Source organism: Hippoglossus stenolepis, chromosome 3 (genome assembly GCF_022539355.2).
Source record: "Hippoglossus stenolepis isolate QCI-W04-F060 chromosome 3, HSTE1.2, whole genome shotgun sequence".
In the NCBI taxonomy this organism is placed as follows: domain Eukaryota; kingdom Metazoa; phylum Chordata; class Actinopteri; order Pleuronectiformes; family Pleuronectidae; genus Hippoglossus; species Hippoglossus stenolepis.
In genome coordinates, this window is record NC_061485.1 from 18709015 (window position 1) to 18767972 (window position 58958).

General features: G+C 41.0%; 4 protein-coding genes across 4 annotated transcripts; 2 read left to right on the forward strand and 2 right to left on the reverse strand.

Moving 5' to 3' along the window:
• Window positions 1–1335: 1335 nt before the first annotated feature.
• Window positions 1336–12134, forward strand: LOC118104853 (matrix remodeling-associated protein 8-like). The gene is made up of 12 exons (XM_035152107.1): window positions 1336–1571; window positions 2585–2611; window positions 2727–3032; window positions 3709–3810; window positions 3913–4046; window positions 4629–4808; window positions 6833–6974; window positions 9935–10093; window positions 10176–10200; window positions 10289–10374; window positions 11241–11312; window positions 11401–12134. Exons 1-12 carry the CDS (start codon window positions 1526–1528, stop codon window positions 11421–11423), a joined length of 1302 nt encoding a protein of 433 aa, XP_035007998.1. The 5' UTR covers window positions 1336–1525; the 3' UTR covers window positions 11424–12134.
• Window positions 12135–12911: 777 nt separating this feature from the next.
• Window positions 12912–28720, reverse strand: LOC118104851 (period circadian protein homolog 3-like). Its single transcript, XM_035152106.2, has 22 exons — window positions 28558–28720; window positions 24132–24494; window positions 23031–23191; window positions 22792–22910; window positions 21753–21951; window positions 21416–21467; window positions 20789–20937; window positions 20534–20612; window positions 20323–20429; window positions 19877–20033; window positions 19531–19639; window positions 18696–18824; window positions 18485–18593; window positions 18047–18158; window positions 17923–17963; window positions 17630–17788; window positions 17238–17489; window positions 16277–17145; window positions 15900–16086; window positions 15399–15585; window positions 14339–14489; window positions 12912–14249 (listed from the first exon to the last, which is right to left on the reverse strand). Exons 2-22 carry the CDS (start codon window positions 24395–24397, stop codon window positions 14139–14141), a joined length of 3705 nt encoding a protein of 1234 aa, XP_035007997.2. The 5' UTR covers window positions 24398–24494; window positions 28558–28720; the 3' UTR covers window positions 12912–14138.
• A 2478-nt stretch (window positions 28721–31198) lies between these two features.
• Window positions 31199–37610, reverse strand: vamp3 (vesicle-associated membrane protein 3 (cellubrevin)). The gene is made up of 5 exons (XM_035152157.2): window positions 37500–37610; window positions 34657–34735; window positions 32767–32925; window positions 32410–32461; window positions 31199–32174 (listed from the first exon to the last, which is right to left on the reverse strand). Coding segments are annotated over exons 1-5 (309 nt in total). The 5' UTR covers window positions 37502–37610; the 3' UTR covers window positions 31199–32157.
• Window positions 37611–39976: 2366 nt separating this feature from the next.
• Window positions 39977–55714, forward strand: ccdc3b (coiled-coil domain containing 3b). The gene is made up of 3 exons (XM_035152905.2): window positions 39977–40767; window positions 48280–48454; window positions 54306–55714. The coding sequence occupies exons 1-3, from the start codon at window positions 40409–40411 to the stop codon at window positions 54591–54593; spliced, it is 822 nt and encodes a 273-aa protein (XP_035008796.2). The 5' UTR covers window positions 39977–40408; the 3' UTR covers window positions 54594–55714.
• The last annotated feature ends 3244 nt before the right edge of the window (window positions 55715–58958 follow it).

Sequence of the window (58958 nt, forward strand, 5' to 3'; positions counted from 1 at the left end):
TCTCACACCAAAACATTCCTCTGGACGTTTATTATTTTTTAAAGAATTTTCATTATTTGGGGAAAATGTCTATTAGTCAATCTAATTTTGAAGTGGAATGTCTTTACAAATGCTCCTGAACTCTCAGACGGAGCATTCAATGTAGAACTTTTCAATAAATATATTGAACTCTATACAGTTAACATGTTCACTGTTGTTGCAGGTGCTTGTTGTTGCTGTAAGGCAAGGCAGATTTAATAATAAAGCACATTTCATGCAGAGAAGAAGATCTGTGGTGCTGTTCAGGGGCATTAAAAACAACATGGAGACACATTTAAAAGAAAACCGTTTAAAATCAGAAAGCACAGTTTAAAACATTTTTCATCCATCAAATCAACAACAAAATTCTTTTTTTCAAACCACTCTTGTTTAGTCTTCCTATGTATTGTAATAGCTCTATTGTTCCACAAGGTGGCGCCATGCGGGATGAAATTAGAATTACAGATTTAGCTGGAAATCGCACATTAAACATATACAAACGAAACTGTCAAGAAGCATCTCTGCATTAAACAAAGCAAAGCAAGTTCTAGATCAGAAATCACTCCACGTTCTATACTGTTCACTGGTCTTACCATAACTCAATTACTATCATTCATAATGCTGGATACCTGGATCACACCAATGCATTATTGTTACAGTCAAAATTATTTAAATTCACAGACTTTGTGGAATTTCAAACAGCACAAATAATGTTCAAGGCTAAAAATAAATTAAGGTAATTATTAATTAATGACTCGAGGAGAAGGGGTGAGATTAAATAAGTTTGTTCTTCTTCTCACTCATTTTCAAATATGTAGATTAAGTGTATTTTTTTTAAATAGTACTTTTTTCTGTTTTCATTTTTTTTCACCTGTTTATATAATTTTCTTCTTTTTATTTTCATGTTTGAAATAAATAAAAATGAATGAATGCATTACGAGTAAATATCATTTCCAAGTATTACAGTACTGCTTATGTGAATTTGACAGTTTAACAGGCTGTTTAGAGATCCAGAAACTGCAACCCTCCAACCTCCTGGAATATACAGTTTGGAATATGAAACCAAGCTTTCATCCAATTCAACCTAAACACTCCAATCATAGATTCAAAGTCAAAGTCTTTAATAAATAGTGGGATTTTATTTTTTCACACAAACCTGAAAACCACAGAGTTCACCTTTAACTCAATAAGACAAAACAAAGGGGACAGAAATGTAGCCTGTTGTCAGCGTGCGTCTCTAGAGATGCTGAACACGTTCTATTTGAAGTTAGTGCTTCTGTGAGAGGGGAGGGGGTGTTATTGGTGTCAGGTTTCAATCCCCCGGATGGGACCAGCTCAGCTCGGTCCTGTTCAGGTTCTGTGTTGATGTCCTTTCTTCTCACTCTGGAGTCTGAGTAAAACAAGTAGCTGCTGCTGTTGTTGTTGTGAATGGTTAAACGTCCCACATCTTCTTACTGACACTCTGACACTCCAGGCTGGACAAGTCCGTGCTTTTGAACGTGTCAACATGAAGAGGGAGGACATCATATTTCAGGCGCTCCTCTTGATCCACAGTAAGTAGACTGGAGTTGCATTATTTGACTTTTGTTACAGGTGCTTGTTGTTACTGTATAGCAAGGCAGATTTAATTATAAAGCACATTTCATGCAGAGAGGAAGATCTGTGTAGCTGTTCAGGGGCATTAAAAACAACATGGAGACACATTTAAAAGAAAACCGTTTCAAATCAGGAAGCACAGTTTAAAACATTTTCCATGCAAAATAACAGAGATTAAAATGAGTAGAATAAAAGAAGTTTAAGAAGAAAATGTAAAAATAAGTTGAAAGAGAAAACTAATACAAATAAAGTAGACAGAAGTGTGTAAAATAATAGAATTAAAATATAATAAGTACAATGATGATATGACTTAACAGCTAAAGGCACTTGTGAATAAAAGTTTGTCATGGTAGACGTTATATATGTCATAATTTAACATTATACTGCAACCAAGCCACAATCCTCTGCATCAGTGTGTGGGTATATTAATAAGTGGGCTATTTTTCTTTGGTTTCTTAGTATTTTCTGTGTCTCACTGCTTTGGAAGTGTTGAGCTGGTGTGAAAAGTCTTAGAGATCACTTCAGTTGATTTGCTGATACGCGGAGGCACCTTTTTATTCATCTGGATATGTTCATAAGTTCTGATATCAAATCCATATGATTTGCATCTGTCCACCTCAGCATCCCACTGACACACGATGATGTGTCGGATGAGTTTTACTGAGTCAGAGTGTGAAGCATCAGGACAGCGTTGGGAAGTCATTAACTTCTATTTATGAGTCAAAAGACAATACTTTACACTTCTGTTTCCAATTTGGCACATTTTTATAGCTGTAGCAAATTCTTTGTTTTTTGATATCTATTGATCTTGAATAATTGTATGAACTGACTTATTAAGTGGTGTAATCTGAATTTACAAAGCCTTTATTTAAGAATAACACAACACACAACATGCAATGTCTTTCTGTGTGCATCTGTTCAACTAATTATCCTTTTTAAAAATCATTTTCTTCTCTTGTTTTTATTCCAGTCCCTGTGGCCTGCCTTTTCTTTGCAGGTATGCTCCTCTTTATGAGTTTGTGTGCAGCTGTGATTTATTTCTGTGCATGTCTCTTCAAGGATTTCCAGAGTGCAGTATTTGACTTCACCCTCTCCCCCTCTCCGTCCTGCAGCCTCAGCTCAGTCCGACAGCAGCAGCAGTGTGGTGGTGGCTGGTTACAACGTGAGCGCCCCAGCCGGGTCGAAGGTGGTGCTGCAATGTGTGAGTGGCCGCATGGTGTGGACCAGGGACAGCGTGAGGGACAGACAGAGGGTGGTCCACTGGGACCTGTACCGGGCCCAACCGGACTACGCCATGGAGAGGGTGGTGGACATGTTCTCTGCAGGGGACCAGAGGATTTACAACTCCTACAACCTGGGCAGGGTCGGCATCATCCCATCGGCCTTCAGGGACGGAAACTTCTCCCTGGTCATCAAAGGTCTGTCTCTGACTTTCATGTCTGTAGCTGTGGTTAAATGTGACTGGTGATTCTTCACTGATCTCACAGATGAGATTTTTCAAATAGTACAATAAGACTGGTCATTTGTTTTGCACCCCACAAGGAAATATAACTTCAGCAAATACCAGCATGAAAGCCACATTTCATTGAGACAAAGACATTTTCTTGAGACAGAAAATCCAGAAAATTAAAGGGTGTCATTGGTTGATTCATGAATGATTTATACAAGACTCATTTAATTGGTTACATCTGATGTTCGGTCTTTTTTTATTTCACAAAACAGTAAATCTATGATGTCAGCAGAGGTGGAAACATGTTGTTTTGAAACATTTTGTTGGTGCATTCAAGTGCTTGTGGGAAACCCCCGAAACAAGCAGCTCTTAGGACCAAACCGACATCGTTCTTGTCTTTTCACATTTTTATTTGCTCTTTGCTGAATGCACCTGAATGCACCAATCACTAGGACAACTCAACTGCATTCATTTGACGAATAAGGTGAAGTTGTCTTCACTGTCATGTATTTCTAAGCATCGCAAAAGTTTAACGTTTCTGCAAACAACACAAAGAACGGGGAGAATTTGTCTTTATGTATAAAAGACAATGATTTTACGTGTCATCATCATAACCTTTTTCATTTTCCTGCATGTGCTGACAGATGTGACGATGAACGACAGAGGCCTGTACTCCTGTAACCTCCACCATCTCTACTGTCACCTGTACGAGACAGTCCGAGTCCAGCTCAACGTCACTAAATCACGTATGTGTCACACGCTGCACCAACTGTCGGCATCTTCAACACACTGCAACCGTGAAGCTGAGTCAGTTTGGCCTTTTTTTTTTTGCAATGTTAACCATGTAGGCCGTAAAGAGCAGCGTTTCTGGGATGGACAGAAGGCGGTGTTCGTGGTGCTGCTCGGGAGCACGGTGGCGCTGCCATGCATCAACCGACGCAATGTGTGGACGGACTGGAGCAACGATGAGGGCGACCAGCAGGTGACGCATGAACCTCTTTCCTCAGATCAGTGTATGTCAAGATGGACGACATGACAACTCCCCAAGAGCCATAGTGTCTCGATGGCCATCTGGTAGCTTGCTACAATATAGGTCATAAACCATGCCTCCTCCATGTTAGCAGATGGGACATGGACCACTTCTCAAAGATGGTTTCTATCAGTTTAGGTAGTTTTTTGTATTGATGTTCTCATTTTCGAGCAAGTTTGGTTTAATTAATTATTTGATTCTTTAAAAACATGGTGAAACATCTTGATTGACAGCTGAGACTGACTCACGATTGGTCGAAAGCCTACCGGCAGGGTCACGATACTGTGACTCCAACCCCTGATTGCTACTGTGCAGATTCAAATGCATTAGATGGCAGTGTTCATATCCAGGATATTTGTGCTTCATTTCTGGATAGTGTCAGGAAGTGGAGACACGTCGTCCATCTTTATACACAGTTTATGCCTCAGACAATCAAACTCAGTTTACATTTAAGCTTATTATAGACGTTAACCTGAGCAGAGATGACATGATATATTAACTGAAAAATGTCTTCCCTGCGTTGGTGGTTTCCAGGTGGTTCACTGGGATCGCCAGTCACCAGGGATCCACCACGACCGCGCTGACCGGCTGGTGGACCTGTACGCCTCTGGAGAGCAGCGTAGCTATGGGCCACTGTTCCTCCAGAGGAAGATGAACATCAGCAATCAGGCCTTCTCAGGGGGAGACTTCTCACTGACCATATCTGACCTAAAGGTGAGTTGGAGTGTGTATTTACACAGACGAACAGAAAACACAGCAGGAGCCTGGAAGTTTAAGGACACACGGTCAAAATATACAGATTAAGTATACAGTGCACTTGATGCAGTGTTTAGAGTGTGTGTGCTGTATATGTGGTATGCTGTGTTGTCCAGGACACATGGATCTTTCATTAGTAATGTTTCTGTTGTTGAGTCAAACTTTGTCGCTCTGTTGGGAGATGAGGTTGGCAGCCACAGTAAATTGAGCTAACACATTTTTTTTTTAAACAAACAATATAGGACCTGCCCACCAGTCCTCAGTGCCATTGTTGTAATAATAAACACAGAAAAATTACAGTCACATTTGAGGGAATTTAAGGAGCTTTGTTGTTTTGTTCTTTGATAGAGATCGTAAATCAACATTTAGGTTAAACACAGGCTCAGGAGGCTCTGGGGCTTTTTAATGACCACACTGTGGAATGGGGCCAGTTTACCAGTCAGCTATAGGCAACACTCAGCCGACAGACAGACCTGCTTCGTTCTTGTTTTATGCTTGAAAATGTAAAATTTTAACAAGGTAGCTCTTACATAACATGACATGTGTTCTCTGGGGAGACGTTTTATTGGATAGTTTCTCAAGTTTTCAAAACAGGGACGGCTATGACTGTTATGTTTTGACATCCTGTCCAGGATGTACCCAGTCTCTCGCTCAATGTCCGCTGGGATTGGCTCCAGCTTCCCAGGCAACCCTTAAAGAAAAAGCAGTATAGACAATGGACTTCATTAAACTGTAATGATGTCCCAAACTTATATATTTTAATTAAGATACAAGACTGATAAACTTGAGTAACATATTGAATTTACTTGACATAATAAAAAAATCTATTTTGGTTCAGTTAGCAGCGTCTCCATGTTCTTGAGTACAGGATGGAGTTTAGATTAATGTGAATTACATTTCCTTTGTGGTCACATGAAAACTTTTAATTATGCCTACCTGGATGCAGGGGGTGGCTCATCTCACCCATTGGCTCGACTTTACCCCGTTTGCCCCCATGCAATTAAAAAAACATTATGTCCATGTTTATCTTTTATTATTAGTGCAGTGCCGGTTCTAAACCTGCCTGTTTGGAATAGATTGTTTTCTTGACCTGTGGTAATGCTCCAGAGCTCAGAATTATATAATTAAAATATACCAGGCCTCATATACACTCAGAGCTTTTATAAACAGTCTACAGCGCAGAGTTAGAAAACCTTGCATTCATCCTACCTGATTTATCTGCGATGAAGATTCTTAATGTTTTTCATAAAATTGAACTGAATTCTTCTATTTCAGTGGCAGGCAACACAATCTTCAGACCCAAGTCCATAACTTTAAAAAAATAAAAGCTCTGTAATTGAGCTTAATTGCATTGTTTGGTGAATCCAGTGGCTGCAGACCACAGGGCAGACTCTTCTGTGCTTTTTGAATCATCTCTATTCTAGAGCGCTATGTAATTATGTGCTAGTTAGCTAACCTGACAATCTGACTGTATTTACCATTAACTCCTTTCTGACAACTGCAGCCTTATGCTACATCTCTTTAGTTTATTTGTCTTACTTCAGGAAGTCCCTAAATGCGTATATATATCCCCCTTTTAGAGAACTTTAATGACTGTCCGAGATCATTATCAATCATATTGGATAAAGTGGCACAGCTAAATGTTTGAAAAAGCAAAAAAAACTTAAACAAATTTTAAACAACTCAATGCATATTTTGTTGCTTGAATACATCACAAAAATAATTTTATCAATCAGATTTACACCAATCTTGTCAGAATCTTATGTCATTGAGCCTCTGATTGACACTTGCCCCACATTGACCCCAAGAAGTCATGTGATTTCAGTCCATGCTAAACCTATAGTAAAAGTCCTGTTGACTAGATTTAGTTCGAACATGAAATAAAGAGACTGGAGCTTCGGTGTCCCACGTTACCCAAATTCACCCCAGTGACCATTATTTACAAACAGCACCATGAACATGTATCTGCTTTCATGTCACAGCCCACAGATCAGGGGATGTATTCCTGCCACCTCCACCATCATTACTGTGGTCTACACGAGAGAAGAGAGTTCCAGGTCACAGTGGAGCCACCGGTGATTAAGACCACCCAGCCAGCCATAGCACTGCCTGCTGTGGACAAAGGTAGCACACACACAAAAACACAACACACACACACAACACAACCTTTATTCCTGAAGAGCACCGTAGAGGAGTGTATTTGAGCTATCAGAAAAAAACCCACACATCTGTTCTTTCCTTCACTCGTGCCCTCTGCAGCGTTTTGTTTTGCCCTCTTTCCTCCGCACTCGGTTGGGTCTCGGCCTCTCAGCCTCTCCAAAAAGCAGCAGAGGAAGAGGAGATGAGGGGAGCAGAGAAGAAAAAGCCCTTATTTCTGAACTTTTCCCTGTTTGTTTCATGTGAAATGTTTTTCTTGCTCTGTCAGCTTGTCTCAAGCCAGACCCCTGAAACCACACACACTCCCTCATGACCCAGTCATCCAAACCTCACCCACTCATCGATTTCCACCTTCTTTTCACCCTAAACCTTTCCTCCATTTCATCATTCTGTGCACTGTTGTTTTTACTGCTTCTTGTTTAAGTGTCTGCAGTTTTTGACTTTCTCTTGCTTAAGTTTAGTTCACGTTCCTGAGCACTTTGCCCTGCATGAAAACATCTGAGTGCATTTCGGAAAAGAGGAGAATAAAAGCCAGAGAGAGAGAGAGAGACGGTTTGGTTGGTATGTTGGCAGGTCAGCTATGTGTCTGTGTTTCCAGTCGGTAACTGGGAAGCAAAGCCGATAATGGCAGTCGTATCAATGTGGGAAAATCATTGAGAGAGGTTTAGAAAGGAGAGAGGAGAAAGGAGAAAATGCCTGCGACTGAGCCTGTGTGTGCGTGTGTGCATGTGTGTGCGTGTGTGCGTGTGCGCGTGTGCGTGTGTGTGTGTGTGTGTGAGACCGTGGCAAGAGAAAACTATCTAATTTCAGTGGAATCTCTCGGATACAGCCTTTGGAGCAGAGTCCAGCTCCAAGCCCACGATTAATCCTTCACTCGCTGAGCTGTAATAAACAGTAGGATTGCACCATGGGAACTTAGTTAGTGGAGAAACAAGATGCGAAATAGATTTACCACCAGTGCAGGAGTGAGTTTGAACAGTTTCTCAGACATTAAAGAAACCCACTGCAGTGCAACGTCTCCTCGTGTTGTCCTCTCTGACCGTCTGCCGCCCTGTTGACTCTGCACCCTCCTGACATCCTGCACCCGTTTCTCAAACCCAACCCTCCATTTTTTCCCTTCTTCTTTCTATTTTTCTTCCTTTCGAAAATCCCACATGCTCAGGTTTGTTTATTTTCATCACTTTCATCGCTCTTGCTCTTTTCCATCACTTTTCTTTGTTTTTTTGTGACTTTCCCTCCTGACGACGGAGAAGTCTTTCTGCATAGTTTATGCACAACAAAAGAAAGCATGCCTCATCTGCATGGCAGCTGGGGGAGATAAACGGAGAGGTGGAGGAGCAATTTGGTTCTTGAGATGAATTTGAAACGAAAGAAAGAGAGAGGAGCGGGGCAAAGGAGTCTGTTTATGAAATGAGGATGAAGAGATGTAGGTCACCCCTCCCTCCCTCCTTCCCTCTATTAGTTCTTTTTCAGTGTAATTCGGGCGGAGGGGAGGACAGGGGCAGCCAGTCTAAACACAAACATATATATATTCCCACGAGGCCATGAATCAGGGGGAAATGTCTTGAAACTAAATAAAAGGATCAGAGCAGTTGGAATGTTCATCAACATGTTGTTTACATGTTTGCTGCAGACGAGCAGCTGTGAACATGAAGGCAGTTTGAGTATAAGACGGAGGAATCTTTTCTAGCCTCCTTTTGTTTCTGCAGGCCTCTGAAGAATCATCTCAGCGTCGCCATCCTCTCCCTCTGCTCTCCTCCTCGTGTTCCACCCCTGCTCTGTCCTTCCCTCACTCCTCTTCCTCCGCTCACTTCTCTGTGTTTCTCTGCCAGGAAAAGTAAATCACGGCATGACTTTCTGTCTGGATCTCATTTTGGCTCAAATATGTTTGAGTCTGAGGTCCGCAGCTGCTCCTTGCCTTGCACATTTTTTTATATTTTTTTTAATGATGCAAAATGAAACCAGGCTTTCTCCCTCTCTCTCCTCTGCCTCTCAGCACTCAGCAGAACTGCACACATCACCTTAAACCAGACCGGCTAATTATTTCACCCTGCCCTGCAAATGTGTTCAGCATTTTTCTTATACTGACAGGAAATTTCATCACATAGAAAAAACAACATGAAACAGTGTGAGAGGTGTTAAAGGATATATGGCGTCACCGGTGGTGAAGGAAGTACTCAAATATTGTACTTAAGTCAAGTATAGATAAGTACATATAGATAGACGAATGTCTAATAAAGTAAAGTAAAAGTACCACTTACTATTGTATTTGAGTAAAAGTAATATATTTATAGAATAAAAAGTAGCCAAGTGTGGCCTAGTCCCTACTGTCTACTAAAGCAATGAGTCTTGGCGATGACGTCTCTGCTGCAGGTGCACTTTGCTCTCATTGAAGGAGGCGGGGTCTAATGTTACCTCTCCACTCTGATTGGATCAAAGTACCAGTTCCCATCTTGTTATTGATTACTTTTAAAAATATATAAAAAACTATGTGAACATAACAAAATAACTGTCTTTGAATTTGGAGAGAAATATCAGTCAACAAGACAATGAGACATAGCGGAAGTCTTCCTGATTAAACTTACACTAAGCTTCAGGTGGAAGCTTCCTCTAGGTAGCAGGAACATTTTGCAATTATTCATTATTATTATTAAAACTACTTAACAAATAAAGAATTGAATCCATGTACAAGATAAAATGTACAAGCACTGCTCAAACTGATGCCAACTTAGAGTATTTTAAATCTACAAAGCCACAGAAAGTGAGTGAAGAGAAACAGTAAGTGAGAGCTGGGTTGATTTTGTGTGTGTGTGTCTGGTTTTGTTTAATACACTCATAAACCTTGCGATGACTCAAGGGTTTGAAAAATGAAGAATGAAGAATAAGGGAAATGAAATGCTGACTGTTGTGATATCTGTGCGACTCAGACTCGGCCAAGGCTGAATCACCGCGAGTCATCAACGTCATCGTGGCCGACCAGAGACATCACTTCCTCCTGCCGCTGGGATACGTCCTCACCTCTCTCCTGCTCCTGGCGTTCATCATCCTCATCATCATCCTCATCACACGCAGACGTAGGATGAAAGGTCTGAGCTGCAGCTGGATTACGGCTTATTCACACTGAATTCCTCATCTAAGTCTCACCTAATAAAATGTCTTTGTTTTCAGAGTTTAACCCGCAGGTATCTATGAGGTGAGTGCTGCTAACACAAAGACACACACACACAATCCCTGTCTTACTCTTAAACACACACTCACATGTCTCCTTCTCACTGTGAAAGGTCCAGCAGGAGTCAGAGCAGCTCTGATGAGTTTGAGATGGACGTTACTGAAGTCAATGTGGGCAACGACGAGGAGAGAGGATTTGGTGAGTTAGAAGAAAGAATGGAGTCAGGAGCCCTTCAGGGGTCTTTGGGAGCCTTAAGAATAAGGGACCTGGGGGGCCCTATATTAATCAAACCAACCCCTCAGCTCCCTAAGACATGCATGATCCAAAACCACATCATTCCAGTCAAAGTGCAAACTGTCCATAAATATAAATAATAGTAAAGTAGTGCAAGGTGCTTTCAGACATGCACTGAACTCCAGATAATCTACTGAAATTATCCAGAGGCTCCGGACAATCTCCAGAGTTTCTCCTGCCCCAGCAGCATAATGTCCGAATGAGCCCAAATGAGAACACAGCAGAAGATTCTCTGAAGGATTCTCAGCGAGTGAGTCGGTGCGTTCATGACGTTTTGAGCGTGTGACGGACGCAAAACTGAAAGACATCCATGACACGTCACCCCTCACTTGATTGTTTCGCAGATTTTCCCAATGTCGTGAACGAGTCTGACTGGAGAATCTCCTGCTGTGTTGTTCATATGAAAGGTAAACTCTGGAGCGAGTCCAGACATATTCCAGAGTTCATGTCTGAAAACGCTATTTAGACATTTTGTCTTCAAGGCAAATTACTGATGTAATGCGGCCTCATTAGGGGGCTTCTGACCTTGGTGCCTATGCAGTCTCCTTAGCATATAGACAATCATAGAATCTATGGGGACTTTAACGAAATTGTCTTTGCTGTGAAATTACGTAATCAGTCCTTCCTGAGGGCCCCCTATCATTTTGGGGCCCCAGAGAACTGCCTGCTGTACCTTCCCTATTGCAACGCCCCTGAGAGGAGTGTGTAGTGAACACATGATGGCTGTTTACTTGACTGTGTGTGTGTATTTTCTCCTGTTTAATTTTCAGAGTACAAGAACAACCTGCTGAGAGAGAAGGTCCATGTGAACACTCAGCCTAAAGTCATTGATCTTGACAAAGGTAAAGAGTGTATGTGCGCCGATCACAACTGACCTCACATCACAAGTGAATCCTCAGTAACCCCAGTTTGTCCTTTTTCTTCTCGCAGAGATGCAGAAATTTTCTAAGTGAGAGAAGGACAGAAAAAGTGAGAGTGGAGTCGCTGGCTGGTCCAGAGGCTGCGTTCCAAACACAACACACTGCCCGCCCGTCCTGGCAGGAGGGACACGGAAAGAACAAATCAGTGCCACCAAAACTGCAGAAAACTGGAAAAGAAAAAAAATGTTTTTAACTCGTCAAAATGATGGTGACACATTTACAACAAAAGATTTTGCTTTCTTTTATTGTATTTTATTGTCAAACTAAAAAGACTTGAGTGAGAAAGAGTGCTACAACTGTGCCTGGCACAATAGCACCACCCACAGGGGAGGTTTAGCTTTGACTGAGAGAGGTGTAACTTTGTTGAATGAAGATGTGATCGACATGAATTATCAGTTATTACAGCATGAATCCTTATGCCTCAAGTTTTAAAAGAAATCTTACTGATGATTTATTTCCCTTTGTTCTTCTCTTGGTTTAACTGACTGGACTGAAGCACCACTGACGTTTTGATGTCAGTGTGTTTGATTAACTGGACACTAAATGACCAAAGAAACAATGTATGTATAAATGTTTTGTTGTGACTTTGTTTTTAAACATGTATTAAAATGTGTTTGACGTCCAGCTGAGATGGGTTTTTACACTAACTTGATACCCACTCTGTTTGTATTCAAATGACTTAAATAGTAAAGTAATTACTTGTGAACTGAATGTGGAGGAGAAATAAATAATTGGTCAATTTTTCATAGACGATGTTTCCATGTCTCACAGTAGGAAAAGTACAAGTGAAATGGTTTTACCTCTGGTTCTGTTGTATCCAAATGTCCCTATAAGATTTAACAGTTTCACGTAATGTATAATGTAACCCTAGCTCTAACAGTGAGCTGACACGTACAATACCAGGACCCTGAAACTGAAGCTGCTGAATAGAATTCAGCTATTATCAGTATAATTATAACCTTCGTCAAGGTTATTGTTGTTCATCAGTTCGCAAAATTACACATATTACGGATTCCCACAAAAACTGAGGAAGGATCAGGTATGGGTCAGATAAGAACATATAACTATTTGGTGCCGATCCGGATCAGGAGGCGGACCCAGGAATTGTGAGATAGTGCTTTTCAACATTTCCGTTGATTTGAGAATAACAAGGAGGTTATGTTTACACATATACAACTCATTGGATTATCACAAAACCTGGTGGAAAGATGTGGTATAGGTCAGCGAAGAACCCATTGAATTTTGGTGTGGATCCAGATGAGAAGGCAGATCCAGGAATGGAACAGTGCGAGAAAGAGCTTTTTTTTCTTTTTTACAACATTTTCACCTTTTCCAGAGAATAATTAATAGATCTTGATGTAAAAAAAAATCAAGCACATTTAGGGGACTGATAGCTACGATTGTGTGAAACTTGCTGCAGCTTGATTCGATTTAAGGAGTGTTGGTCCCTGGAGGAGTTATGTGCTCTCCTGAGGGACATTCTAGTTTGCATATTGCACTTTTCAGACAATCACACTTGAGTGCATGTTAGATCATTGATCATTTATTCATTCATTCCTTTGTGTCACAGACAGTCCCTGAAATCAAGACAAATGGTTTTTTTTATACACTTTGTGAAGTTTATTTTGTGATAAACATTTTCTATAAAAACGATATATACTTTCCATCTAAAAACTTTAGGAAACCCTGGTCTGTCCTGCACTTTTGGACAACACACACACATTCATGAGATCACCTGCCATCGGACCTATTCCAGTAGGAACTACAACGTGTTAGTTGATTCCTCTGTCGCTCTCTTTCACACAAACACGCAGTCATTCAGACAGAGAGCTACACAGAGTGTGGAGGGGAATTCATTCAGAGAGTAAACGCAGGATCAGAGGATATTTGGGGCCCTGCTGTGTCTGTTTACAGTTGGAGGTCATCTACAGGGTGAGGACCAGGCAGGAAGCTGGGTAGTGAAAAGGAGCTGCGACAGGTCGTTTGAAGTAAACTGGGGTGCATTTATTTTGTTGTACTAAATTCAATTTGAAAATATCAACATGTTTGCTGTTGTTTGTGACTCAGAGTAACATAAAAAACAATGATGCTCTAAACAAGAACTGATGGAATAATAACAATTAAAATACAATATTCATATTTGAACATTATAAACAGTGTCTTTGTCTTAGTGCCCATCGGGGAAAGAAAACTAAACTACCATGTGTAATCCATGGTATGTCACTGAAGGAGATGATGTGGTACATGTAAACTGTACAACCTGCGCTCCATGTCACTGGAGCACAGTCTGCTGTGTGTTGTAATACGACAACTGGGCCAGCGCTGTCTTTGTCACCCAGTCACTGGTCCAGCAGACTGGGTGTGAGTACATAGTGCTCATGTTCAGCAACCGAACGACCCTCCTCTTCCTCTCTTGGGCATCAAGTGGCTCATGGCACCAAAGGAGTCTTGGATACAAACTAAAGCCCGACAGAGGCTCTATAAACACAAACAGAAGAGAGGTCAAATATTCATGGTCCAATGTCAGGCCGACTGAGACGAAATGCCTCCTCCACTCCTCCACTCCTCAGGGCCTGGTCCAGCCTCCGATAACTTTACATAACAAGTTAAACATGTATTTAAAGCAAAGGGACACACTCCTCTGGACTGGTCAGAAGAAGATGCATGGTGGGACTTTCTGGGAGGGTCTCTGGCTGGGCTGGTTCGCTATGAACCGGGTGGTGGTTGTTTTTAGGGGTACCATGTCTCTCAAGTGTCCAACACAGGTCCACTGGAGTCCTGCTGAGGGGAGGAGCTTTCTGGGGCAGGTGGGTGAGGGAAGTGGGTGACCCCTGCTCCTGAGCTGCAGGTCCCACAACCCTGACAAACACAAAAAGACAAGTTAGAAGTGGTTTCAGGGGGTCAAAGAGAAGGCATTTTACTTGTGGTGAGTGTGTGAAGATCGCCACCTGTGTATCGATCTCCTGTGGGATAGTGCGCTGTTGGATCCAGGGATGGACTTCAGCCAGCTCTTCTCTCTGCTCCTGGCTGAACCGGGGCTGGAGAGGCTGAAGAACCCGAAGCTTCTCCCTGTCTTCTGCCAACACCTCAGTCTGGTCCCTGTGGGTAAAATAAGACAAAGTTATAGAGGTATAGGTCTTCCTTGCCTTAGTCGCTGTTTGCCACTTCTGCCAAGAGAATTAGCTGCTGCACATGGAGTCATGACGAGCCTTTGTTGTCTTGCTAAACAGTGAAATCGCTACGTATTTGTTTGTGTGCATCCCCTTAATTTCATACTGATGTCATTACATGATTAAATCAAGGGATTGAGTTAAGACCATGGCACTCAGAGAGGCAGAGTCATAGAGCAACTGTCAGATGGGTAGAATGTCATGGAAATGATGGCAAATCTACAAAGCAAGTCAAAAAAAAAAAAGTGTTTCAAAAACATTTCCATGGTCTCGAAACCTCACATGGCAAATAGGGTTTGAGCTTCAGAAAGTTGGACTGACAAAAAGGAATTACGTTTTTTTTTTTATTTGACTTGACTATAATTCAACTCAAAGATTTAGAAATTACCAAACTGCAGAATCTACAAGTGATGTGGTTGCTCTCTCTCTTTTGGGACTGATGTTTATGATGATGTACAATTTGGTGCAGAGCCAAATAAAAATCCAGATCTAGTTAAATTAAATATGGTTTCATTGAGGGACTGTTGGACCTTGGTGAAGGCGGAGATATATGATCTACTGAGTGACATTCTAGCTTCCAATGACACCATGTTTCTAGGGTTAATGAAGGTTTAACTACAGAGCACAGCTCACAGGAACAACTGACAGAGTAGGGAAGAAATTCTGCGCTGCTCTGTATGTGTTGGCATTTTCAAGCATTTTCCTTTGCTGGTCACATTTCAATCGGTGATGCAAGAAGCAGCTGCTTCCTGACAGCTGTCAAAGGTCTTAACACAACAGATTTTTCTGTTTATTGAGAAAGGAATGGAAACACCAGGAGAAGTGTCTCTGTGTGTACCTGGTGTGGATCTGGTACGTCATCATGACTCGCTCAGGTGTGTTGTGGATCATGCTCCACAGGGAGTTCTCCGCACACGTGTCGAAGCTGTGCTGGTTCTCTGCTGGTGCCGCTTGGCTCTTGCGGGCTCTGCGCGACGTGTCTGATGAATCATTGCTGGCGAAGTATTTGCTGCTGTTGCTGCTGCCTGTAAATCCATTAACACGTCAGTCGCTGTGTTCAGAGGTTACACATACAATATTCATTGCCACTAGATGTCTCACTAGCACCAGCATCTCGGGCCAAAAGTCAAGCACATATTTGTTGCTCATTTCAATTAGCTAATAAATGTTGACATTACAGATTCATCGTAATATTGTGATGACAAAAATACCAAAAGATGTCGAATATAGTTTCACTATAACTAGTGTTCTTATAATATATATTATCAACTAATTAAGAAGACAATCGTTATAACTTAAATGTTATATGGATTGAAAGTGTCAGTTTTCTCCTTCTTACCAGTGTGAGAGGTGGAGGTTCCATTGGAGCCAGATCCAGATCCAGATCGCAACGAGCCTCCAGACTCCCCTGATCCTGAAGCGTTGGAGCCGGTCCCTGACCTGGTATCCTCCTGCAGGAGCAGATCAAGCATCTCACTGGATGTAGACTGGGCATCATGGTTCCCAGAGTCACTGGGGGTGTCAGCCTGAGAAAGGAAAGGGTCTTAAGGTCAGAAATACACAAGAATTTGGTTCCTTGGACTTCACAACTGTATATACTGTACTGGCTATGCATTAAATGACAGAATGATGAATTTGTTTAAACATGTAAGAAAGTATAAAGTAGTAGTATAAAGCCTGTTGAAGGTAAAGATTGATGGACGACAGCTGACTCACCTCGTTGGCATGTTTTCCATGGAGGCTCTTTGTGTGGTTGTGCCCGGTGCTGCTCTGCCCTTCACTCGGCTTGGGCAGCTCCTCCTGCAGCAGGTTGAGCTGCAGGGGAGAACTCGAGCGAGAGCTGGAGAATAAAGCTCGGGCTCCAGGTGCCTCCTCCTCCTCCCCAACAGAGGAGCTGGGTCTGGGAGAGCAAAGCAGAGGGACCGGGGAGGTCATAGTGTGGGGGCTGGGCTGGGTTTGGAACTGAGGCTGCAGGAAAGGGGAACTGCCAGGGGCAAAGCCCGTCATGGTGATGGGTGCCTGGGGCAGCATGGAGGTACCCGATGGAGGGAACATGGCTGGGTAACCTGGAGTAAAAGTTTGGTAGTTGGGAAGGATGACGGCCATGACTGGAGTCAAGTAAGGGTTGATGGGTTGGACTGGAGCCATGGGCATGGTGTGAAAGTTCTGCAGACTCGGAATGGAATGCATGTGGATTGGTTGCATGCCTGACAGGCTCTGAGTCGACTGTATGGTGTTGAAGTTGTAGCTGAGCTGGGTTTGGTCTGGAGACCGCCGCACTACAGGAGTCGCTCCAGGAGTCGCTCCAGGCATCTGTTGTGCTCTGGGCGGTTGCTCTGGGCTAGGCTGAGTCGCCATCATAGGGAAGAATGGCGTCTGGAGTGGGGATGTTTGGCTGTAGGGTGCACCCATCTGGGGCTGAGATGACTCTGATGGAGGCCAGGAAGAGACAGGGACACGGCGAGGAGGGCCAGGTGGAGAGGCATAGCTATCTGAGGAACCCTGGGGTTTGGGGCGCTTGTACCTGGGCTTTCCTCCCCGAGAGCGGTTACAACCACCGCCGCTCAATGGACGTAGGTAATCACCTATAGTGAGATGGACAAACATTTTAGTTAGCGTTTACTAAATGAGATGGTATTCTAAAAAAAAGCCTTACTACACATGTAAGTACAAATACCTGGGTGATGGGAGTGAGCCATCGAGTTGTTGTCCAGCTGCAGGTAGGAGCTGTAGGGGCTCTGGAGGATGCGGTGGCGGAAACGATCCACATACTCGTGCTCCTCCTTCTGGGTATGAGCTGACAGCACCTGCTTGGTGAGACCGACAAATCTTCGCTCCTCCGCGGCGGGGCTCGGGGCAGGACGGACGTGTGTGGGAACAGCATCAGCAGGCTCACTGCCCATATGTGCATCCTCTGGTGCCGTGGCCTCTGTGTGTGAACATTGAGGAAAAAAACCTTGTTCAGTGGTTTCCTGACAGCTCACAAACAGAGAGTGATCCAAAGCTTTTCTAAATGAAGATTTAACTCCTCATAGATCATAACACAGACATGACGGCGTGTTTAAGTACCTGACTCAGGCTGCGGCACATGTACGATGGTGCTGCTGTATGAACACTGGCTGGTGACTGAGACCACACTCATGGCCTCGGTGGACATTGTGATGTCTGTGAGAGGTGCTTCCACTACAGCTGCAGGGCCCATTGACACCTCACTGTCCAACACCACCACTGGATACACGAGTAAGAAAATAAGCATCAGTTCATGTTGATTTGGCAAAGAATATTACAGAAGACAAAGTCATGTGCTGCGAATGTGAAGGAAGATGATGAGGAAGATGAGGTGGCCAGGGAATGAGACTCACTCTTGCGCTTAAGGGCTGGACCTGTACAGCTTTCCAAATATCTGCAACAGAGAGAAATTAATTACGTGCTTTGTTGTGTAGTGAACTGAGATGAGATGATGCAAGCGTGGTTACGACCACACACCTGATGATGTTGTCCACACAGTTGATTTGCTGATAGGAGGGAATGTGTGTTTGCTTCCTGCTTTCTTCATGATCTCTGACCTCAGGGTTTAAGACTGCGGGCGGCAGACGTGCTGGATGAATAAAGGGTAATTTTAATTATGAAATATTTGCACTGATGCACATCTTTGAGTTCAATTGAATGTTTGTGCCAAATTTGAAGACATTCCCTCAAGCTGATCTTAAGATATCATGTTCAAGAATAACATAATAATACTTTGTGAGGCCACCATAACCTTGACCTTTGGCCACCACATTCTATTCAGGTCATTCTTGAGTGTAAGTGAATGTTTGTGCCAGATGTGATGAAATTCCCTTTAACATAAACGTCAACATAAACAACAAAAGTCCGTCAACGTAATGCATTGTATTGGTGTGTGTGTGTGTGGGACTGCTTTACCTGTGGCAGGTTTGCCAAGAAAAGACATTTTGTGGTTGGAATCCAGATAAGCCTGCTGACCCCAACTCTTCACTCTGTTCACATCGGCACAGATCTGCTGCAAAGTCATCTGCAAGAATACACACACACACAAAATAAAACAGTGTGATTAATCATAGCAAGAGCAAATGAGCTACCATTGGTCTGCTGAGAAGTGATGTCACTGTCTCACCGATTCCCGGTGTGAGTCCTCCCATAGGTTACCATTGCTGTCACTTGAAGAAGCGACGCTGATGTAATGCTCATGAGATCCATTACTTTCCAAGCTGCCGTAACCACTGGAACCATTGTTGTGGACTGGCTGAGGATAAGAGACAAAGAAGTGAGTAATTCTCGTATACACAAACACACAAAGAAAGCATGACATTACAGAAAAGATTCCTCTATGAGGCTGCGTGTAAACCACATTTGAGTGGGACCCAAACTCTAGGACTAGAAACCAAACCCATTTAGGTTTGAATCCCTGTTTCCTGTTTTTTAACGGTCCAGGGTCTGTTTAATATTTTGTACAATACCCAAGTGGATCTGAGAAAACCCAGCTGTGATCAGGCAGCACAGATTGTGATGGGTGTGCTGTGTGTGTATGCATTATATCTTCGGTTCAATAAAGACAACAAGGGTGTCTCAGTCTCTGCCTTTCCATAATAAAACAAAACCCTGGAGTTTTTAACTTAAACTGGACAGTAGCGTCTCCAAAAGTCGTTGTTTTAGGGGCTTAAAACCCCTGGACAGCAGACCTAAATGTAATGTGACAAAACTGATGCGTTTAAAACTAATATACAAGTGTGAATATAATTTATTTCTATCAACCAAGAAAACCCACAGGATAATGTCATTATGATATAAAATAGAGGAGCAAGGTTAACTTGAGATAAGAATAAATTAATTTTAAAACTGCAATTTTTTTTTACTTTTTCTCTTTTGATTAATAACTAAAAACATTTATTTCAATATTTTGAATTGTTCAACATTTGTGTTAGGTTTTTATTCAACAAAGAAATATTCACCTGCAGGAAAAGCTTATAGATCTTTGCTTGCAGGTCTTTAATTTCTTCATGAGTGACTGTAAAATCCTCCTGAGTCCGAGCAGCAAATACATCCTCATTCAGTGGACTCCTACAGGCAAAGAGAAAAGCACAGTGACATCTACCTTATCGTGATGCAATTTAATTAAATTGGTTTCTTAGCAATATCAATGCTGCAGCAGCACTTCACCGAAAAAAACAGATGGGTTATAAGACAGATGCAAAATCCAAATCCTCTTCCTGAGAACATTGAAGGCACCGAGACTTTACTTTTGAATACAACGCTTTAAATGATTGTCTTTTTTGTGAGAGTGCTTTTGCTCCTTACGTTCTGACTTTATGCCGTCCGATGATAAAGGCCACCTTGCGGCTCCATGGGTTGATGAAACTGGACCAGCTGGTGTCCAAGGTGATGTAGTCTCCATTCTGACAGCGCATACGCACAGGAGAGTGCTCAAATGGCCGCTGGCCAGCATACTTCAACACTACACATGGTACCAAGAAAAACAAGAGAGAGATGAAGATGTAATTAACTGAATGACAGACTGGTCCCCAAAAAACAACCTTAAGTGAAAACCTGGATGGATATTAACTCTGGGTCTAATAACTTCTGTTACCGGTTAATGTACTTCATATTTTTTCTACAAATGCATTAATTGACAAATTACCATATCCCTGTTGTACTCACTACTACTCCAGAGTCCCGACACTACTATTTGTTATTTGTAACGTTAGAAATGAACTACTCCAAAGAAACCTTCCTTGAGCATGTACCTTTCCGGTGCATGGACAGCAGGAGGGGCCGGTCCTCTGGATGAATACAATTCAGCAACGACGTGCCAATCAGATCCTGAGGAAGGTATCCTAGCAACGGCACAGCCCTGTGGATAATAATCGTAATGTCATCTTCATCAACACACATCCATATAAAGGCTCAACATACAGCTCAAACTCTGGCTGTGCACATTTGTGTGTGTGTATGGACCTGTCATCCACTTCCAGAAACACACAACCAGGGGAGTGTGTGGTGGTGAAGATGCGCTTGTCCATGGGGATCCGAGGGGCTGCATGAACAAATAACAAACTAAATCAGGACGTACATGTGCCTTAGCAGAGCGATGAGTGTGTAGCGAGAGTAATCAAGTTAAAATATTTTTTGTTCACAACTTTCCCATTCAATCATTGGTAATCACTTAGAACAATGCTGGTTGTGTTCAGTTTTTGGTGGTAATGACTGTACCTTCATATCCAGAGATGATGCGTTCAGCCAGTGACAGAGAGCACGGCTCCTCCTCCTCTCCACTTGCTCCTGTTCCCTGCACCTTCAGCAGGTACGGCGTAATTCGGAATGGATTGTAATGCATCTCCCCCTCACGGTCCTTCCTACCCCTAAAATATACACATGAATTTCACTTTCCTTTGTGATCACATGGGGAAACCAGCCTTTTAACTTTTTAGCTGAGGCAAAACACTAGTAGAAGGTTTACAGGAAAGTAAACAAATGCTGATATAGTCATATCTATCCGTTTCAAGACTGGTCTAACCTTAAACAGTAATCTCTCTGTGCTACGATAATAGAGCGATGACTTGCTTCGTCTTTATCTGTGCTGTATAGCTCGTAACAAAGTCCCATAGAGGTGTCAGGATGAATGAAGAGCTCTGAAAACTATCCCTCAGGTGACCTTTACTTATATCTATTGGTAAAGATTAATAACTGCAGAGCTTGTCTGATACTATTCTACAAGAACGGATGGAATTCATATCTTCTGTGCTCACCCAAGAAAGATTCTCTTATTCTGCAATCACTGAATTATGTCATGTCTAACTTAAGAAATAAATAGATTTCAGACCTGATACTTATGCTGACCTGATTCTGCAGAAGAAGGACTTGACCTGCGCGCAGTCAAACAGAACCCCCGCTGCAGAGACAGACAACAGAGAAAAGGGGTATTTGCATGTTAAAATACACATGTTATTTAGGCTATAGGGATAAAAAAAAGAATCCATGTATTTCATTATATGCAAAGCATACAAAAATGAAAAGGATAGAAGTAAAATATAAGACTAATTTTAATACTGGAATTAACCTAAATTTAACACAAAGGTTGAAACTTTATTTAATAATTAATACTTAAAGTTGATTCCTTAGCTTAACCTAAAAAATAAAAATTAACTGAAGGTTTTTAAATGTGGTTAAAACACACCTGTGTGCGAGTTGCTCCAGGGCGGCAGGTGCGGCTGAGCCGTGTGCGCGTAGAAGACATTAACATCTTGGTGGAAGAGCAAATCCACAAACTTGGCCGACTCCAGGAACTTCCGCTTGCAGCATAGAATGGTGTGAGCCTGCTCCGACGCGTAAAGCACGCGGCCGCTCGACAGGGAGAAGACAACCACGAAAGAGTCCTACACACAGATATAGAGAGATGAACACATGTAGAAAGACACACGTACACAAGCGAGCCAAGTCACAGACCCACAAAAGCAGTGAACACATACACTCACACTCACATGCCCAAGCGCGAGGCAGAAATATACATATCTTTCCATGCATGTATGTTTGCCAGTGTGATGGAGCCTTGAATAACTAGAATTACCGCACTGCGGTTTGATGCCTCCGCCAACCAGCGCAGTTCCTGTGTATTTCTACATACTTTTTTTCCAGATTCATATAAACGTCACTGTAACCTTTGACAACTGAAAAATAAATGACTTTATCTTTAAGTCCAAGTGACAACTGAAATTCCCTCAAACAGAGATATCACATTTTTTGAAGCCACTGTGACCTTGAGCTTTTACCACTGAAATCAAATGAATTTATCAGTGAGTCCAAGTGAATTGTGCCAGATGTAATGAAATTCCCTACGGGCAGTCCTAATATGTCACATTCAGTGGAACATGAGGTCATTGTGACCTTGACCTTTGTCCTCCAGGCACCAAAGTCGAATCAGTTCATCCTTGAGTCCAAGTGAATATGTGTACCAAATTTGAGGAAGTTCCCTCAAGGCATTCTTGAGATATCGTGTTCACAAGAATGGGATGGATGGACGGACGGGCAACACAAAAACATGATGCCTCCAGCTACTGGCTGTCACTGGCACAGAACTGCTCACAACAAAACCTCTCCACAGGTGATGCCTTGTGCGTTTTCGGTGATAAATGTCAGCTACAATTAAGGCAAAAATGTGAAGTATCACGAGTTCTCGTGTGTGTGTTTGTGTGTGTGTGTGTTATGCGAGTGTGTACCGTGTTTTTAAGGGTGTGTTCAGACGTGACTCTTTCCAACTCTTCCAGGGAGCAAACGGTGGCATTTCTCCTCTCATCCTGGCCAGTTCTAATCAGCAGTTTGTAGTATTTACTATTGGCTGCAGACAAAAGCACGAAAAGGACCAACGGGTTGGCAGGTTTGGTGGAAAAACGGTTAAAAAAAACAAACTCTTTCTGAGAATCACAAATGTTTCCAGCTGTGTGTTCAGCCCTGTTACCTTGAACTTGTTTGACACAGTTAAGTGCGTAATGTAAGGCCTCCACGGTGCTGGATTTGCTGCGACTGCCTTTGCCTGACGGAAGCCTCTTCTTCATCTCAGCCACAGTGATCTTCACTTCTCTGTGGGCCTGCCCTCTGCCACCATCTGCATGCTCACCGCTACAGAATCAGAGATTCAATATCAATAAACATAATTACGTCACAATTACACAGAAGAGAACATAGCAGATATTGTTTTCAATGTTTTTTATTTCACACAAATGATTTAAGATTTATATTTTAAGACCCTGGTTTCAACACATCCCAGTATGGTATGAAAATCAATTTATGGCACATTACTACTCACTTGAGACACTGAGATTGCTCTTTTTTATGGGTGGTATTTTTGTCAGTATTACAGAATCACTTCATGGTAAAGCAGTTATAAAAGGGACACTTGTGGTTTTTTTTACTTTTTAACATCAGTTGCTCGGCAGCCTCACATTCATCAAAACCTGCAGACTGAGTTGTGAATTTCTTCGACTCTGACCATTGGTTTTATTGTTTATTATCAAGTTATTTGGGGGAGCAAACAAAGATGGATCACACAACTACAAACCAATAGCATACACAAGTGTCTTCATCTTTATCGACTGCATTTGTCATGGCCATGTGCACTCTGTTTTCCCACACAACATTATGAGCATGCAGACTTTTATTTCTACCTCAGTGGTTACCATAGTAATCTAAACTAAACTGTTGATTTGTTAACAACCTCTTTGTTGGTCTGACGGTTCCATGTTTTGTTCTGTTGCGTGTTTTATTAGCATGTTGTTCTGTAACAAGATCTCAGCTCCAACTTTGGTGAGTACATTGTTCATCTGATATCTTTTATATCTGATCTGAAGTCGATGTCAGAGACAAAAAAAATATATATATACAAAGATAAAATGCTAATTGTAGTTAACTAATACTAAGGTGTCTAAACTCTCAAATTGATTAACAAGAAATTCTGTAGGCTGATAAACACACTATTGTGCATTTTAAAACTTGTTTTGAGATGTGACAAAAACTTAAATCACTGTGTTGTGAATGTTTACAGATATGCCCGGGCAAATACCTCTTGGTTGAAATGGAGGTGGATCCAGTGGCACTCCCAGGGCTGTGATTGGCCGAGGAGGAGAGGTCATGTGAACCACTGGTCATCTCTTCATCTTCCTGCCCGACTTCTCCACCTGAAGCTCCTCTCCCCTGTGCCCCTCTGTCCTGCTGCCTGGACATCACACTCTCCTCCCCTCCACATTCAGCTGTAGCTGGCGATAGCGCGGGCTCCTCCCCATCTGGGCCGCTGTCCCCCCCAGGCATCTCCGCACTTTGGTCACACATCAATAGCAATATTTCCAGTTATAGTGATCAGTCTTCATATGTTCAAACGAGGGAATGAGTTCCATGTGGCGATGATAATTAATCAGCACTGTAAACACTGTAAGACAGAGGGAAATGAGAGGAGATGATCATAATCATTATCAGAACAGGTTTGCAGGACAAATGGTAGCATGGACAAACTAGCAGCTGGTGGTGACCTGGTGGTTCAGGGCTCATGAAGAAATCATGACAGATTATGTGGTAAAAGCACTGCACTCCATCTTGGCCGGGTTGACAATGTGAGGCTGGTGGGTTTGTTTAAAACAGTAGTGGCCAGAGTGTGATCTTGAGGAACTGGAAATTATTAACCTTGAAGCCTTAAAGTCATGGTACTACGAAGCAAACTGTGGAAACCCCTGCAGACACATTATTCTGGATTAATGCTCTGAGAAGGTAACATTTTAAGAAACTGAAATGAATGTGTGCATAATAAGTTTTCTGTGTTGACACATAATGTGTCTCAATCCCATATTCTCCCTTCTCTAAATCCAACCAGTTGAAGGCTGTCCATCCTCAGCCTGATTGTTTCGACCTCTTAAGAAGAAAGTTTCTCTTTGCTACAGTCGCTAAGTGTTTGCCAATGGTGGGGCTCTGGGTCTTTGTAAATGTTATAAAGACTAAGACTAGACCTGCTCTATATGAAAAATGCCCTGAGAAAACCCTTTGTTACAATTATAGACTCTAAAATTGACTTGATCAAACTATACTGTTTCAATATATTCAGTTTATTTTGTTTATATAATTTTCCATTCCTTATATTTGTGTTTATATTGCATGTTTCATTATTTATTACTTTAACGGCATGTACATTTTTATTACCCCCCTTTGCTGCCATAACCTTCCCCATAGTGGGACTAATTAAGGATTATGCTATCCCATTTTATGATACATCAGGAAAATGACAAATGTAATTAATAACTGTAAATATTTTTGCTAATGATTTGAGTGTACAACTTCCAGGGATGTTTTATACTGGAACTTGGTGAAACACAACAAACAGGGTGCTATTACTTTCAATTACATGCTTGTTCCTGCTAAGACAGGGAGGGGAAAATACAAAATAAAGTACAATGGCTTACTGTATATCTGTTTCTCTTCAAACACAGTTACGTAAAAGGGAAAAATCTGCCCCTTAAAAGGGATGAAAATTCACTCATTATCTACTCACCACTATGCAGATGGAGAGGAAGGTGAAGTGTTTAAGTCCACAAACCACTTTAGGAGTTTCAGAGGTAAACAGCGTTGCAGCCAAATCCAATACAATTAAACTAAATGTGACCACTTCTTCAACCGTAAAAAACAGAAAAAAACGGAAAATGTCTCCATACTGCTCGTGTGGTGTCATCCAAGTGTCCGTAAGCCCTGACATTCAAATTCGACTCGAACTAGCTCCACTGACACATCAAGCAAAACAAAGCCAAAAGATACGTTACCCCAGTTCAATGAGATCAGGTATTTACCGTCTCAAATCAACATCCTTCTGCCAGCCTTATTTCAGGGCACTAAATAGCTTTGATATACAAACACAAGCTGCAGCTACCACCAAACACATGCAACACTGACGAGAGAGACAGAGATAAAGATAGAGGGAGATAGACTGATGGACACAAACAGGAGTCGATACAAATGTTGTTGGACCAGTCATCGCTGCATGATTACATAACCAGCCTAATTCAAAGTGTACACACCGATCCACCCATTACTTGACATTATAACTATACAACACACATACAAAAACCCATGTTTACTTACTTCAATTGTACAGCACACAAACAGACCACACTGAGGTCAAGGTGCTGACCCACGTTATTGGTGTTTACTTCTCTCCCCCACTAGAGTTTGAGTACTTGTTCAAAGCCCAGGGTCACTCCCAAATCGATTGACAGGTCACTGACTGGTCAAGGACTATCACAATAATCTAAATGATCTGAATTATAAATGGTTCACATCAGTTGTGAAACAGGAGTAAAACCCTGATGGCCCAGATGCATATTTTGGGAAAATATAAAAAAAACCTTAATAGTTAATCAGTCTTTTTCTTTACAGTTGGATCAAACTACTGATCGAAATGTGAGAAGATAACATTCGATAATATGACTCTTCTGAGGTCAATAAATGATAACAATGCGTGAGAATATAGAATATAGGGCTTCTCTCTTCTCTCCATACAGTCTGACACACTACAGTCTTGTGACTTGATGTGTCAGTTGTTTATACTGTAATAGAGTATATGTATATATTTTAGTATAATGTACATATTTTACATTGTTCTTATTTATATTATATTTCCACAAGGGATCACTAAAGTATTTCTGATTCTGCTTCAGACCCATACCTACATAAATACACATCACAAGTACACACAAGATTCCTGCAGACATGCAAGTAAAAGCCGGGCAGGATTTACATTAGACGATCTACAATATACAGTTATGAAATCACAATATAATTCAATTACATTTACCTGCTGACCTGGTGTTAATGTGGTCTATATACATATTAATACATACTATAACACATATTTAATGAGGGAAATAGTTAAGAGGATCTGGGTTAAATGGCCTGACTGACATCTTCCAAGTTAAATATTTATAGGGCTGAGGTGGTATAGGGACCTTGTAGGTAAACCTGTTTATAGGTCAGCGCAAATACTGAAGATTATCACTGCATATAAGATAATGGTAGACAAACAACACAGAGGTGAAAGAGGATTTAAGGCCAACACCTCCTTCATCCAATAGGAATAGAAACTGTTTCCAGGCTTCAACAACAGACCGACTCCCACTCATAACAAACATGACACTCAATTGAGGGTTCACTTCCCAGTCCCCACATGAACCCACTGACCTCAGTAACCCCACTCAGCCCCACACGTCAAGGCTTAAGCAGAGGACTGCAGCCCAGCCTGACATTCAGCGCTGATAAACAGCGTTACTGTGAGAAGAGTCACATCTGGCCAGGCTACAAAACACATTTTGTCACATAGTAAAATGTGGCTGTGAAATAAAGCAATTAGTAACCCTGGCACTGACCTGACTGCAAGGCCAGAAGTAGATTTAGGGATGTGCGTTTCCAATCTGAGCTTATATTGTAAATTGCTAGCTTGATAGTCACAGTAACAATGAATATAATAGCTGTAATGTTATTAATGTATTGAAGCCTCAGATTGTTGTTGACACAGTAACCAGTGCCACAGAACTCGCTAACTGCAGGTTGTAGGATGGATATTCCTGAAAACCAATACAAAGATGTGTGTTCTAACCGACCAGCATAGTATTAATATTTAGAATAAATTTATAGTCACTGGCTTTTAACTGTGGCTGTACCAAACTGCAATGGCCTTGATATTAATTGGTGACAAGCTCAATTTCCCTTAAATGGTGAGAAAGTTCAAACCATAAACAGTGTTTTCATACAGCAAATGGACAGAAATCACGGTCCTTTGGTTAAGACTTTGTTGTGAAAGCCGCCTAAACATCATTGTTTTTAATCATCTTCTTTACATGACATGGGAGCTGTTGGAAATAGAAGCACTAAAAACAAATATAAAGAGGCGTGTTCTACTTTTCCAGAGTAGTATTACAATGTGCCATTGATCTAGAGTCAGTGGGTCACATGACATCGAAGCTAAAAAAAAGTGCAATTAGTTTTTTTGTTTTTACAATATTTTGAAAAAATTATTAATCGGCACTTAGCAATCAAAAAAGGCGTGTTACGGGACATCATAGTTATGTCTTAGATTGTCATCACATGGGCATTGATAAGAACATTTGTGTCATTCCAACGGTGATTTGCAGATGGTCCCTAAAACAAACCCCTGGCTAAGGAGGGAGCTTGAGGTGGACGTGGAGCGAGTGTCCGCCGAAGCATCACATGCTACTGAGCAAGCACGCTGTGTGAACATGTGAACATGTGAAGCCCCCCCCGCGACAGCAGCAGAACACACCCCCTCGACCACACACCGGCGCTGAAACGCACGAGACCAGCGGCCGAATCTCGTTTGTTTACATCCGCGCTTCTCTCGGGTCGGCGGCGCGTGCGAGGGGTGCTTCGCTCGCTTCACTTGTTCGCCAACTCGGCAGCGACGCCTCATATCACCGGTGTTTTTGAGGAATATTTACCTGTTCAGCGACACGTTCGATTCAGCTTCAGTGTCCAAAAAAGTCAAACCTAGTAAACATGTCTCCAGGTTGTGTTAAAAGTGCAGGGGGGAAAGCCCAAGCCAGCTCCCGGTCACGTAGCTGTTCCCTCAGCTCCGCCACACAGCAGCTCTGACACATCTGTCCAACGTGAGGCCGGTGCTGCGCAACCCCGCCCACCCCGCGGTGATTGGACAGGTGATGTTTGTACGCGTCTTGTGATTGGATTAGAGCCTTCCAAGGAGTGGGCGTGGCGTGTGCGGGGTTTGTCGGCGGTTCACGTGGACCTCCATGTTACGCAACAGAGCGACAACCCTGAGCCGAGCGTCCAGAACAGACTCACGTCGGTCCGTACGTCATCCGCCCTGCTGCTCACTGACTGAAGTGACACCTGACCAGGAGCCCGGAGAGGGGATTCATTCAGTGGTCAATAATCAAAGTCATTCTTAAGCAAGACTGCCAAAGGGTCACCTCTCAAATGTGACTGTTGCTCTTTCTGTGATGGTTAAAGGTCCAGTGTGTCAGGGGAGCTGTTGGCAGACATGGAATACAACATTCATTCATGTTTTATTTTACATTACCGGATTCTAAATGTGTGTTCACAGCTGAGGTCTGAACCTTGGTTTTGTTACATTCGATCCTACTCGTTTTGGTTTCACACTGCATTAAAAAACTTTGCATGACATCCATGTGACAAATGTCATCATTACCTGTGCTCTGCCTCTCTCTGTACTTCACATTGATCGGTTTTATTAACGGACATGTGTCTGATGTTGGCCTATATTAACAGATTATCTTGTTGCCACAATGTTATAATTACAGTGGTTGTACTGAATAATAATGACACATTTAGTCTCCTCCTCTTCCCACGTCATTGTGTTTTTCATTATCTTAAAATGAGGCCTTCATATCTACCATATCTATAAAGGCAGTGAGTCCTCTTCCTCAGAGTCCTCCATGTTGCACTGCCCTGTTTCTACAGAATGTGAAAACCAAAAGATTTGCTCTAGAGAAGGCATTTCACGGTTTCATGTTAAGGGTACTGTATGTTTGCCTTCATGCAGTAAAAAAGAGGGGGTGGGTAGAAAAGTATTCAGTTGGTTGTAATCTGCACTCTCACTGCTAGATTTCGTCACTACTGAAGTGTACTTACTGAAAAATGAACCAAACTACATGTTTAATTTTTCTCTGAAAACTTTAATAGTTGTGCTCTTAATTTGCTTTATTTGTGAGAGACAGAGGAGGATTCCGATTCAATGAAATGTTCACATAGTAATCCTCTTCCATAGACTCCAACATGACCTGTGATACAGCAAGTCTCTGTTAGTTAGAGTAACTATCAACCTTTAGTCTGTTACAGATCAATGAGGGGAAAAAACACTCAGACACGGTATTGTGATTTAAGTTAAATCTATTTTATTCAAGCAAAAGGCATTCTGGGTCAACGAGTAGAATTGCACTTATTCGGAAATAACTTTGCCTCAAATTTCTGATGAAGACATAAGAGGATGATGAGAATTTCATGTCTTGCATCATGCAAGCACTATGACTTACTGATGTCTTAAAAACTACTGAATAGCACAACATCAACAGTTCTACTTGGATGAAATGCCATGTACAAAGTAATCCAAAATAGGTTGTCTCATTAAAGCACAGTTCTCGCAAAAAAGATGGAAGCAGGAAAAGTGATCGTCCAGTGATGAACTTCTTTTTAATACTCAAACACCCCTGATGCTTGAGAGTGAGCTGAGCACCAAGATAAGTTCTATATAATGAGTTGGCACAAAACGCTATGGATAATAAAACTAAACTATCAAACATAGGGAGTATTCTGTATTGATGGGGAGGGATAAATGCCTGACTGATTAAAGGTTAATAAGCCAAGCTGATTGATGCAAACAGCACAGTATTTGTTAGGACAGTCAGAGCATTCAGAAGGTCCTACACTCCTTGACTGACAGGTAAGTCCAGCCAATAAGGTATGGCTGTAGTGTTGGCTGTTGTCCAGTGGAGAAACTGAGTAAGGCATCCGTCTGAAACTACGTGCTCCTTACTGTGCTTGAATATACGAAAAAAAAAAACTTCTGGCACATCTTAAGAGAGCACCCACTTTTCAAAAATCTGTATGGCAGTGTATTTTGCCTTCGTCGGGCTGTGAGGTTGTTGTCTTAGCATAAAGGCACATGGTCTTAAGGCAAGCTCATGCTAGCTTATAATGTAAAGTAGTCCTTTCTCAAATGCTGCTTTCAGATATGCACTGAACTCTGGACATTCTCCTGAAATTATCTAGAGGGGATGGATGTGAGGACGCAAATGTCAGTCAGTTGTTCTGGACATTTTGCAGACCTTTTCCTGCCAGTTCCCAATTAAAGACTCCAGAGAATGTCCGACTGAGCCCTTGTGAGATTACAGCAGGTAAATGTGTGGAAAATTCAGAGCGAGGAAGAGGACATGTAAATTACATTTCTAACATGCAACTGAAAAAACTGGAAAAAAAAAACAAGAGAACAAATATGTCAGGATGAATAAGAGGTGACATACACATAGAAGACCCTCCAGAGCGAAATTTATACATCATGTCATACCTAGGTGCCACCCCTCGCCTGAACACTTGGGAATTTTGCCAGTTGTTTTGAATGTGTCTGACCCCCACAATCTTCTGCTGTGTTCTTCATTTGTGAAAGACGAAGTCAGTTCATGTCTGAAAACGGCTGAAGAGGGCGACAAGGACAGGTAGTATCAAATGGTTCAACAGCGTGTTAACAGCTCGTTTTTTGTTGTTGTGGGGGCAAAACAAATTGCTCTTTATTCCACCCTAGGTTTGAGGTATTAGACAGAGAACTCAAAAAGCACTCAACCATGTGCATAAATAAAATTGGATCTTAGATTCCATTATTCATCAGAAAACTGTAAATAACTTGAAAAACAACAAACCCAATTATATTTAAAAATTAGGGTATAAATCTAAAATATTGGCATTATATGCTGAAAGGCAGAAGTGTTCAGTTGGAGTTGAAAAAGGGGCATCTCTTACTTTTAATGAAGAACAACTGTTAGAATCTAAATGGACAAACAAAAAAATGGAAGGCACTTATCTTAGCCTGGCACACAAAATCATGACTATTAATACAGTAAAACATAACAAGTAAATATAAGTCTAGGAGAGTTTACAACAATATTCTTCAATTCTAGTCCTGAGTTTGGAATGTGTGTGTGTGTGTGTGCGAATACTTTGTCATACGGTCAAAAGGTGATTTATTTATATTCAGTAATTTTTTCGTTGTGTTTGAGTCAAATTACCGGTTTGTTTCTGTATGTTTCTTCCTTCTTTTTTTGGCATCGCACTCATATAAAAGTTTACTGATGTCTGGTATGTACACACACACACACACACACACACACACACACACACACGCAGAGGCATAGGGCAATCCAGGACAAGGAATGAAGCCCCGCTGCGGGAGGGGCAGAATATTGTGGAGCTCTGTAGCCAGTAATCACTTGACCTCTTCCTCATTTATCAACGTTGCTCCTCTCCTCTTCTTCATTGTTTCCTCCACTCCTCCCTCCACCATTGTTGTTTTACGATTTAGACCAAACTGTGAGTGAAGTAAAGAATTTAAGTTTAATTACTTGCATAAACTTGTTGATTTCACCCAAGGAAGTTGGCAGATTTAATTACTATAAGTATCACTAATTTAAATGCAAACTAAATCAACATACAGTACATAACAATCAACAAGTCAACAATCTGAGGTAAATCTGTAATTTCAATCTGTAAAGTAATTACATGTAGAAGGTTACATTTTACAACACCATAGGCTTGATACTTACTAATAATGATGATGATGATGATCACTATGACAGCTATGAGGATGGCCCACATCTGCAGGGGGTAAATGTAGAGTAAATTCAGTGAAACACACTTCAACTGGAGTTATGCTATTTATCTATTTAAATAAAATAATGTTAACAATAAAATGTTTGTATTTGCATGACCCTTATTACCAACTCTAAATGGAAAATGTATTATGATTGTTGTTGAGTTGAATTATTTATCTTTATTGCTGCTAAAATGTTAAATTTGTCAGGATCAGTATAATTTCGACCTCTTTCAGCTTACAGACTGGTAGTATGGGGTTTATTTATTATCATTTACAGTGTAATTTGGAACAAACTGTGTTTACACACCTTGATGTTCTTCCACCAGTACTTCCTCTGCAGCTTAGCGGCACTGGTCTCAAACTGGGAGGCTCCGGCCTGCAGTGCGTCTGCTCTGTCGTCCAGTTCAGACAGCTTTTGGTCACGTTCCAGCACTTTGTCCACATTAACGCGCATAATATCCACCACCTACACACAAACGAGAATAAACACTTGTTTGGATTTCAGTACTTTTAAATGAATGTTTCTTGATGTACATGTCAATTTATAGAGAATAGAGAAAAACACTGGGAATGCTCGAATATACTGTACATACAACATTGATGGCATGAGTGCTTTTGACTATTAAGTAACCTCTCAACAGTTACCTAACAAAGCCACCAATCAGCAGAGATCATGCCTTTCAAGGTTTAATTATATACACAATTAAGCTTAATAACAGAGTCCACGTAAAATCAAGCAGACATGTGTGTACACAAAATATTGCAGAATAAACATAACCTATATGTTCCACTGATCCAAAAACCCAACTTAATGCCACTCCTCTCAGACAGAGCGGCAGGGCACAGAGGAGTGTGTAAGCCCATGCAGACCTTACATAACCATGGAGATGGTGATTATATAAACCTCAGACAGCCAATTGAAGGCTTCGCCTGACACGCTAAGGTTAAAATTCTGTGTAGGAGGGGCTAACTTCACAGTGACCACAAGTGAGAACGAGAGAGGGAGAGGACAGTAAAGGGGTTAAGACCGAGATTTGGCAGCCGTTTCTTCCTGGTGGCTTCACTGACAGGATTTGGAGTAAAATTGGAGAATAAATAGTCTCTTCTCTTTTACTGAACGTTCTCTGGCACATGAGTTGTCATGCAGAGGTAAAGCTACTGACACCACGGTTTGGTGATTCTTAGACACTGTTGTGCTGCTGTTATGTAAGTGTCTGCTTGAGACACACATCAAGGAGCAGAGGAGTCACAGATGAGAGAGAGAGGACTCACAGAGTTTATGGCTGAATAGAAAAATATATATAAATAACTGTTCCAATATAAGATGTAAGTTCAGCACATATCAGCTGCCTTGGGTCACAACAGCCTTGTAAATACTAAATCAGAAAGTCCACACATCTTCCACCGCAGGCTAAAGATACATCTCTTCCAACTACAACTTGGTTAAGAAGATGATGTCTAATAACCCCCCCAAAAAATATAGAAATGCACTTATATGTAGCACTTACATGTAGCACTTGTGGTTTGGCTTTTGAAATGAATGTACTTACATGATTCTTGCTGTTCTGGGTTTGTACCCTCATAGTTGAATGCACTTATTGTAAGTTGCTTTGGATAAAAGCGTCAGCTAAATGAAATGTAATGTACTGACATGAATAATAAGTCTGTGTGCACCCTCTGCAGCTTACGGAACTGTCATGACTCAGTGTGGTCAGCTGACTCTGGCTGTAACTGGCCCCTGCACACTGATCTGAGCTCAGTACGGGTCTGTTGAATATATGGATTCTACTAGTATGTCCCTGCAGGGGAGCTAACACTAGCTAACAGCTGTCAGCAGATATAAGGCTAATGTAGTGTCACGTAAACAGTGCAGATGAATTCATATTAGTGAGCAGGTAAATTTCTGGTTCTGCCCAGTATGTGCTCATAGTGATAAAAGAGGATGTGCATGCTTAGTTGAAGCATCTGCTATTGACAGTGCTTGTGTTGCAACTTAGCAAGCAAAACGGGACAGCATTTACTTTATCATAATAAGCAGAAAAAAGCAGAGATCGTTGAATGTGTGTATTCTAAGCGTAATACATACATTGGTTGAGATTGTTGTATTTTTGGGATTACCATAAATATCAAGCAGTGAGAAAGTAAAAGTCTGAGGGTTTAACTGGACCTCGGCCGCCAGTGATTTGAAGAGTCTTACCTCATCCACCTGGGCCTGGGTCTGCTGCAAGCGCTTGTTGCTTGAACCTGCGCCAGAGCCTTCTGGAACGATGGCCGCCCTAAAAATTAAGAGTAAATAGAAGATTGTATTTAAGCATTCTATTGCATACCACGGAACTCAATGTCCACATAAAATGTTAATGTTAAGGCATTAATCTATGGTATAAAATAAGTCTGAAAACGTGCACGCATAAAAACCATAACTGGAACCATAATCATTTAAACACTGAGGGTGGATAATATCTGGTCTGTGGATGGAGGATAATTTGTGAAGCAAGAACACACTAGGTGGTGATGATATGGCTAAATGAATGGGAGACCCCTAGATGCTTCACGTCAATGCTTCATAACAGTCAAAACACTGACAATAGAGAGCTGAATGAAATACTTGGAGGGTAAACAACATTTAAAATGGGAAAACAGATCTGAATAGTTATTTTCTAAAGTTTGTTCTTTTTTTTTTTTTACCAACATGGTTAACTGCTGCCACCCTCTTACGCGAGGCAGCAATGCCTGTTAGGATCATACAGGGATTATAATGACTGTGGCATTTTACAGCATATACCCACACTTCTCAGATTCAGCCCAGATGATAAGAAAACCAAGACAGCTGTAGATGGGCCACTTTCTTTACATGCAAAATAGTTCTTACACACATCTAGCAAGATCACCAATGTATACACTTAACATTTAGCGTTCAAAACATCTCCTTTTCTTAAACAAACCTACAAATGAAACTGGTTCCCATTAGCAGGACAAACCATTTTAATTACTTTTTGATAAATATATGCTCCATATAAAATTAAGATATTAAATCAAGGTATGGAACTAAAGTAGGACCTACAGACAAACTCAAACCCACACAGCCCCTCTCTTATGGCTGGTTTTACAGGAAGATGGTGCTTATTAGTTTCAAGATTACAATAATGAGATGAATTTATGCTTACTGTGGACTAGTGTTGCCCGGTATACGATGCTAGAAAGGTATCGTGATACTCAGCCGTTAAAACGTTACAATACCTGCATTTATTAGTACCGGTACTTTATGAATGAAGCCCGGGGCACACGGGCTGCGGAACGGCCGCAGAACGCTACTGCTACTACCAGCTTGTGCTAGTGTGCTAGTGTGTGTGTGAGAGACAGAGAGTTTGAGAGAGAGAGACTACTGCCCATCACCTAAAGTTCTTTAGGTTAACTTTTAAAATAACTACAGCCTTCTTGAAGTTTCTAGCAGAGAGGTGGAGAGAGAGAGAGAGAGAGAGAGAGAGAGAGAGAGAGAGAGAGAGAGAGAGAGAAGCAGCAGGTTAAAATAAGTGACAGCAGTATTATTTTCTTTCATAGGGCCCAAAACTTCTAGCTGCGCCCCCAGTCAGAGCGAGTGTGTAAACAGTATAGTCAGCCGGAGTATAAACATCTGTCAGCACTACAGAGGGGACTGCAGCTGACACCCAACTTACAAGACATGTGCAGATAACAGCTGACTATGCATTTTACACTGAAATAAGCATGTACTGTATATGCAGGTTTTTAAAAACACTTTTAAGACTGCCACTATGATTGTGGTTGTGGTTGCTACCAGGTTCTCAAAAAACTGCAATGTCACAGGTAAATTAGACATTTGATAAATTTATATAAATTTAATCTGTGATTTTATTTTATTTTTCACAATCAAATAGGCTTCAGCCTTTACTACCAACTATTAGAACCCAGCAAAGATGTCCATGTCATTGAGAATAGAGCCTCTCCCATGTATCTCTGTGTAAGGTGTTTACACAGGTGTAACACTACCAGCCCTATGTCATAGCAATTGAATGAGAAATTGTATTGGAAGAGATACTTTCTCTTTGATGTATTACTTTTTGGCTTTTGCATTTGCCACAAATCATAGATCGATTTTCAATTACACATAATAATAATAAACTTTATATAAAATTATCCTTGAGAAGGAATACTGTTGTTACAAAAGGCACGCATAAAAAGCATTAGAATCTGTAACGCAATTTATTAGTGATTTAATCGAATTCTTTCTCTATTTTAAAAAGGTACTTTACAATTCTGATCTGATCTCATTTATAACACAGAAATACAGTAGTTACATGGTACAGAGGTAGAAGAATTAACATCATCCAAACAAGTCCAATCCAGTTGCTGACAGAAAAATATCAGGCAATAAAATCATCCATAATGTGAAAGTGCTTTGTGCCATCATTTGAAAGTGCATGTATAATGTTTTGACACACTTCCTGTTTATGGTGGTAGGTAGTGGTGGGGTGGGACTAAGGGATTGGGGGAGGTTAATGGAAAAAGGAAAACAATGGACCTCTTGGCTGTCCTCCCAACCAGTTAATAATAACTCACAGAGAAGTTGGCAATATATATACACTTCCTTTTTCAAATCGACTCAATCGCTACTTTTACTTCACTAAACAGGGATTGTTTTCCATTGACTTCTGTAATACTTACAACCAAGCCATGAAATCACTCTCAGTTATGTGGGTGTCAGTACGACATGGACGGTAACTAGTTCGACCGAACAGAAAACATACATCCTAACTTAAACCTAGTTCGTGCAAGGCAGAGTCGACTTATAGTTTGTTTTTGACGGAGCTTCCAAACCTTGCTACAGCTAGCTTAGCTTAGCTACATCCGAGTACTTGTTGCATGCTAAAAGCGACGCAGCAAAGTTTTGGGCGTAGCTTTATGTTCTGTGATCCTGTTCCACCAAACCTCCCGGAAGCCCGGTGCCTTACACAAAGTTTGACCACGTTTCTACCAATTGACATATTTCTTTGAAAACAGCTATTAGAAACTTCAGAGACTTACATTTTGAGAGGATAGTTCTGAGAACGACGCTGCTGCTGCTAGCTTGTTAGCTCGAGCTAAGTGTCAAGCCGTAACAGTCAGTAGTCCCTCCGTTGCTGTGCTGCCTTCCGGGAAATGGGACATGTGAAGCATCAGCCCCATTAGAAGATTATTTTACTAAATAAAAACAAGAAAGTTTGGGTTTTCCTTTTTCTATTCATTATACTTAAATATATCAATATTTTACATCAAGATAATGTCAAAAGAATAACTTTTTGTTCAATGAATTTATAACCCTAAATGGTAAAGCCCATTCCTATCTTTTAATAAACTATCCATTCATTGTATTACGTTTCACAAAATAACTCAGTACTATTTGATTTCTCAATAATATATTATCCATAAACTAGCTCTAATATGAGAAACGTTTTATTGATTTTTGTCAAAGTATAAAAGTAAAGTTAAAGTAAAACGCTCAGGATGGGCACTTGAAGGCATCGTTAAAGAGGCAGCGCACTTTGGCCCTCTTCACATAACTCCAATTATTAACGCATAACATCAGATTAAAACATTGAAAAGAACACATACCTAGATATTATGGATATATATCAAATTAGTGGTTAACATAGAAGAGTAACCTCTCAAATATGTGTATTTTCAACCTTTGTTCATTAAATTGATCATCAGTCCAGTAGCTGTAGGAGAAAACGCGACCACCAGAGCCCGTGATCAGCATGTGACTTCCCTTGTTGTATCTTCAACCGTATCCACATTCTTTTCAGCACGTGTTTCGCAGCTGTAATTGAAAAATATGCCTGATGATTCACTTATTAAGTCAGTGTTAAGTCATTACAAAAACAAAGTGGATTGTGTGCATCCCTCTCATACAGGCTAACTTTTTAAAACAAACTAGACAGACGATGATGATATTTTTTTAGTCAGTGAACATACAGTGTTTACAAACTTGACTAGAATGGCATTCAGTGAAGTGGCAGTCCCCTGATCGTACCACATTTAAATCTGCTTGATACGGATTTTCTATTTGGATCCGCACCAAATTGCACACACTCATGGATGGATATGTGTATTTTATACACTCATCAAGATCCATCAGCAGGAAGGAGGAAAACACTTTTTCAAGAAGCTCAATTCCAACAAATGAGAGATCTCAAATATTGAGTCTTGGTTCAAAATGTAAAATATTCACTATGTGATCATACATCATATCGAATTCCCTTCCACAGCATTCCGACTGATTTTCACGACACTGAGTTGAAAGTGGGTGATATTAGATTTTCCCAACTCCAGACACTCAACATGTATGATAACAAGACACATTACCAGTTCATTAATTGTTCTGGATGCTGCTTTGAAAAGTAGACCTCCCTCAGAATCAGGAATTATATGGTCGACTCCAGGGCGAATTAGGTGTGCCTTCACCAGGTCTCTGCCGACTCCTATGACACATCTCAATTAGTTGGACCTCCACAGATGAAATGCCAAGCAGAGTCACTGAATGGGAAAGGAAGGTTGGGTGGAAATGCCATTCATGTCCAAACCTTGCCATACAGGGCAGGGGTCAGAAGCTGATCGGGGCGGCTGTGTCTTCCTCATCTGCATGCCGAAGTGTCCTTGGGCCAGATACTGAACCTTGAATTGATGCTGTGAGACTGGTTGTAATAAATATAATAGTATTAATATTAAATGTAACAATGTTATTCTTGATAGCAGCTGTGGTTCAGGAGGTAGAGCAGGTCGTGCATGAACAAGAAGATTGGTGGCTTGAACCCTGGGTCCTCCAGCAAGATACTGACCCCAACATTGCCAGCAGTGTGTGAATGATGATAGACAGAAAAAGCTCAGCGTATATGCTGTATATATGTGGGAATGTGGTTTGTATTGTAAAGTGCTTACTTTAGTACTACTACTACTACTACTACTACTACTACTAATAATAATAATAATAATAATAATAATAATATATCAATAATTGATGATTTACTTGATGATGCTGCCCCCCAGAGGCAGTTGTTGTATCTCAAATACAATGTGACACATGAAGTCCACTTCTTCATGGAACTAAGGGATTCTCACTCACCTGATAAAGGTGCATTTCTTGTTCAGTTTTGACTTAAAAGGACGGACTGAAACAAATCAATAAACCCATGCACATAAAACTCAGATTGGGCCTTCATGATATGTTTTACTTTTTGAATACAGTGTAGTACAGGTTTCTGAATGTGCTGTAATCATGTTGAGCCAGTAGAGACTCAACCCTGGGATCATCTGATCCATGGCCAGAAGCCTCGTCCATTGTGCCACTGGTCCATTAACTTCGTCCCTGGGTGACTTTTAGCAGCTTTTCCCAGCGAGGTTCTCACTATCTTTCAACAATGGCTGGTTTCTATCAGCTTATCAGCACGTCAGTCTATACCTAAGCATCGTCACTAGAGGGCGCTCCTGATCAAGTTTGAATTCTAACCTCGGTGTTTGCTCACTTTGCTGTAAAGAAATCACAGAGGGGTTTTGCTGTATGAACCAAATGCGACATAATCTCTGAACACTGGAGCTGGAGGATTTGTTGAGTTTTGTAGAGAGTTTTTAATGTTTTAATTTCACACAGGTTTGAATGCATTTGCTCCTCCTGGTCTCATTTTCAAAGGTGAGAGGTGAAGCTGTTGCAGGGGATGCTGCTGTGATTGGGCTGATCCACCGATGTTTTTTTACGCAGAGAGCAGGGACCCCAGATAAGTCACCATCTGTCCTGGGCTTCAACTGTGAATAGTAGTAGATTTTCTGGAAGGATGTGCACGGTGTAAAAAACCCAGCAGTTTTTTTTTTTTCTCTTTTCCTGACTTCATCCATCAGCAACCATCGTGCGCCTCCGTGCGCCTCAGTGACCCAGCAGACGTCCCACTCTGTGCCGGATCATGTGGATTATTGTGGCGCTGGTCCTGGTGTCGGCGGGTCCCGGTGGGAGCTGGGGGTGTCAGCTGCCCCACGACTGGAGACCGCAGACCGAAGCTTGCCGGGCCGAGCTGGCGGAGATCATCGTCTTTGCCAAGGTGCTGGCGCTGCACAAGGAGTCGTACAGTATGTACAACTACCTGCCGTGGCAGCACGACACAGACCTGCTCTTCTCCGCAGAGATCGAGCTGCTGTGCGACCAGGCGTGGGGCAGTATGCTAGAGGTCCCTGCCGGCTCCAGGTTCAATGTCACCGGCCTGGGATACTTCCCCTGCTTCTCCTACAGTGTCACCAAAGAAAACAACTACTACTTCTTCCTCAGGTGAGACACAACACGTCCCTGGTGTTTCTTGTTAAAACAAAACATAATAATTATTTGTCGTCACAGATGCATTGGGTTGTGAAAAGATTCAGCTCATATTTATAACACTTAAAAATGGTAACACACAAGTTTTTTTTTAAATTATGTAAGCAATTAAATTAATTTAACCTGTTAACTTTAAGTTACAAATTATTTGTACTTATTGAAGTAATTTTCTATGTTGGGCCAACAATTTTCCTTTTTCCGAGTATAAGCAATACCTGTAAATATATGTATCAGCACAAATAAACTAACATTCAGTTAGGTTGTATCAGTTAAACTTTGCCACATGGATTTATGCACACTTCTAAATGTGGGTAAGGTTACTAGTTATTAGTTTGTCTCTGTTGCCAAGAGATAACAAGACATGACTCACTTGCTCCCTCTCATCCAGACATGTCTCACAGTTAGAATATACTTCACTTTGCTGTAGAATGTTTTACTTGGCAAAAGGTCAGTGAGTGATAATAATATTTGATATATAATAGGTATTGAATTGTTTGACAGACTCTATTAATATGAGAAACAGTAGGGTAAGTAATGTTAGGTCTGTGATAACAAAGTTGACATCATTGAGCTTTGGAGTAGAGTAAAATCCTAATTTGATGATGTTGACATATTTAATCAGTTTACTGCAGCCAGTTCATTACAGCTAATCCGTCAAAACTAGACATTCAATGGGAAGCAAAATTATAAGGAAACAAACATTTGAATTTGAAAGAGCCGGAACACAAATGCACATTTCACAGTAGCATCGGAGTGGACCATGTGGTAAAAGACTGTGGAGACAAGGACCTCCAGATGTCTCTCAGTCATACACTTGAATTACATCATCTCTTGCTCCACTATTTGATGTCCCAGAGCCTGGGAGCCATCTGACACAGGGAAAACTTCTATCAAAGTTAAATGTTTAAACTAAAAGAAAGAAGTTAGTGGTAGTAACCTTAGCCTCACCCTACCGGATGGCTCCCTGGCCTGAATTCGGTGATGGGGGTATGTGGAGGTGGCTCAGTGAGCACCTCTAGGTGAACCAGGGAGAGGGGATTGGCACAGCTGAGACTAGTTGACCAATAAACTCTCCCTGGATTCAAAAGGCAGTAGCTGAGCTGCCAGAGAGAGACACGCAAGGGACATGGGAGAAACACAGAGACACAGAGAGACAAGGACTGAGACACACATGAGCGAAGCTCATAGAGGGGACACACACGGAGAGACTGTCGAGCTGCAAAGCCAAGGTGCCAGCTCGAAAGCTGTTTGCCAGCAGTTACTGAGTTTGGTGACTTTATGTCTGACGTTCTGAAATAAAATGTTAAAGCCTGAATGGTTCATCCCTGACTGTTGTGGTGAGACCCCCCGGTGGCATCGTCGTATGCCACAGGATATAATATAAAATCCACAGACTGAACCTTACCTTCTCTTTGTCTCTCTAATAAAAACCAGCCACTCTCAATACCTGTGCTGAGATCAGAACAGAACCACCCTACGGTCAGATGGCTGTGGCACAACCCGCACTCTTTCTCTTTTAATCAGTATCTGACGATGTATTGATTTCAGTTTAATAATGTGTTTTAATAACCTGCCAATGTTTCCACTTAGATTGCAAAAAACACTACGTCCGTTGTATTCCTGCCAGTGTAATTACAGCGCCAGACATTTCCTAACAGCTTAAAGGTAAACCTACAAAGTATTACTGCTCAGAGGTATCAGCACAGCCAGCGGTGGATCACCTTAGTGTTGGCCCGGCACTGATGAAATAAGCCAGTATACCATTTGATGAAGACAACGTGTGCTGACAGGCCTTTCTGATATTTCCCTCACATTCTGCTTTTTCTCTCAAACAGATGAAGACATAGATATTCAAAGAGAGATGGAGAGAGGGAGGGGGGGGGACTATAAAGCATTCCTCTAGTTTAATCTCTGGCTGTCCCACATGAGGGTCTGCAGCAGGGCCAACATCAAAAGTATGGTGTATGTTACACATCACATACGATTAAAAAAATCACAATTGCATAATGGACCGAGTAGAGGAAGAGGAAGTGTGTTAAAGAATATTTTCATGAAGAATACACAGGCCGAATTGCAGTGGAAAGGTCTGTTTATTCCAACAGCTGCTACAGCTTTTATAACCTTTGATAAACAACATTGCTACCAGCACTGACGGTGCATCCTTTGATGTGTTTGTTTTGTGACTACAGCCAAGTTTGATCAACACAAGTAAGTGACTGTTATGCTAACAGTTATATATCTGGTCAAAGAGCAAAAGCAATATAATTCCCCCCTTTTTGGGTCCGTAGACCCCAAAACTATCAGTCAACAAATCACTCCAAAGTACTTACGACAACAAAAATCTGACTCAATAAAACAAATCTTCTAACTACCTCAAACTTTCTTCAACACCAAGTGTAAAAACATATGTTGTGTCTGAGTAACATAGGACCAATATATTTTATTGTTACGAATAAAGTTGTATATGTAGTTTTTACTTAAACTTTAGACTAATTCGTGATAGATGACTACACAAAACATATTGTCAAATCAATGTAGTTGATTTAAGTTTATCAGTCCCTTATTCCAGAGTTCAGTCCATTGCTCCCATTTCTAGGCAAACTGAGAAAGTGAACACAAAAACAAAACAAAACAAAAACAAAGAAAGAGCCTAAATATAGTTTGATGGGCCGGCAAAAAGAAATAAAAGATGCAAATATACACCAGCACAACCCTTAATGGAACAACAACAACAAAGGAAACTATGCCACAATGTGCATGTTTTCTATGCTACTAGTTTCTATTTTATATTGAGAATAACCGACTGCACCTGGGAGAGGAACTTAGAGAAGTAAGAATTTTACAAAAATTGCACTTATGATTTGTTTATTTTTTATTGTTGCACATAACAATAAATCCTTTGAACTCTTAAACGTGTAAAATGGCCACAATGGCCACTAAATCCAAAGTGGCCAACTTCCTCTTGCGTTAATCAAATTGGTGAACCACTTCCTAGAAGACAATTTCTTCTTCTTCTTCTTTACTGGTGCTTCAGGCAGCTCATTGGTGCGTCCACAGCTCACCTGTGGAGGCTCAGGAGCTGGTACAGAGCTCACATCCTCCTCCTCCTCTACCTCCTCCAGAGGCTTCTGGCTGCTCTGTCTGAGCTGCCTCTCTAATACTTCTCTAAGGTGTTGGATCTTTGAGCGTAGGGCAACATTTGACTTGGTTTCAGACTTCAGCTTTACTTCAACCTCATTGTATCTCTCCTGAAGTTTTCTCCAGTCCACCTGTAAACTCAGCAGAGTCTTCTGTGTTTCGCAGAGCTGGATGTTGAGGACAGCACTGAAACTCTTCTCCTGTGCCAGCAGCAGTTCAAAGAGCTCCAGATTTATATTCTCCAGATTCTCTTTCTCCTGTCTGAGTTCTGATTCCCGCTCACTTGGCTCTTGAATTACAGTGTCATCTGCCACCTTTTTTACCGTCTCCAGTTCCACACAGCAGTCACCCCCCTTGAGTTGTTTTCTCTTGGACAACATTACTGTGCGCATGGTGTCATCGTACATGATGAACATTTGTTTAATCTTCTGAAGTTCTTTTTTGTTCTTCTCATCATTCTCCTTTGCCCTTAGTTCTTCAAGGTACAGCGGAACATTTATCTGCTGTTGGTCATTCATCTCGTGTGCCATTATGGTCTTTGCCTCGATTTATTGCCCTGTGGAGTTTAGTTGTTCAGGTGATTACTCTGAATACGTTAAGCTGAAAGAATAACACTTGTTTGTGACTTACTATTTAACTCCACCCAGGCTTTATATACAGTAACACTTCATAGGATTCATTCAGCAAATAATTCCTCGAAGTCAGTTTTAATGTCACAGTGTCAGAGATCATAGATTCCTTTGATGTCTTAGACTGTTGCAAAGGTTAAAGATTTATACGATCTGAAGAGAAACAAGAGAGTGTTTTTGAATGAGAGTAAAGGTCTCTTGCCCTTTAGAGTGGATGACATCATCGCTAGAGTGAGAGCAGGTCTGACGTGCTCTCAAACTTTGATCATTAAACTGCTCTCAAGCCCACAAATCACTGAGTCAAATCTTTAAGTCACTGTGAAATCTATCAGACCTAAACTTTTGGTTCTATGAGCTCTAAAATGGAAGGAGTACCAAGGAGCTCCATCCACTCTAATGTTAAATCAGAGCTGACATTTCTGGAAGGAGCCTCAACACTTTTTTAACTTTAACCACAAAATAAAAAACGATTGTGAAAAGGACTTAGTTTTGTTGTGGATACAATTCCTTCCTTTCACATTTTAGGGAGGGTTGTCTGTATCATGTACTGATATGCACTTATTGTAAGTCGCTTTGGATTAAATCGTCAGCTAAATATATGCATTGTAATGTAATGATACCTATCAGCAAACAACAAACTATTAGAATGAATAGTAATTAGATGAGGAACCTACAATCAAAATGATGCAGTTACTGTTTAGGCAGGACACTGCAGGCAAAAACATATTTTTTTCCAAGGGGCAACCACCCGGGCTGAGTGATGAAGCCTGTGCGGAAGTGCAAAAAGCTGTAGTTTACTGAGTGGCCACTTGAGGCCGGCTCCAAGAACCAGTCAATTCCCGTTGACTCCCATGTTGAAAAGGCCAACTTAAGAGCAGAATTAAATCTGTTTACAGCCTGGTTCAAAAAATGCTTTTAGTCTCAATCACTTAGTTCTTCCTCCATGAGAACTGTAGGGGGGGTGGGGACATTTTTTTATAACTCGCTCGTTTAGATAATATAGAGGCTTTAAATTATGCATAATTATTAATTGATTGACAGGTGACGCCACCGTTAGCTCGTCACTCCGGCCTCTCTCGTTCATTTGTTCCATTTTTTATTGGGATGATTTAGGTGACAAACTTACGATTATGTATTTAGTTATTAATTGATGGTGTCGAATCATGTATGCATGTCGCTTCGGTCATTTTAACACTGAGTCCTGACTGTTAGTGTCAAGTCTCATGTTGTACTGAGCCGTAACATGTTGACTGGTCATTTTTCATGATGTTTAAATGCAGCCTCATAAACTCTGGAGTGAATCAAACAAACCCTAAGTAAACTTAATGTACTGATCAGGTCCTAATAACTTGTGATGAGTGTTTATTAGTTAAAGTGAGAGCAGGGCAGAGGGGAGGAGGTGTGTGTGTGTGTGTGTGTGTGTGTGTGTGTGTGTGTGTGTGTGTGTGTGTGTGTGTGTGTGTGTGTGTGTGTGTGTGTGTGTGTGTGTGTGTGTGTGTGTACATTTTCGCCTGCTCCTGGTATTACACTTGAAGGCCTATACGTTGATGATTAAAAACAATTATGTGAAAGCGAGCGGTGTTCATTCCAGCGAGAGTTCATCATTTGTAAACTGATTTGTTCAGTTCAGCATTCATTGAACGTGTTCAGGCACAATACTGGTTGCAAAGGTGACAGATTTATGCGATCTGAAGAGAAACAAGAGAGTGTGGGTGTTTCGCCTTTGTTACAGGTGTACAAATATCAAGTATGACACCGTGCAGTACCGGCTGAGTTGGGGAGAGAATCCAGTAGATGGTGGTGGTTCACCTTGGTGTTGGTAGCCAACCGCAAATGTGATTATGTATTGTTGAGTATGGGGTGTTGGCGAAAGAAGGCTTTTATTTCGACTGAAGATTTTCAATGCCGGTTTCAGTTAATCACACCTCCAGGCACCACTTTGTCTTCCCCTAGTTGTGATGGTGACAACATCCTGATGTAATTCTTGTAATCAGCCGAGCAACTTCTATCACAAACATCCTGGAGCTTTAGTCACTACAGAGCTCTGTTTAAGTGCAGATCTGATGGTGATTAAGAGGCAATGATTATTCCAGTAAACAGATGCAGTGGTGTTCTGTTGGTGAATGTAACGGAGGGCAACCCCCTGAAAATGTTTTCCCACAGTCTCCTTTGCACAAAGGATATATGGGTATCGATGGGCATTAGATAATAAAGCATTTCCCAACACCTTCATATTATTACTGAGCCCCTGGGATTGTATGTTACACAGATGTATCACAACAATTTCCCATGCATCTTTATTGCCTCTACTTCTCATGATAAAAGTGCTGTTTGATTTTATCTGATGTGTTACTTGGCAACATTGCACCCATACATTCATACCGAGCGAGTGAGGAGCTGTCTGCAACATCAGCCACTGTATTAGGAAGCCAAAACTGGAAGGTTCCCATTGCAGTCTCCAGTGGATGTCCATTTCCTGTTACAAAAGCCTCAACAACACTGTCTCCAACTAAAACAGTTTTTCCAATCAATCATGAGAATAAACTCTCGGGACAGGGCAAATCAGAGCCGCAGCTTCGAGAGAAACGCAACGAGGAGGATCCCCCCCTGGACCTTAAAATTAGACAGATTGAGTGCACACTGCTTCAGCCAAATGTTCACCGTGGAAACACCAGACTTTATCTCACTCCTCGAGATTTTTGAATTCGCCGCAGAAGAAAACGGCTGAAAACAGAGCCCCAGAGCAGATTTTACTACATATGATATAAAAGTTTTTTTTGTCACTTTTCTCAGGTTCACTTATTTTTCCATTGCAGTAAAATCCAGACAAGTTCACAAGGATCCACACTTCTTCTGACCTCCTGGTTACTGCGCTTACACTTGACCTTTGACCTCTCTACGTTGAGGGAAAACATCAGCTTTCTTCTTACTCTTTCAGCGCACGCACGCACACACGCACACACGCACACACACACACACACACACACACACACACACACACACACACACACACACACACACACACACACACAGACAAGCACACAAACACAAGCACACAAACACAAGCACACACACATCATACAACCACACACCGTTTCTGATAGGCACAACCAAACTTTTGATATCCCTGGAGGGATGCGAGATGGAATCCAGATGTATGGAAAAAAATGCTGCTTCCTCCCTCACACACACACACACACACACACACACACACACACACACACACACACACACACACACACACACACACACACACACACACACACACACACACACACGCACACACACTGAAGGAGAAGATATAAAACATGCACAGTGGATCCCTTTGGCTTGTAATTTGTTGACTTGAATCATCTATAATGCTTAAATTTGAAAAATAGACCAGGGTCTGTTAGCAATTTTGCATATAAATAAATGTTTGGGTGTTTTGTTCCAAAACCTTCCATCTTTTACTGTTGACATGTGTGTACCAACTTTGTTTGCTGCTATAGAGACTCAGTGAAACAGATTCCACGATTAAAAGGTTGAATCTCTTCATTTGGTTTTGATTTAACTAGATTATTCTCGTAATAAAGTCAGGAGTCATTATCGGAAAATTGTTGTTGTTGCAAAAGCATCTGTGTCTGTGTTTTTTCCAAATGGTTAAATGTTTGTAGATGTTCATGTTCTCAAATCAATCTTCTCCCTTTCTGCCAAGCAGGATGGACGAGAACTACAACATTGTCCCTCATGGAGTGAACTTCCAGGACCCCATCTTCCCCGACACTGTAGACAACCATCGCATGTTTGCCAGTCTCTTCCAGTTTTCCAATTGCACTCCCGGCACTCAGGTCCACACCTTCACCCCAGAGTGGGAGGCTCAGGAGGACAGCAGGGTACGTGGCTGCTCGCAAACACCAGCATAGACCGTTGATAAAATGTCTGATTCTTTTGAAGTTGTCTGTTTCACATTCAGTTTGTGCAAAGGACTTCTATCGTTATTATAATACATTCACAAGCACACAAGGGAAAGAGTTCAATAACCCTAATTGCTTGAGTATTGCGGTGCACACAAAAAAGGAGTCAATATTACATGCTGTTGTTTTCAAAGGAAAATTACAAAGAGCCTGGCAAGCTTAATACGTTCTTAAGGCATGGCAAACCAAATGCACATTTCCTGAGGTTTCTGTCAGACAAAGAACTCACTATGTTTAAAGGAATAATTTAACTATTTACAACACTTTGGTAAACCATGTTGTGTTTTTAATGGAATATTTTCTAATGCTCAAAGAAAAGAGCCCTAATGTTTGACTGACATCACATGATCTTTGACTGGTTAAAGTATTTTAATTGATTGGACTATTATAACACTGTCAGACAAGTATCAGTGGAACCGTATCGTCTATATCGTGACACATTCTTCTTCTTTGTAAAAATCTACTTCCTACATAACCAACATTGACTACATGTACAGCAATATTCTGACTATTCCAGCCAAGCAGGTTATGTGTTAATCAGCATTTGTTAGTTTGTCAATTTGATGCATTATGCACTACTGGACAGATGGAGGGATGCAGTGTGGGTCAGGAAACAACCTGTTCACTTTTGGTGCAGATTTGGATCAGGGGCGGATTCAGGATTTTTTTTCTTTTCACTTTCTCTAACATTGTGAGATAAAGTGATTTTCATTGATTTCTCAGAGAATTATGTTTGAACTTTGATGAAAAAATTCAGACATAATAAGGGGGTTGGTATCAATTTCATATAAGGCCACAAACACATCTGGATCTATTGGATTTCATTGTGGTTTCATAGGGATGTAACCGCTGTATGGTAACAAATAGAAGCTAGAAACCTGGAACTACCACTATTATCTATAGTTGAGAAACGTATTGTGGGCTTAGCTATAAAGCTTGTTTCAATGTCAGGGAACTGCTGGGCCTTGGCGAAGGTATTCACTCTACTGCTTGCAGTTCTAATTCTGAATAAGACATTATTTAGATTATGATGTTTACATCTAATTCTATTGATATTCATTTTACATGTTACAGAGCATAGTCTGATTAGGACTTAATGTCAACATTTTGTGCTACCACTTGTTTGCATCCGAACCGCAGGGTGTGTGTCATCGAACAGTTGGTAACTGACGGACAAAACGATGTCGCAAAATGCTGTGAAAATCTTAATAGGAAGTTATAATGCGATTAAGATGTAAACATGTTTACATAATAAGACTATGAAAGAATCATAGACTGTATTTAAAAGACAGTTTTCACACATTTATTGATTGAACAGTTGATTGATTAAAATATGACACTTTGGATTAATCAATAATGAAAATCATTATTAGTTACAGCCATCAGATTAAATTAATCACAGAAGACACTTTAACATAACTTAACCAAGTTGAACCAGAGAACATGATAGAGATTGAAGGAGGAGGAGGATTATATTGAATGACTGGAAAAACCATAACTTTCTTCTGGGAGTTGTTTTAAAGGAATTCATGGAAATTAAGAAAATCTCGAACTTAATTAGAACCAGGGTAAGTGAAGACGCAACGAAAAATAAATGACGACCCTTAATCACAAAATAGCTCCTGGGTTACACACGTGCAGATTGATGATGAGAGAAAGGAAAAGCGTGAGAGTATCTGAAAGTCACCACTCTGTGTAAAGCTTGTTACACACATATTGATGGATATAAGATTTAAAGATGACCTGAAACAATAAGCATGAGCCCCAGTCATCACCTCCCTGTCACTGCCTCATTGATCAAAGCTCATTTGCACAAAAACACCTTTGGCAAACACCTGGTTCTACTTCGCTCTGTAAACTCCACAGTTTCTGAGTCCGCGTGCCAGTATATAAATGGTTTCCAGTCACTCACCACTTCTTTATCCCCTTTAATGAATCTAAACCATTGGCATAATCCCCATGATTTAGCTCATTCCTCTTCTGTCTGTTTCCAATCATTTGCTGACAATTCATAAAAGCAACAAGAAAAACCTGCCACGAGTAACGAGAATGAAAGCATGGTTTGTATTTCCATTAACAACAAACCTTTGGGTCAGGCCTGTGATTATAATTACGGAGCAGCGTTTAGATAACAGCGTTGCTCTCTTACATCATTCTCATGATTAGATTTCCACTTTGAAAAATAAAAACAGACATTGTTTTTTTTTGTGGCACCGAGCAACCATTGTTTAGACAAAAAAACACAAACTCACATTAGAGCAGATCAAGCTACATCCATCACATCATCCAGACCAAAGTAAATCAAATGGCCTGTATTCATCTGAACATTTATCAGCAATAAAAACTAACAAGCGGGGTTTTCTCACAGTTTTTGTTCCCGACACTAATGGAGAATTATCAACTTGTCGGCTGCACACTGAGGCAAAACAAATTGCTGCTCATGTTGTAAAAATTTCAGTGTCCATTAACACGGTGCAATAAAGTTTTATGTTAAAGCACAGGATGCACAAGCATCCATCTGCTTTTCCTTAGAAAGGTTTCAAATAGGCTCCCTCAAGAACAGAAGCTTCCATCCTGCAAAAAGATTAAGCTATCTGTTTTTTTCAGTCTGGATCACATCAAAGTTAAAGTCCTGCTGGGTGCTGAGGGTGCACCACATGGATGCTCTTTGTTGCCTCTAAAAAACTCAGGATGGGCATTTACCTGGCAGGGGGGGTCTACAGAGTTGCATTGTGGGGAATGTGGGACCCATGTGTTTTTGGAGCTTGAACCACACTAGAATAAAAAGTCAATATTTCCTTCTCAGCTGCTTTTATTTTAATCTGTCTCAGTGTCATGAAGACGTAGAAATAAATTGCAAGAACATCACTTAATTAAAATTCAGTAATATCAGTTTAAAACCTATAAATGTGTTTTGACTAGTGGTAAATACTCATTGCTGTGTTTTACATGATAAGGTTAATTTTTCTTCACTGACTGAGGGACGTAATTACCACTGGTGTTGTAAATATCTATATTTATAAATTTAAAAAACAGCTCTCACTCGAAAAATTGTAATGTTATATCTCATCTCTGCTGCTCTGGATGCCTGAGCCACGCTTCAGCGTCTCCACTGATTGGTTGCTGCTTTAGCTACATGAACTTCAGGAAACACGGCTTCTCTTGTTTGCACAGTGGTCTCATGGAATAATATGCAATATCACAATGTTACAGAAATGGTACTTCTAATTTTTATAACTAAATCTCAGGATCTTCAGTCTCATGACAATATGCCCATATAGGTATAATTTCTGTCTTGCTGGTCAAGCTCTATGTCAGACATGTGGTATAAACAAGTGTTCTCAACATGAAGGCATTATACTATGTCCATGTGAGACGGGCTTATGAAAGAGGCAGGTCTATATTGTATGTCTGTATCATTCTTGGCTCCAGACGTCTTCACGGACAATTACATAAGTATTCGTCTACATGCAGCTGAGCCTGAAACGGCCCTGTTAAAGAGAAAATAGAAACCAACTGGAGGTGTCATGTTTAAGTCATACCTGAATGCACAAAGCAGGGATTTCTCATTTTATGCTTTCTGCTTTTACATTATAAAGTTACATATCCCGTTCAAATCCCTATGGGACATAAGTGAGAGCACATGGGAAAAGTCCGCAGCTAATATTACAGCAAGTAATGTAGTAACCAGTGATGTGGGCCGGCAGCCGGCAGCACATTTTTAACATTTCCTCAAAACCCTCAACGGTTGTTATCTGATGGTGGGGAATTTACATCAGTGTTTCACGCTGGCCCATGTGGAAGCGTTAGGATCTGTGGAGGAAATCCACACTCAGGCAGACAGGCATGCAGTCACTAGGCATCTGGAGCTCATTTCTTTTTACCTAGGAAAGGTCTGGGCCTTTGGATCATCTGTCGAAGCTTCGCAGGCATGTTGGGTTTCATTTCACAGTGGTGTATTATGAAACAGAGTGTGTTGTCTCCACATTTTCCTTACCTAAGATTTATCTCTCCTCTATATCTGGAACTACAGTCTGGAACGACGCTAAGTTATCTTTGGCTGGCTCACAAAAAAGCAGGACTTACTGTACATGGTAACGCCTAAATTCTTTAGATATGTTGTTTCCACAGACTGTTCCACTGCAAGAAGGTATAATCTCAGAAATACTTTTTCCTCCTGTTCTTTTTCCTTTTTAGGCTAAAAGTAATTTTTTGGACTCACTCATATACAAACAGTGGAATATGCTGAAAGACCCATGAGCTTTTGGCACTGGTGGTCTGCCAAAAGCAATTTTCTCAACATCTAGTATCAAAGCAGCTTATCTATCAGGTCTTACGTCATAAATGTTACACAAATACATCAAATCTGACGTTAGTGTTTAGTGCGAGCCATGACGGAATAAAAATCCAAGTATAATTTCACTCAAACGGCACAGTGGGAAATCTTGAGTAGAAGTTGATCCTGGCCTCTTTAGAGCAGCAAATTGCAAAGAGCAACCTGAACCTCAATGATCAGTCATTTGTGAGGTGCCAAACTTTGGTTTGGAAACTGAGAATGACTTTCTTTTTAAAAAAAATTTTAAACACCACAAGAAATATCCAACGATGACCATAAATCTAATCCTCATTGCTGGAAAGGATGTGGTGAAATAGGAGACTTTTCCCACATTTTTGGGGGTTGTCCTTAATTACACTCTTAAGTTAAATAAGGAAATAGGAGAAATTCTGTAGTTAGACCACTTGAACCACATGAGTTGATTTTAGCTGACACATCTCTAAGAGGGACAGGGGGGTATATATATGCTTGTGTTATTAGACCGTTAAATTATAGGCTTAAGCCTCACCCACCTATAGGTTCATACTTTGGAACAACAGACCCAAAAACTGAAGGATGTGAACAGTGTGGAAACATGAGTTTGGAACTGTGGATGGACACTTCTTCAGAGAGATGGACTTCTGTTGTGTTAGTACTGAGCTAGTAAGTGAACATATACTGTAAATCTTCAATATGAAGATGGAGGGTTAATGTTTAAGTATGTTTAAACTCTGTCTTATGTATTCCTCCTCAAAGGTGAAGCCAAAGCATTGGTTGCTGCAGTATAGGTCATAAATCCTGCCTCCTCCATCTTAGTGAACGGGACATGGGTCAAATTAAAAAGTCAAAGTGCACGTCATATAAATAGTCCTCAAAGATGGTCTCTGTCATTTTACTTAGTTGTAATCACACTGATGTATAGTGAAGCACACATTTTTCCAGTAAGTTTGCTTTTAATTGGCTCTGAGCTGAAAAAAAAAGCCCTTTGAATGAGAAATCTTCAAGAAACACAAGCAAGATACTATGACCTGGATGACTGAGAACAGAGTGAAACGTCATGACTGACAGCTGAGACTGACTCGTGAACTGTTTTTCAAAGAGGTAAGGGCGGGACAAGCTGGTGACGCAATAAGAAGACCAGACCGTATTATTTCGGTTCCGCCGACGTGGTCTACACATCTTGAATTGAGACACAGCTTCTGGCTCCAAATGTGCAAGATGGCAGAGTTCACATCCGGGATATTTTGGTTTCATTTCTGGATGAGAGGAAGTTGAGACGTATTGTCCATTTCTATATACAGTCTGTATTGTTAGTAACTCCATCATAGCAACACTACAGGTGGATGAAAAGCTGCGTGAGACTTAAAATAAATGTTCAAAAAAGTAATTTAACCGGTACAGTTATATGGATTGTATTTGCTGTATAAAGAACGTGAAATCTTCTTCTCTTCACAGTTGCTGTGCTCCACGGTGCAGAAAGCTCTGTTCGAGGAGGAAGAGAGGGTGAGGACTCTCTCCCAGAAGGTGCGCACCTTGGAGAAAGCCAACGGCCATCTGCGCGAAAAGGTGAAGACAATGAAGCGTCTGCTGCGCCAGGCCCAACGAGAAACCTCAAAGGAGCAGCAGACCCTTAACCTCAAACAGCTTTACGAGTCGAAGACGCCCCACCCAGATCAGGACACTACCCAGGACCAGAAGAACCCTCCCCCCAAAAAGGTCCTCTCCAAGAAGCTGAAAAACTAGACTGTAAACCCACTTTCACTCCCTATGAAGCATCAGCGACAGAGCAGACTGGTTGAAGAGCAGGGGGAGGTGACAGACACAGCAGCAAGGAGTGGATGAAAGTAACAAATTTGGCTTTAATTACAATTTCATTACTATTTAATGTTTATTTAAAAAAATAACAAATTTCCTTAAAACCAGGTGAACAACCTGTTGTTGTAATTCCTGGTAAAACCTGGGCCAGTAAAACTATCATCAACAAAGAGTTAATGCCATTAGTCCAATATGAACAGTCTCTCTGAAGTGAACTGTCACCTGTCTCCATTAGATTCATTCAGTGGCAGCTCAATCACTATCCAAACTTTTTCCAAACATTTCAAACTGGCAGATGAGTTGATTAATATGTGGACAATGTTCAAGCATTTGAAATTCAAGGTCTCTTCTTCATCATTTGTTTCTTTTCTGTGCTGGACACATTATGCATTGTTTAAATGTTATAGTTGAATTTCTTATTTCTGAAATGTTGTCACTAAAATACTCTATATCAATGTAGAGGAATCTTCTAGTCTGAATAACACAGGATGGAGTTTATCACTTAGAGTTGCAGTTCTTAACTGCATTGGGTGTCATAGAGTACAAAGTTTTGAGCATTTTAAATCTTGTGTGTGGAGGCATTGCATGCACCCAATGCTTTGACTGTGTATATGAGTGTGCAGACACAGGAGCAACTGTGTCAAAGTTAAAATGTTGCAAGACCCACTATTACAGCATCCGTCTTTTCTACCTTTGCCTGGTTTTCATTTGCTCTTTTCATCTATTTATACCCTCAGAAACTAGTGATTCTTTACAACCAGTGAACTGCTTCCCAAGAGGGAAAGTTCTCCTACATGTAACACAAATTGTACTGAATGAAAACACGGTGCTGAGCACCCATTGAGTCCAGCCAGTGAGCCTGGCATGGTACAGGCTTTTTCTGTGTCAGAAATGAGAGTTTGCTTCATTATACTTTCTATATTTGCTTTTGTTATCTATATTGTTGTGCTTTCTCTAAACTATAAACATGTGGTTTGCAATAGCATAATCATTTGTGTTACCAGTCATTGTATTTTCTTTTTTAAATAAATAAATGAACTTTTACAAAACTTCCTCTGTGGATGTTTTTCGTTGTCAGAGATCATAACCTGCAAATTAACCCTATGTTTGGTTTTCAGTGTCATTTGAAACAATAGACGTTCACAGGTATGAGTCTTCTTGAGAGTTGCAGATCGGTTCCCAATGTGCTGTTATAACAACTTCTTAGTCCATTAGATTGAAGAAGTTCTGCTTCTTTGACTGTGTTCATAGACGTTACCCTTATAAATGTTCTAAAATCACTTTCCTCCACAGCGTCGATAAAAACAATGTCTAGACAAACAGCAGAACAGCAACTACTGCAACAGCTGTGATCGATTCAAGTAAGTTTCAAATGTCAATGCAATGTTTCCTGTTTTTTCCGCATAGTCAAGTCAGAAATGATAAATGTTTTCTGGAACCCACACTATTTTTGTGTGATTCAGCGCTGATAAATCAAAACATAGAAAAAATAAATAATTCAAAAGCAACATAAATCCTAAAAATATAAAAGGGTCCTATTTTCACCTCTTCCTGTCAAACTCTTGTCTCGTTTAAGTCTGCTGCACTTTCACTTAGAACACAGGAACATTTCAGACACGAAATCACATGGAATTTTCAACACAATTTCCAGGAGAGCTGAAATTCCTTCCATATGGTGCTGTTGCATGAAACCAAGGGGACGAGGGGCATGGTTTTCATGTCAGACAGAGAGGAGAAACCAAAAAATAAACTCATCTTAAACACATTTTATGTCGGGAGCTCACCCGCAGCATTTATCTGCGGTAGAGCAGGATATGAAGGGGACATTTATAAGTTCTTGCCTATCTTTTTGACGACGGAGCAAAGTGCTGCAGGGAACGGCTCCACCCTCCACATCTTGTCTCCTCGTTGTCGTCCTCTTCGCCCAGTGAAACCTTTGCAACCTTTACGACCTTGCCTGCAGCCAACTGTCAGAGTCCCATGGACCCGGGCCAAAGATGATATACACACGCTGCTCTCTCAACATAAACCACCGTACACAGCCAAGCTGCAAAACAGATGTCAAGCAGGAGGACTGCACTGTGGTGGTCCTTTCCAGAGGACGTGGCTATATGTGGACATGGTTTATTTATTTTGTCTTGTTTTATGTATACTCTTCTCTAGCTGCTCTGATTCCATCTTTTTTTTGTATTTTAATCCACAGCATCTGATTTGTTAATAGCCTATATCTTCTCATACTCTTCTCTTTTCTACTCATATTTCCTCAAGCAGCTACACTGAGTCGTTCATATTCCTCAAAGGAATCCATCACAGCAGTTTCTCACTTTGGGCTTTCTAACTTGCTACAGACTTCATTGTTTCTGTATGTAATTATTTAGGTCTGCAGAAATACAGATTCTACCCATGTGTCTACAGTAGCCCAGAAGGGACAAACTGGTACCAGCTCTAGAGTATTTTGCATTTCTTTGTTACCTGAAAGCCAATCTAGGTCACTAGGTTTCGATGTCACTAAATCCTCGACCAAACATGCAGGAATCAGGTGTGAGAACGCCTCAGAGAGTAAAGAAAGTACACTCCATGCTCACATTGACGATGCAAGTATGCAGATGTTTCGCAGGTATCATGTTTATCATATAGGCCACCATCTAAATTCAATGGGCTTAGCATGCTAACATTTGATTTTAGCAGCAAACACAAGTAGTCTGCTGCTGAGGTATAGGAAATGTTAGGATATTTAGCCGTGAACCCTCATGCAAATTAAATTAGAATGAAAAAGGCTGATTAAATTTGCTTTTAGTGGCCGAGAACGTTTCCATCAAATTTCTTGGAAAAAACACAAATGGTAACCACAAAGTGGCACTAGAGAAAAAGTCAGTGTGGGATTCATCCTTTGGGGACCATGAATTTAAGGGAATATCTGCTATGATACTGATCAGGACTATAGCGATGGACCAACCCAGCTGCCACACAGCCACATTGCTGGTATGGTTAAAAAGGGGACATACTCACAACAGCATTGCAAGAAATTTGATATCATGGTCCATTCCAGAAAGTCAGAAATACCTTTTCTCCTTCTTCTGAACATTACCCAGCACATCTGTGAACTAGGCTTCAGTTTGAGTGGAAATGTTTCCTCATCGTCTCGTCACACTTGACCAGCTGTAGCCTCTTCTGGCACAACGGATTTTTCATTGTTGTCTGTCCATGTCTCTTTCAATAAGGATGACTGATGTGTGTGTTTGTCTTCAGAGACTGTTCTGCTGTTGCTGTCTGGCAAAACTCACAGTGCCAATCACAATGCTTCACCCCCCTTCCCCTCGGTATTGTAAGCTCCAACTTTGGACCATAGGGACGCAAAATCAGCATCTTGGCGAGCCAAAAGAAGTGAGCTCAGTAATTTAATTCCTTGGCCCAGTCATGGCACGCAAAAAAAGGTGATGGGTCAAACTGGAGAACTTGTGTTTCCCTCTGGTTTCACTGTTGGTTTTTCACTCAGTGAAATAACTTATCATGTTCATAGTTTCTTACAATAGACCATAACGCAAACTTAATTCAGGCTGGAAGTCACTTCATTACAAACAAGTTCTTCCAGCTGTGGTGTTTTCTCTTCTATCCATCCCTTTCTTTCACCCACTAAATGTAGACTGCAGTTTGTACCTTCAGTGACAATCTACTTTTTTTCCTTCCTTGCTTCCTTCCTCCTTCTCGTTGCATCCTTCACGTGTATTCTCTCTTTGTCTGGTTGGTTGAGGAGGTCCAGAAGACAAGAGGGAGGTATTCAGGATCTCATTTGTTTGTTGTTAACGATACCCTTAATGGTTACATTTGGGGACGTTTGGTTTATATTGCCATATTTTCTACTCTGGATGTTTACATCATATTTTAGCCTTTGCTCAGGGGTTGAGGCTTTTCGGTTTCATTCTGGACCTGAGTCAAAGTTTTTGCATAGTTCTGAGAGAGGAGCATCAAGTTGTGGCTTGTTTTTTTTGTCGATCCACCAGTTGTATGGGTTACTGGAGACAGATGTTACTATTTTTGAAAAACACTGAGACGTTGCATGCAAGATGTGAGTATAGCTGGTACTGCCAGTGCTTCAGATTTGATGGAGAGCTGAAATATCACTAACTGAAGGAGGAGAGGGAGCATTCTGAGCGAGACTTATGTACTGCACAGAAGCCGATAAACCAGACTAGGGTAAAAACCTTGTACATGGCTGGACGTACAATTTTACATTTTGTTATTTTTTTAACATTGACATAAAGTTGACATCTTGCTCATAGCTCATCTATGAAA

Coding starts and splice junctions, on each gene's coding strand:
- vamp3 (XM_035152157.2), bottom strand. Junction 32,926..34,656: donor CCCAGGCCCAGGTGGATGAG/GTAAGACTCTTC, acceptor GTTTGTGTGTAG/GTGGTGGATATTATGCGCGT. Junction 32,462..32,766: donor ACTGGTGGAAGAACATCAAG/GTGTGTAAACAC, acceptor TACCCCCTGCAG/ATGTGGGCCATCCTCATAGC.
- LOC118104853 (XM_035152107.1), top strand. CDS start 1,526: ATGAAGAGGGAGGACATCATATTTCAGGCGCTCCTCTTGATCCACA. Junction 1,572..2,584: donor GGCGCTCCTCTTGATCCACA/GTAAGTAGACTG, acceptor TTTTTATTCCAG/TCCCTGTGGCCTGCCTTTTC. Junction 3,033..3,708: donor CTTCTCCCTGGTCATCAAAG/GTCTGTCTCTGA, acceptor ATGTGCTGACAG/ATGTGACGATGAACGACAGA.
- ccdc3b (XM_035152905.2), top strand. CDS start 40,409: ATGTGGATTATTGTGGCGCTGGTCCTGGTGTCGGCGGGTCCCGGTGGG. Junction 40,768..48,279: donor AACTACTACTTCTTCCTCAG/GTGAGACACAAC, acceptor TCTGCCAAGCAG/GATGGACGAGAACTACAACA. Junction 48,455..54,305: donor AGGCTCAGGAGGACAGCAGG/GTACGTGGCTGC, acceptor TTCTCTTCACAG/TTGCTGTGCTCCACGGTGCA.
- LOC118104851 (XM_035152106.2), bottom strand. CDS start 24,397: ATGTGTGACCAAAGTGCGGAGATGCCTGGGGGGGACAGCGGCCCAGAT. Junction 20,430..20,533: donor TTTCTGGAAGTGGATGACAG/GTCCATACACAC, acceptor TATTATCCACAG/GGCTGTGCCGTTGCTAGGAT. Junction 19,640..19,876: donor GGACGGCATAAAGTCAGAAC/GTAAGGAGCAAA, acceptor CTTTGCCTGTAG/GAGTCCACTGAATGAGGATG.